Source organism: Python bivittatus, unplaced genomic scaffold, assembly GCF_059951505.1.
Source record: "Python bivittatus isolate LINGU-HERP-01145 unplaced genomic scaffold, Pbiv_v1 ctg000440_np1212, whole genome shotgun sequence".
Taxonomy (NCBI): domain Eukaryota; kingdom Metazoa; phylum Chordata; class Lepidosauria; order Squamata; family Pythonidae; genus Python; species Python bivittatus.
In genome coordinates this window covers 7,568,256-7,640,344 of record NW_028277063.1, presented here as the reverse complement: position 1 = coordinate 7,640,344, position 72,089 = coordinate 7,568,256, and the positions used below count along the sequence as shown (strand labels likewise).

General features: G+C 38.5%; 3 protein-coding genes across 3 annotated transcripts in view; 2 read left to right on the top strand and 1 right to left on the bottom strand.

The window, feature by feature from the left end:
* The window catches only part of LOC148215733 (vomeronasal type-2 receptor 26-like), a 6,027-nt gene extending 3,033 nt beyond the window's left edge, over positions 1 to 2,994 (top strand). Inside the window, exon 3 of the mRNA XM_088142431.1 lies at positions 2,090 to 2,994. Coding sequence (XP_087998557.1) covers positions 2,090 to 2,994 — 905 coding nt within the window. The remainder of the gene's footprint in view (positions 1 to 2,089) is intronic.
* A 7,192-nt stretch (positions 2,995 to 10,186) lies between these two features.
* Positions 10,187 to 15,961, top strand: LOC148215732 (vomeronasal type-2 receptor 26-like). Its single transcript, XM_088142430.1, has 4 exons — positions 10,187 to 10,444; positions 13,277 to 14,137; positions 14,369 to 14,596; positions 15,953 to 15,961. Exons 1-4 carry the CDS (start codon positions 10,187 to 10,189, stop codon positions 15,959 to 15,961), a joined length of 1,356 nt encoding a protein of 451 aa, XP_087998556.1.
* Positions 15,962 to 30,407: 14,446 nt separating this feature from the next.
* Positions 30,408 to 41,273, bottom strand: LOC107326598 (vomeronasal type-2 receptor 26-like). Its single transcript, XM_088142429.1, has 6 exons — positions 41,056 to 41,273; positions 37,924 to 38,215; positions 33,072 to 33,134; positions 32,613 to 32,840; positions 31,903 to 32,029; positions 30,408 to 31,312 (listed from the first exon to the last, which is right to left on the bottom strand). The coding sequence occupies exons 1-6, from the start codon at positions 41,271 to 41,273 to the stop codon at positions 30,408 to 30,410; spliced, it is 1,833 nt and encodes a 610-aa protein (XP_087998555.1).
* Between the last annotated feature and the right edge of the window lie 30,816 nt (positions 41,274 to 72,089).

Sequence of the window (72,089 nt, the reverse complement as noted above, 5' to 3'; positions counted from 1 at the left end):
TGTGTATTCTTGCCACCTCTTCTTAATCTCTTCTGCTTCTGTTAGGTCCCTGCCTTTTTTGTCCTTTATCATGCCCATCTTTGCACTAAACGTTCCTTTGATATCTCCAATGTAGAGATCTCTAGTCTTCCCCATTCTATTGTTTTCCTCAATTTCTTTGCATTGTTCATTTAAGAAGGCCTTCTTATCTCTCCTTGCTATTCTCTGGAAATCTGCATTCAGTTGCTTATATCTTTCCCTTTCGCCCTTGCTTTTCGCATTCCTTCTTTCCACAGCTATTTGTAAAGCCTCATCAGACAGCCATTTTGCTTTCTTGCATTTCTTTTTCTTTGGGATGGTTTTAGTTGCTGCCTCCTGTACAATGTTATGGACCTCCGTCCATAGTTCTTCAGGCACTCTGTCTACCAAATCTAATCCTCTAAATCTATTCATCACCTTCACTGTGTACTCACAAGGAATATGATCCAAGTCATACCTGAGTGGTCTAGTGGTTTTCCCTACATTCTTCAATTTAAGCCTAAATTTTGCAGTAAGAAGCTCATGATCTGAGCCACAGTCAGCTCCTGGTCTTGTTTTTGCTGTCTGTATAGAGCTTCTCCATCTTTGGCTGCAAAGTATATAATCAATCTGGTTTCGGTATTGACCATCTGGTGATGTCCATGTGTAGAGTCGTCTCTTGTGTTGTTGGAAAAGAGTGTTTGCTATGACTAGCTTGTTCTCTTGACAGAACTCTATTAGCCTTTGCCCTGCTTCATTTTGTACTCCAAGGCCAAACTTGCCTGTTATTCCGATTACTCCTTGACTTCCTACTTTAGCATTCCAATCCCCTATGATGAAAAGGACATCTTTTTGGTGCTAGTTCTAGAAGGTGTTGTAGGTCTTCATAGAAGCGGTCAACTTCAGCTTCTTCAGCATCAGTGGTTGGGGCATAGACCTGGATGACTGTGATATTGAATGGTTTGCCTTGGATACGCACTGAGATCATTCTGTCGTTTTTGAGGTTGTACCCCATTACTGCCTTTCCCACTCTCTTATTGACTATGAGTGCAACTCCATTTCTTCTAAGGGTTTCTTGCCCACAGTAGTAGATATAATGGTCACCCGAATTAAATTCACCCATTCCCGTCCATTTCAGTTCGCTGATTCCCAAGATGTCGATGTTCAATCTTGTCATCTCATGTTTGACCACATCCAGCTTGCCTTGGTTCATAGATCTTACATTCCAGGTACCTATACAATATTGTTCTTTACAGCATCGGACCTTCTTTTTGCTTCCAGATACATCCACAGCTGAACGTCCTTTCGGCTTTGGCCCAGCCGCTTCACTCTTTCTGGAGCTACTTGGAATTGCCCTCCACTCTCCCCCAGTAGCATATTGGACACCTTCCGACCTGAGGGGCTCATCTTCCGGTATCATATCTTTTAGGCTTTTAACATTGTCCATGGGGTTTTCTTGGCAAGGATACTGGAGTGGGTTGCCATTTCCTTCTCCAGTGGACCACATTTTGTCAGAACTCTCTGTCATGACCTGTCCGTCTTGGGTGGCCCTGCACGGTATAGCTCATGGCTTCACTGAGTTATGCAAGCCCCTTCGCCACTACAAGGCAGTGATCCATGAAGGGGAAATGGGGGTACTCTACAGCAATGTGGCAGGGCTCTTTGTAAGCAGGGTATTTTCCTTTTATAAAGCTAAAAGTGCTGAAGGGAATCAAAATATAAATACTAAAGCTTGGATATGGGCCATTCCTATTATATCCCAAATATAAAAACTTTCCACCTTGGGTCTGCCTTTACTTATCACTGAGATCAGGAAACATTGTTCAGTCCAGAAAAGTGAGAACGGCAAACCATTCTTAGATACTTGACACCTTTCTCTTTAGATATGGAAGGCATCACTATTTTTAGTAGATTTTCTTTAGAATTTTTGGTAGTGATTAGGTGTTTTAAGAGATACAGAAATTGGAAGATATGGATTTGAGACTCTGGCCACAAATATCCTGGGAAAATGTTTTTGCTGACATTTCATTATGTATATCAAATTGAATCCTAGATGATGAAGACCACATTGTTTGTCTGTTTGTTTTTTCAGATAGTAATGAATGCTATAATTGCAAAGATGGAAGCTATCCAAGCACCAACCAGGATTCCTGCAATCCTAAGACTGTCGTCTTTTTGACCTATGAAGAACCTCTGGGGATCAGTTTAGCCTTCTTTGCTCTTTTCTTTTCCTTGCTCGCAGCCTTTGTGCTTGGAATCTTTGTGAGGAAACACAGCACTCCCATTGTGGTAGCCAATAACCGAGACCTCACCTACGTTCTCCTCACCTCCCTCCTGCTCTGCTTCCTTTCGGCACTCCTCTTCATTGGCTGTCCCAACACGGTGATCTGTCTCCTCCAACAAACTGCTTTTGGCATCTCCTTCTCCGTGGCTGTTTCTTCAGTGTTGGCAAAAACAGTCACTGTGGTTCTGGCTTTCCTGGCCACCAAACCAGGATCCAGGATGAGAATGTTTGTGGGAAAGAGATTCTCCAACTCCCTGGTCATTTCCTGCTCTCTTCTTCAAACAGCCATTTGTATGTTATGGCTGGCAACCTCTCCGCCATTCCCAGAGTTTGACATGCACTCAGTGGTTGAAGAAATTGTCCTGCAGTGTAATCAGGGATCTGAGACCATGTTCTATAGTGTCCTCACCTATATGGGCTTCTTGGCTGTTGTTAGTTTCATAGTTGCGTTCTTGGCCAGGAAGTTACCTGACACTTTCAATGAAGCCAAGTTCATCACGTTCAGCATGTTGGTCTTCTGCAGCGTGTGGCTCTCCTTCGTTCCAACCTATCTGAGCACTAAAGGGAAATACACGGTAGCAGTAGAGGTATTTTCCATTTTAGCCTCTAGTGCTGGTCTGTTGGGCTGCATTTTTTCCCCCAAATGTTATATTATTTTGTTCAAGCCCAATCTTAACCATAGGGAACACCTAATGAATAGAAAACAGGAATGAGTTTAAGAGGGAGTGCCCTTTGTTGTAATTTATGAAGTATTAATTGTGTGTTGTTAATGTAATAATAAAAAAGTGTCATTTCTGTTTTTGCTTTCCGCTGTTGATGGTCAGGAAACAGACTTGACAAAATTTAGTAGAAGGCTTGTTGGTTTATATACACTGCAATAACAAAATCTTAAAGCCTTCCCTCCCTCCCTTTTATACCAAAAAGCCAATTAATGTTTCTTTCTAATGTTTTCTTCCAGTAGTGGGCTTTAACCACGTTTACATAATGGCCATCAAATACCCTCAACATCGTAATTTTTCTAGTTCTCTACATGTGACCTCAGCTCAACCTATCTCACAGGGTTGTTGTTCTAGAAGAAAATGACATAGACAAGACAGTCAGAGCCCTGATACTAGATTGGCAAAGGTTCATAGAGGAGATGGAAGAGGTGCCTCAAGAGGCATGATAAACAACATTCCATTACTAGGCGGCTGAAGCCCCCAACTCTATATTGACAATAAGGTAATCAGTCAGACCTAGCCTGGAGACTGGGGCTCAGTCTTGGTCTTAACTCTATTATACATCATTTTAAAAACCAAAATATAGACATTCCTTGCCAAGTGGCACCTTGAATCCCAGTAATATGCTTATTTCTATTGAATTCTGATTCTTATTGCCAACACATTGAAAGACAAAAATCAAATCCTTAACTAAGAAAATCTGCTTTTAATGGGTTTTAACTTTAAAACAACACATTCATTTTATAGGCCTTTATTTATTTATTAATTTATTTGTGACCACTGGGTTATGGATGTAATAGATACAGATTGAGTTCCCTTTTTAAGTTCCTATTCCTCAAAGAAGTGAGGAACACAAGTGAAAACAGGGAAGACCACCCTACTCTAGCATGATCAAAGGTTCGCTGTTTGGGGTGTCTTTGAGGACTACTGACTTGTAATACTGGTGGACAGATGCAAGAGGAGACTTGAGTGTAGGGATCTAAGATGTAAGGCAATCAACCAGACCTAGCCTGCAGAGTGGGGCTCAGTCTTGATCTCAACTCTATTTGACATTTTTTGAAAAAACAAAATACAGACAGTCCTTTTAGTATTATAATAAGATAGGCCTTTTTCATGCTTCACTTCCTCAAAATGCCAGTCTGCCACTGGTTCTCTGCCTTCTACTTTTTTCTTCACCATCAGCTTGGGCTGAAAAGCAATGCCAAGTGGCATCCAGGATCCCAGTACCATTCCTATTTCTACAGAATTGTGCTTCTTATTTCCAACGCATTTAAACACAAAAGTCAAATCCTTAACTAAGAAAATCTGCTTTTAAAGGATTTTAACTTTACATTCATTAACATCACATTCATTTTATAGATTGTTATTGATTTCTGAATGCAGGCCTGATGGATGTAACAGATAGAGATTGAGCTCCCTTTTTAAGTTTTTGTTCTCAGAGAAGTGAGACGCAAAACAGGGAAGGCCACCCCATTCCAGAATGATAAAAGATTAGCTATTTTCTGTATCTCTGAAGACTAGTGACTTGTGCTTATGGTGGTCCCATGTAAGAAGAGAGTTGAGCCTACAGTCCTAAGATGTACGAACTGATTATCCTTTATTCTGGGAAATTTATGGCAGTGTTCTGGGCAAGCCTGAAGCTGGGATCTCTACTATTTTTGAAATCCTGTCCAAACAGAATCCCTGCTCTGTGAAAAGAAAAGGGGAAAAAAAAAACAAATCAAGAGGAAAACACAGTCCCCAAACAGTCTTTAATGGAAACCAAAATGGAGCATTGGATTTGACCATATCCAGAACACTAATGCTACAATAACTTTCCCCAATTGTTTGCATAGACTGGGACTTCTGCAAGCTGTAGTGCCTTCATATTTCGAGGAAACCATGTTGGGCAATGGTGGTCTAAGTATTTCCAGCATCTTCTTTTTGCTGTTGGATATTTCAAGTGTACAGGTGTTCTTTCTAAGTAAGTTGGAGAGAAAAGTTCATTTAAAGGTGAAGAAAACATGTTTTTCTCAAATACTCTGGGGATTGAAGAGGTAAATATCTTCCTCGCTGATTATGCCAGAACTGGTAATTAATGCTTCTATTGGTTCAATCTCCTTTGGGCTTTCAGTTTCCAAATACAAAAGAAAGTGAACAATTTTTAAAGACACAAATATGGATATTTCAGATCTTTTTTTCTAAGTCCCACTCCTATGAGCAGGTTCTATTATTATTTTTTATAATACGTTATAATAAGACGTTATAATTTTGTTTTTTATCCCAAGAAGCTAATTACATTTCTGTCAATTAAATGCATGTCAGTTAAATAAGAATCCCAATGCAGAAGTAAGATTTCACTTACAGTGAAGATGGTGCTTCTACTACATTTGTTGATAGCCCTGTTCTCTCTTAAAGTATGCAAGGCTTATAATGCAAAATGTGAAATTCATACTCCTCATCAGCCACAGCATACATACCATGAATCGGGAGACGTTATAATTGGTGGCATAGCAACCATAGTATCTTTTTTGGAGAACGTTATAAGTTTCAGAGAAGAGCCCCCACCATCCTTGAAGGAAGACCTTGTGTAAGAAATTTTACTTTCATATCTTTTCTTAGAAGGTTTAGCAGTTGCAAAGCTGCAACCTAAAGAAAGATTAATTTGATTAATGTAGAAAGTACTCATAGAATCATAGACCCCGAAGAAATGGAGCTCCTTCTTGCAGACACTGTGGAGAGTGAATGTGCCACATCTTAGACTGGGTGTACTCTGAGTGCATTATTGAAGTCAGTAAGGCTTAATTCTAGTTAAAGGGATATGATCTCCCTATTTGTCGAATTACATTTCCACAGTTTTCCATGTGTTCTTTGAGTACTTCGATATTATACCAATTCTTCTCACCCTCATCTGATATCACACTTTTTGACTTAATTCCTGCACGTTTTCTTTCTTTACTCTATAGGTTTCATTATGTATGTGAAGGACTTGTTTGATCTTATATGTGCCAGTTGTTTCCTTCCATACGTTATTATGTTGTTGTAAATCTTAACACATTTATTTATTTATTTATTTATTTATTTATTTATTTATTTATTTATTTATTTATTTATTTGATAGACTTGTCCCCGCCCGTCTCCCCACAACGGGAGACATTATATTGTTTCAATGCAGTAATACTTGTATGGTATTGATGAAGATTATTAACACTCTTATGTTTAGATAGCTTGACTGTTGAGGATAAAAATAAAAAATAGATAAAGGAAGTTTGACAACAATTGAAATACCAAAAAACCAAGGGAAAATATAAAGGAAAAAGAAAAAATCAACTGGGTTTCCATATTCTCCGTTTTTGTACCTTTGCAACTTTACAAGGTTTATAACTATTTGAGCCTCCTTAGAAGCCAGATTATACTGTAAATGATTATATTTGCCATACTGCGTGATGTATTGTCCATATGAGAATAATTCTTGCTTGAATAAGTTTCAGTTGTGAATATATGCATTGAATTTTGCCATTGTGCATCTTCTCTATCTTTAGGTTTCCAATCACTTATTGTTGGGATTATATATTTCTTTCACTACTGGGCAAAATTTATTCTCACTGCTGTAAGCATATACATTTCACAATACATTGTGGTGTTCCTTGTTGATTTTTTTCCCCCTAAAATTATATCTAGTAAGAAAAATTATCTCATAAGAAAAGTTGTGATTCTCTGCATTGGACTATGCATATCTTTACAGTTTTTTTTCTTTTCTTTACATGTCCAGCACAGGTGATAAAAGCTTCCATCTGTTTTGTGCCATTTCTAACGTGTATTTATGTATGATTTTTCTTTCTCAGATATTATTCATGTTGCTGCATACCATGCATAAAACATCTTAAGGTCCCCCTGTTCTAAAACCCAGAGTTGAATCCAGATTGAATCATATTAAAAATGATTGCATGGAGGAAAATTGGGCTACAAGTGTATCAGAAAAACTTTAAACCCACTTGATTTAATTATACACAGTACTGGACTCAGTAAGGATCTTTTTACATTCCTGCAGTAGTAACTATGATCTTTCTATTTTCTCCATTTTCCAAAAGCTACTTGTATGTAAGACTCTCTAAATTTATAGTTTATTTTCATAGAAGAAATCTCTGTTTCATCTCTTCCTACTGGGATTAATTCTGAAGGAAGTTTCTTTTCTCCAGTTAGATTATCACTTTTTAATGTGAGGATAGAATTTGCATCCATTCATAAACAGTATATGGCCCCACAACCTATAATCACTTGTGCATTTGATTTATCTTAATAAATATTTAGAAACAACTTTCAAATAGGGTTTGAAAGTTTTATTTAGAAACCATCTTAGCCATAGAATTGTAGAGGTCTTTGCAGAAATTAAAGAATGAGGATAACACAGTGTGCTAAACCATCTATCACATCAAAACGCTCAAGAAATAAGAAATGGATCAGATATTACAAAGGTATGGCCTGGAGTCTGCAACCTTTCTAACTGATACTTTTGGTCGAGAGAATAGGGAATTAACTTTTTATATTCCTCATTTCTGCTGTATGCGTATTGGCTCACACAGCTAATCTAATCCCTTTCAGAAAGTTATAGAAATATTCTAATAATACAATTATAAGTCATTGAAAGAAGCTAATATTGCTTTAATATGTGAAGAGGGACAAGGTTTAAATTTTACAAAAACATACAAAGGAAAATAATTACTGAATAGTGACTACAAGTTATTTACAATAATTGTAGAAAATAGACTGAAAAAAGCTCTACAAGATTTATTCATGAAGACAAATGTGGATTTTTACCTAAAAGATAACTAAAAGACAATGTTAGAACAGTATTGGACATTATAGAATATTTTGAACAGCATACTGAAAAACAAGCTGCATTGATTTTGTTGAGGCACAGAGAAAGCTTTGATAACCCTAAATGACCATTTTTCTTTAAGGTTTTAGAAAATATGGATTTTGGTAAGAACTTAATAAAATGGATTAAATTGATTTACACTACAGAAAGCACAAATTATTGTTAAAGGGATTTGACAAGACCATGTGAGACCCAAAACGGAACAAGACAAGGATGCCCACTATCCCCACTTCTGTTTCTCTTGGTTTGGAAGTTTTGAATAGAGACATAAGGCAAGACGAGGGGACAATGGGTGTGGCGATTAAAGAAGAGAGATACAAATTGAGAGCTTTTGGTGTTGAGATGATTTGGTGTTGCTGTTGGAAGAGCTGTTGAGGGGGATAGAATTATTAATGGGAAAATTCAGAGTTTGCTGCATTAGCTGTCTTTAAGATGAATAAACAAAAGAAAGATGTTAACAAATATATGAAGACACAAGATCAAATAGAACTGATGAACAAAACAGGTTTTAAGATTGAGAAAAAAGTAAAACATGTGGGTATTAATTTGACAAGTAATGTACATTGTTTCAGAATAATTAGGTAAGACATGGAATGAAGTTAAAAAAGACATGTTAAGATGGGAGAAACTTCAACTGTCACTCTGGGGTAGAATTTCTGTGAGAAAAATGAACGTCCTGCCTAGGATGTTGTTTTTGTTTCAGACAATGCCGATTGTGACTACTGACTTACTCTTTAAATAATGGCAGAAAGATATATCCAAATTTTTGTGGCAAGGTAAAAAACCATGAGTTAAATATAAGCTGTTAAAAGGTGCCGGAGAAAGAGGAGGTTTAGCTTTACCAGATTTGAAACTGTATTTTGTGGTTGCTGCTTCGTTTGGATGAAAGAATGGGTGACACTGAGAAATAGAGGATCATTGGACTGAGAAGGACATGATTTGAGATTTGGTGACATTTTAGACTTTCTTCAGGGGGAATTCAAAATAAAATCAAGAGAAGGTTTGATATCAGAAGAATATATGTGCCAATCGCTTTCATATGTACAAATCGTAGAAACATTAAAGTTAATAAAAAGGCCTTTGGTTTGCAATGTGACAAAACTGTATTTGAAAGAGAGTTATGTACTGATGATGAATATCTTATTGCTAAAATATATAAACTTCTGTTGAGATTTGAGTCAGAGGATGAACAAGTTAAGGATTGCATGATAAAATGGACTAAACATTTTGGATAGAATATACAGTTGGGACAATGGGAAAATATGTGGATGAAAGGGTTGAAATCTACATTATGCTATAATCTTAAAGAGAATGTTTATACAATGATCTATCGATGGTATCTGTCACCAAAACCATTGCCAAAATGTAGAAAGAGACTTCAAATATATGTTGGAAATGTAATCAAGAAGAAGGGAGTTTTTATCATCTTTGGTAGATATGAGATTAGGCTAAAAGTTTTTGGACTCAGATACACATATTAATTCCTACGATTTTGAAGATTAATATACAACTGGAAAAATCTCATGCAATTTTGGTTGTTACGTATGGTAAGTGCAGTGAGGCTTTTATATGCACAAAGATGGAAAGACTTGATATTAACTACAATGCAAGAATGGATGGTAAATTTGATGGAGCTAGCTAAGGTGGTGATTGACAGGTCTGATTAGAGAAAAGACATTGACTAATTGTAATGCTACTTGGAAGCCCCTTTTGGACTTATACTGGAAAACAGTAGAAATGATATTATGATGCATGGATTTGATGATTAGTAAAATAATTGATTATAGAAAAATGGATGTTAAGTTGTAATCTTAGAGTAAGTGTTTAATGTATACTTTTTTTATATTTGCTGTACAAGAAGTGGAATGTTATTCCTTTTTTTGTATTTCTCTTTTTTTATTGTTTTTTTACCCTGTAGTTATGATTTCCTTCTTTCTTTTAACACTTTCTTTTCTTCTACTCTGTTTCTCAATTATTAACTCTTGTTAGTTTTACCTTTGTGTTATTAAAATTTAATAAAGCTCTTATACATAAAGAAATGAAAAATGGATGACATTTGTCTAATATTAAAGAGGTATACACTAGAGTCTACAAACTTTTCTACCTGATATTTTATCAAGTAATTAGGGAATTAACTTGGTAGATGCCTCATTTCTTCTCACTTTGCCACAGTTATGTAAATATTATAAAAATACAGTTTTAAGGAAGAGGCAAAACTAGGTGGGTTTTGCTTCTTTTGTTTCCTTTCATCAAAGCTATAAATATTTTCACACAGAGTTTATTTTCTATTGTAGTTTACTGCCTAAGAATTACCAACACATCCTGGCCATGGTATTTGCAGTGAAGGAGATCAATGAAAACCCTCACCTCTTACCCAATCTCACCCTGGGCTTCCACATCTATGACAGTCACTATAGCGCACAGAAGACCTGCCAGGCCACCATGTTCCTGCTTTACAACCTGAAGAGCTTTGTTCCTAACTACATCTGTGGCACCCAGAATAATCTGACAGCAGTGATTGGGGGACTCGACTCCAAAACCTCCATTGAAATTGCAGATAACTTGGATATCTTCAAGGTTCCACAGGTAGAGTGTATCAGCCTCAGAGTATGTCTAACTCTTGGAGCAGCATATCAGTTCTTCTTTCTCTGGATCTTTATTTTTCTTTTTTTTTAAGAACAGTAAATCAGAGAAAGCCAATGAAAAATGTATTAACAGTGTTTCCAGAAAGAGAATGAGGCAAAACTGATGAATGAATGAAAAAGGAGAAACTAGGTGCAGCAAAGTGAATGGCTATTTCTTTGAAATGATTTATATTTGCATATTTGTAAATTAAGCTGAGTATAAAGCATAGATTCCTAAATTGGAAGCTCATCTAGCTTTAAAGTAAATGGATGTTCCCATCCATCGATATTAATCAACGGCATTTCTTTAAACCTCATTGAACAATCTGCTTCCATTACCAACACTCTGGAACATATGGCAAGACCTTTTCATGACGTTTTTTGTCCAACTACACCATCACCATTTTCCTGAGACACTGCTTAAAAGAATAAAATTGAACATTGGTGCATGAGGAATTATTTCTCAGCTGTAAAGGTTAGATTAATGCACAAGATCAGATTAATTCACAATTTGGTGGTGATAGCCTGCCTGAGGGAAATGTTAGTGTACAGTGTATTCTCTGGAAAAAGTGGTGGTTCAGAACAATAACTTCAAAAGAGGGGGACATCTCTGCAGGATCAAGGGCCACCTTCTGGTGAACAGCATCCCTATTGTACAATTACTTCCATCCCTAGGACTAAACACTCAGACAGGATTAAAAGAGATCCTTCTTCAGTTCACGCAGTGATTCTTAGCTACATCATTAAGAATTTCCTGAAGCACGTGCAACATAATAGTAGCATAGCTCATATAGAAATGAGATGAGGAATTATTTGCAGCTAAAGCATTGCATAAATAACCATTATTAAATTTCTTCAGCTGCTAATGTATAAAGTAAGAATCTCTAAATAGGCATTTGCAAGCAGAAACATAATTTTCCATATAAGAATACCTTTCATTCAATCATCCCACCCATATCACATAACTATAATAATAAAAATAAAATCTCCTTGAAATTCAGATTCATCTAGCTTTGTTGGCAACAAGACTGATGCGTTTCTCCTTTCCTGTCTTCTGTTTTCCATTATTCCTTCCAGCCTACATCCCTGGGATTTTCTTAATGGTCTTAAATGAATCATTAAAACAACCTATTTAAAATACAAAAATGCTGATATTTTAAAAACATACTGGAGAAAAGCAACAAGATAATGGATGCAATTAAAATGAGAATGTAGTAGATTGATGGATTCCATTATTTTAGTGTGAATTCATGACTTTCAGTTCCAACTTCATCCCAATCTAGGTTGCTCTTAAATCATTTTAAATCTATTACTTCCTTTGGGGAGATATTTCTGCCATGAATTTTCCCAAAATGTTATTTTTAGCCTTAGAACTGTCAATATTCATTCATGCTATGTTGAAGTAGGGTTGGGCAAAGATTCTGATTAAAAGGTTCTACATATTACCCATGGAAACTTATCCAATACCTGTCAGCGACTCCTTAGAAAAGCCTTCTCTCTTCCCAGAATGGCTGAGCTGCTCTTCACAGCTACAGAATTCAAGAGTTAAGCTTGTGAGATTCCAGCCAAAATGCATCCATATTAGCCTATGCTGCCTGTAACTTTGGCAGGGATTGATTGATGGGTTAATTATAAGTTTTTGATTGATTGACTGATTGATTGATTAGGTGCAGTCAAGTCATTTTCAAATCCTAGCAAACACATAGGTAGATTTTCTCCATGACAATCTATCCCTAACCTGTTCTTTCAAGTCTCCCAACAGTGTCCTCCTCGCTACTGTAACTGAGTCTATCCACTCTGCCTATAGGCTCATCTGGTGACTACTGTGGGAGATATAAGATTGTAACTTGAAATATAACAGAATACGAGAAATAACAATTAAGAATAAAATGAATATAAAACAAAGGTTTGTTTTGCACCAATGAAATTAAGAGAAAGGGGAAGGATGTCACTGATTTGCATAAAGGCGGTCTGACCTTGTAGAGTGGAGCTAATGAATAGATGTAGAGAAGAAAAGGTGTAGCTTGTTCAATAAAAGGGATGCAACTATAAATTAGTATTATCAAGGCTATAGGTGCATATGAAAATCAGAATCCATAGGTTGGAGATCCAGTAGTTGCACTACATTAATGGTGATCAGAGGGAAACAAGAGATGAGCTTGAGGGATAATTCTGCAACCCTCTGAATAAAAGTGATCCGATTTGGGGGAATTCTATTAAGTGACATGAACCTTATATCTGAATTGTTTTAACAGACATTAGTTATTGGCAAACAGAAAAGCAGATTTTATGTTTAAAAACTGCAAAAAATTAAAAACATATATTTTTCCTTAGTTACATGTCATTGTTCAAAGTGATTTTGAACAATTAATAAAAATTAGGCAAGTTCCTCACTGAGACCTAAACTAATTACAAGGTCATAGTCCAGAAACTATTATCTTGCAGCAGCCTTATTTGATTAACAGCAGATAATACAATGGAATGATGTCAGTGGTGTTCTTTGATTTAACAAATGAAGCTCAGGGAAAGCTGGAAACAATTAATTAGATGTAAAGTTTTCCCCTCCCTCTTTATCTCTCTCTCTCTCTCTCTCTCTCTCTCCATTCTTTCTTTCTTTCTTTCTTTCTTTCTTTCTTTCTTTCTTTCTTTCCTTCCTTCCTTCCTTCCTTCCTTCCTTCCTTCCTTCCTTCCTTCCTTCCTTCCTTCCTTCCTTCCTTCTTTCTTTCTTTCTTTCTTTCTTTCTTTCTTTCTTTCTTTCTTTCTTTCTTTCTTTCTTCCATGAAACCTACTTCAGCTCATCTATGGCTGTGCTCCAGTCATGAACTACAAAACCCCAGGCCTTTCGTTCTTCCAAATGAGCCCCATGGAAAGAATTCAGTATGAAGGGATTCTATCTTTACTTCTTCATTTCAACTGGACATGGATCGGGGTATTTGTGATGGATAATGATAATGGAGAAAGATTTCTAGATATAATCGTTCCATTATTTTCTAAGCATGGCATTTGCTTTACACTGACAGAGAGAATTGCCGATCTCGAATCAATTAACAAATTGTCTTCTGCCCTTGAACAAGGTGCAAAAATACATGATCAAATCATGGAAAGCAAAAGCAATGTGATGATTTTCTACGGACAGTCCAATGCCTTGGTTTTTCTGAGATGGTTACCATATCTGTCAAAAAAAGAACATGATACAGACACAGCAAAAGGGAAAGTATGGATATTGACATCTCAAACAGAACTTGCATCAAATATCTATCAAAGGGATTGGGATTCACAAATAATCCATGGGGCTCTGTCCCTCAGAATCCATACCAACAACCCACCAGGATTTGAACCTTTTCTTGAAAGCAGAACTCCTCTTAACCCAAAAGCAGATGGCTTTATCCTAGACTTCTGGCAACATGCCTTCAACTGTGTATTTCAAACTTCATTGGTTGACAACGTGGTTGGAGATCTCTGCACTGGGAGAGAGAATATGGAAAACCTTCCTAAAATTGTTTTTGAAATGGGCATGATTGGTCACAGTTACAGCATGTATAATTCTGTCTATGCTGTGGCCTATGCTTTACATACCATGCTGTCATCTAGAGTTGGACATAGACGAAGAGTAGATGAATGGAGCTTTAAATTTCACAATCAAGTTGCCTGGCAGGTAAATGAGGAGAACATTCTCAGGTAATCAGCAACTGCAGAACATGTCATCAAGGAAATTGTAAACCATCCGTGGTTCCATTTCCATCACTGTTTCAGACCAATAGTAATGAGGCAAAACTTTGTTTCAGTCAAGCTATGAATCTGATATTGCTCTACTGGTCACTAGACTTTTTCTCTGAAAGATACAACTATGTCTTTCTAAACCTCTGCCTTTCCCTTTTCATTCTAGGTACATCACTTCTTGAAAGGTCTTTCCTTTAATAATAGTGCTGGGGATGAGGTTTCTCTTGATGTCAACGGAGAATTACTAGCTGGTCTGGATGTCATGAACTGGATTGTGTTTTCAAACCAATCCTTTCTGAGAGTGAAAGTTGGGAAGGTAGATCCTGGAGTTCCCACACACCAAACTTTCACCATTAATAAAGATGCCATCACTTGGCACAGCTGGTTTAACCAGGTAAGATTCAAAATCAAGACCTTTTTTAAAGTTTCTGTTTTTCACCAGCCATGAAGTTCTTTATCACATGATGATGATGATGATGATGATGATGATGATGATGATGATGATGATATTACCCCAGACTTATCAGTTGTTGAGAAGAAAGGTAAAAGATCTGGATAGTGGGCAGTTCAATAACTGAGTAAATCTCCCTCTGGCTTGCAACCCTGCTGCTTACTTTGAGCTCTGGTAGCAGCCACCATTCCTGACTGGGAACATGAAAATACTGTAGTGATCACTTCTTTTCTCTACCTGTTGTGCTGTGGCAATCTAGAAAGTTAATCAGCCAAGAGGTTCTTCCCCTTGGTATATATTTCAAAGTAAAATTGAACCGACTGAAGAACTGAGCCCATCTGACTTGCTTTGGGGACAACTTCCTTGGAGACTTTAAAGCCTCTAAGTTTTTTTGATCAGTCCAGACTTCAAAAGGATGAGATGACCCTTCTAATAGATGCCTCCAACTCATTAGCACCCACAGTATGGCAAAGGCTTCCTTTTCCCACACTAACCAGCATCTTTCAGTCTCTGTAAACTTTCGAGAAATGTAAGCACAAGGATACAACACCTAAATTGTCAGTTTTTGTAGTAAAACAGCCCCTATAACCACATCTGATGCATCCGCTTGGATTATAAAAGGTTTCTCAGGATCAGGATGTTTTAAAATTGGTTCTGCAGTGAACAGCCTCTTTAATTGCTCAAATGCTGACTGGCATTCTTCTGTCCAATTTAAGGGGACCCCCAGTATTTGGGCTGTTGCCTTATCTTTCCCTTTTGTTTTTACCAAGTCAGTGAGAGGGAGGGCGACTTGAGCAACGTTTGGAATGAATTGGAGGTAAAAATGTGCAAACCCCAGGAAACTTTGTAGCTGCCTCTGAGTTTTCTGCGCCTCCCATCCAATTACATCACGCACTTTACTTGGATCCATCTCAGTCCCTCTACTGGATATCCCAAATCCAAGATAATCAATTTGACTTTTGTGAAATTCACACTTGGAGAGTCTGGCATATAAGTGAGCATTCAACAATTTCTTAAGTACTTTCCTCACGAATTCCACATGCTCTTCCATCGTTTCTGTATAAATTAGAATATCATCCAAATATACTAACTCTCCCCTGTACAAGAATTCATGTAGCATTTCATTTATTAACTGCATGAACATCCCAGGTGCCCCCGACAACCCAGGTGGCATCACTAGATATTGAAAATAACTGAGGGGGCACCTGGATGCTGTCTTCCATTCATCTCCTTCTGTAATCCGCACTCGGAATATGCCTCCCTTAAGTCCAACTTGGTAAAAACTTTCCCTTTCAACAGGTGGGCTAGCAAATCCTTCATCAAAGGGAGGGTTTATTTTCTGTAAAGATACATGTAGCCCCCGATTGCCTGTGCACAACTGTCTTTCTTCTCTCTAAATAGCACAGGTGCTGCCAATGGTGATTTCATGGGCTGCATAAATCTTTCTAGATTTTTATCAATGAATTCCCTCAGCGCTCCCAATTCCTTAGGGGTCATAGAATACATTGTCAGTTTAGGAAATTTTGCCCTGGGTTCAATTTCAATCGCACCGTCCATCACTCAGTGGGGGGAAGCTGATCCGACTCTGACTCACTGAACACTTCTTGTAAGTCTCTATACTGTTTTGGGATCGAGCAGGAATCTTCGGTGTCACCCTGACTGGGAGACTCTACAGTCAGTGCTGCTAGTACTATCCTTGGTGTGCCGGTAGTAATTCCCTTTGGAGCTCTATAGTCACTATCCCAAAATGTCAAGCTCCCCCTTGTCCAATCCACCTTGGGATTCCTCAGTCTTAACCAGGACAGACCCAGTATTAGAGCATGCCCAGCAATCGGAGCTGCTAAAAACTGTAAAGTCTTTTTATGAGTCCTAATTCTCATTTTGACTGCTTCGGTATGGAACCTCCCACTTGCAACCCATCCAATTGTGTAAAAATAATAGGGGTTTCTAACTTCTGCACTCTTGGTCCAAGTCCATTCACAATAACTGGGTTGATTAAGCAACGTCTGCATCCAGAGTCTATTAAGACCGTCAAAACCGCTCTAAAGTTGGTCTTTAATGCCCTCAGTCTCAACACAACCTTCATGGGACTTACCATTAAGTCTTCACACCTCAATCCGTCCGCCTGCCCCTGGGCGTGTTTTAAAGCAGGCAGCTGGAGTTTTCTGCCGGTTGATGTTCGTCTTTAGCGAACTCACTCTCCACTATCAATGGGAATTGAAGCTGTTCCTCCATTCCTGAAGCAGATGTTCCTCCCTTTTCCGATTTGAGACCCTTCAGGGATTTCCATATCTGCTTGCCTCTCAGTGCAGCTCACAGGAGCTGGTTTTGAGAGCAATTCACAGCATAATTCTCCTCTTCTCCACTTCTGAAACAAGGGCGATTCCCCTCTCATTGGTCCTGGCTGTTTTCCTTCTGTCTCCAGCCCGATCTCCTCGTTATTGGTCCCAATGGAACTGTGGAAAATCAGGTACCCACGCTTCTTCTCTTTATAGCCATCCAATCTGATTCCACTGTTGCTGCAAGACTATCCACTCCCTCAGGGTTTTAGGGTTGCCTCTGGCCAGTGCGAGTTCCCAAAGGCCACACTGTAACCCCTTCTGGAGATGCTGGACCTTAAATCTTTCATCTTAAATCTTAATTTGCTTGATGCTTCTCTTTGCCTTTACAACAGTGCAAGGATCCTCAAAATGTTCATGCAGAGCACCCATGAAATTATTAAAATTGGTTAGTTCGGCTGCCTCAGCCTCATGTATCTCCACTACCCATTCTGCTGCCTGGTCTTTAAGGGCACATGACATATAAGCCACTTTCTCCATATCATTTCAGAATAGGTGGCTACATCTCTCCATGCAAATTCTCACTTGTATCAGAAAGCTTGCCAGCTGACCTGGGTTCCCCCTGAATTTTGTCTTCAGCCCCCACTGCTGTGGCAGGTTTCCTTTCTCTTTTGCACTTCTGCTAGGGGAAATTATCTCCTCCTCTTCACTGGTTGCCGATTTCTCACTCACCTCCTTGCTGTCCCCAGAGATTGTTTGTGGATCTCTGGATTGACAGTTTTCTTCCAGGCTGCCAGTACTTTCTCTAGCATCCTCATCAATGACTTCAGTTTAACCATCACTGAAGTAAGCTCAGTTTCCACTCCATCCATATGGCCTTCCAATACAGCAACCCAGGGCTCTGGCTTTCTCTACTCCTTCAGACTTCGGGCCACCCCTGTTCCGTCACCAACACCAATCAACCAATCAAAACAAAGAATAACTGGGCATCCAGAACAGCACAAAAACAACAGAATAAGGTTGCCTTCATTGAAGTTTGTTACAAAGTAACAGCTAGCACAAGTAGTAAACGATGCCAATACTGTAAAATGAAATATAAGCACCAGATCACTGCAAGAAGCAAACCAACCGATGTACAGTACAGCTGCAGCTATAGCTGAATACCTTGGATGCAAAATCAACAAACAAGAAAAAAAGCAAAACAGTGTACCACCAAAATGGAAGATCAGGTTGGAAAATAAGATCAGCATGCTAAGATCAGATGCAAGCAAGCTAGAACAGATAAAAGAAAAGAAGATGAAGGAAAAAAAGTCCAAATAATACCTCATCAAGAAATATCACCTGGAAACAAGGAAGATCAAGGAACAACTGGAAATAATAAATCACAGCCATAGGCGTCGCTGCTCAACCTGGTCCAAAAAGAAAGCCTCGATATTGCAGTAGAGTTTGGACTGGACAAATGTGCCACCCTGACCATCAACAAGGAAAAAGTAGTGAGAACTGAAGGAATCAAGATGCCCAGTGGAAATCCCATCAAGAGTCTGGATGAAGGAGTTCACTACAAATACTGGGCATCCTTCAGGCAAACAAAATCAAGTGCATTGAAGTCAAGAAGTAGGTTAGTAGTAAATACATTAGAAGAGTGAAGACGATCTTAAAGTCCAAACTCAATGGCGGAAATACCATCAAAGTGATTAACACCTGGGCAATTCCAGTCATTAGATATACAGCTGGAATAGTGGACTGTACTCAAACTGAACTAAAAGCCCTGGATAGGAAGACCAGAAAAATAATGACAATGAAACATTCCCTTCATCCACACAGTGATGCTGACAAACTCTACTTATCAAGGAGGATTGGTGGGCATGGAATGTTGCAAGTACACCAGAGAGCTAAAGGAGAAAAAAGGGCAATGGAAGAATATTTGAAGGATCCTGGGGAAGATGCACTGAAGCTAGTATGCCATGAAGGTTTACTGAATACCAAATAAACCAAACCGGCCTATAAGAAAGACCAAGTGAACAATAGGAAAGCGACATGGCAAGGAAAAGTATTGGATTGCCAGTACACAAAAAAGCCAGCAGACAAAGCAGATAACAACAAGACCTGGCAATGGCTAAGAGCAAGAAAGTTGAAGAAAGAGACAGAGGGGCTAATTCTGGCTCCATAAGACCAAGTCTTAACAACAAACGCACACAAAGCCAGAATTGAGAAGACAGCAACAGACAGCAAAGAAGATCACACAGACTGACTTCAAACAACAGCATGACAAAGTAGCAACAATGGGGCATTGGAATATCTGCAAGCAATACCATTTGCCTGCAAGAACTAGGACCACAAAACAAAGTAATAGAAAATGTAGTAGCTAAAACGCTCTGGAACATTAGAATTCAAACAGACAAGCACCTGCCACACAACACCCGGGGTTAACAGTTGTTAATAAGAAAGACCAGAAAGTCTGGATAGTGGACATTGCAATGCCTGGAGACAGCAGAGTAGAAGAGAAAGAACTGGAGAAAATCACAAAATATAAACACCTGCAAATAGAAGTAGAATGAGTGTGGCAAATAAAAAGGAAAGGTAGTATCGATATTTATAGGCACCGTAGGCAGAATCCCAAAACATCTGGAGCACCACTTGAAGACCATCGGCATTAACAAAATCACCATCAGTCAATTGCCAAAGGCATCTTTACTTCAAACAGCTTACATACTACAACAATACCTTTAACAACAACAAACAATAACATCTCCCTATCCCACTCAATAGGTGAATAAAAATGCCACATCCAGTCTAAACAACCCACTGACTGTGTGATCAACAACAGCAGCAATAATAATCACAATCATAATTCTTTTTAGATAAGGCTCTGCATGTTACTTCAACATTTCCTGTCCTGAATGTATAAACTTAAAACTGTACTGTAAAATGTTATTTTTATTTTATTTATGATCTTTCAGGGTAAAAATGTTATTTTGAGAGCACTAACCATGATGACGTATTGCTTCTATCTAAGAAGAACAGATCATTTGTCATGAAATGACACAACTATACAGATGGCAAAGTCTGCCAATGGGGGCTCTCCTTTGAGCCAGTGGGATTGTAACATCTGTCATCCAGTGTTGACCAATGAATTGACCAATGCACTTCCTAAATAGTTTTCTAAAATCCTGTGTATAATATCAATTCTTTCAATGAAGAAAAATTGTAGCACCTGTTAAGTGCATGCAATACAGCCCATTCTTACATGAATAAAAAGGGTATCTCAAACTATGCCAAGTGATACACTCAAGATTGCCTTTGTTTTTTCTCCTTGCTGGATTAGTCTCAGCCTCTTTCAGTATGCAGTGAGAGTTGCCATCCTGGTTCCAGCAAGAAAGTGAAGGAAGGGGAACCCTTTTGCTGCTATGACTGCATCCCATGCCCAGCTGGGAAGATTTCAGAGAAGGAGGGTAAGAAATGTGCTGCTTAGAGTTAGCAAGGAAAATGGTGGCTGTCTAGAGCAATGTGGACAGGCCGTTTGTAAGCAGGGTACTTTCCTTTTATAATTCTAGAAGTGCTGAATGGAGTCGAAATATGAATATAGAGCCTGGAGAGTGGCCATCCCTGTTACATCCCGAATATAAAAACTGTCCACCTTGGGTCTGCCTTTACTTATCACTGAGATCAGCAAACATTGTTGGGTCCAGAAAAGTGAGAACGGCAAACCATTCTTAGACACTTAATATCTTTCTCTTTAGATATAGAAGGCATCACTATTTTTAGTAGATTTTCTTTAGAATTTCTGGTAGTGATTAGGTGTTTTAAGAGATACAGAAATTGGAAGACATGAATTTGAGACTCTGGCCACAAATATCCTGGGAAAATGTTTTTTGCTGACATTTCATTATGTATATCAAAATTGAATCCTATAACACTAGTATCATCAACAGTATCATCACTGAACACATGCTACATTATTATTGTTCTTGCTATAACTGTTATGAATATAAGCTAGGTAACTATTTTATATGTACACAAAGACACATGTGTGTACAATTGCTGTTTAATATTTTATTATATGTGTAAATGCATAAGGAACATACACTACATATTATGGATATCCCACCCCACCCCATCCCACCCCACATATCTAGCAGGGAATTACTGAAATCTACAGTGCATTATGTAAAGTTCCTAGGATCAAGACCGCATTGTTTGTCTACTCATTTTTTCAGATAGTAATGAATGCTATAATTGCAAAGATGGAAGCTATCCAAACACTAATCAGGATTCCTGCAATCATAAGACTGTCGTCTTTTTGACCTATGAAGAACCTCTGGGGATCAGTTTAGCCTTCTCTGCACTTTTCTGTTCATTGCTCTCAGCCTTTGTGCTTGGAATCTTTGTGAGGAAACACAGCACTCCCATTGTGGTAGCCAATAACCGAGACCTCACCTACGTTCTCCTCACCTCCCTCCTGCTCTGTTTCCTTTCGGCACTCCTCTTCATTGGCCATCCCAACACGGTGGTCTGTCTCCTCCGACAAGCTGCTTTTGGCATCTCCTTCTCCGTGGCTGTTTCTTCAGTGTTGGCAAAAACAGTCATCGTGGTTCTGGCTTTCCTGGCCACCAAACCAGGATCCAGGATGAGAATGTTTGTGGGAAAGAGACTCTCCAACTCCCTGGTCATTTCCTGCTCTCTTCTTCAAACAGCCATTTGTATGTCATGGCTGGCAACCTCTCCACCCTTCCCAGAGTTTGACATGCACTCAGTGGTTGAAGAAATTGTCCTGCAGTGTAATCAGGGATCTGAGGCCATGTTCTATAGTGTCTTAACCTATTTGGGCTTCTTGGCTGCTGTTAGTTTCATAGTTGCGTTCTTGGCCAGGAAGTTACCTGACACTTTCAACGAAGCCAAGTTCATCACGTTCAGCATGTTGGTCTTCTGCAGCGTGTGGCTCTCCTTTGTTCCAACATATCTGAGCACTAAAGGGAAATACACAGTGGCTGTGGAGATATTTTCTATCTTAACCTCTAGTGCTGGTTTGTTGGGCTGCATCTTTTTTCCCAAATGTTATATAATTTTGTTCAAGCCCAACCTTAACCACAGGGAACACCTAATGAATCGAAAAAAGGAATGAGTTTAAGAGAAAGTGCCCTTTGCTGTAATTTATAATGTAGCAATTGAGTGTTGTTAATGTTATAATAAAAAAAAGGTCATATCTGGTTTTGCTTTGCACTGCAGATGGTGATCTCAATAACCTTCCTGTTAGCAATGTTGTTCTTGTTTTTTTCTCCAAAATATGTAAGGTTGATAAAATGTAATCTGAAGTCATCCATCCTTGAGGCTTTATAGCGGATGGAAGAGTTCTGCTTGACCTCTTTGATCTCCTTCATTCTTACTAATAACTTTCTGCTGTTGATATTTGAGATCAAGGGGATAAAACAGTCCCAGTGTTTCAAATATGAAATCGTAATGGATCAGTTTAGATAATGGGCAATGTTCGGCAAAACCTGGGAAATTCAGACTCCAAAACAGCCATTGAGGTGAGGAAGTTTTCTTTCTCTCTCTCTCCTGTAAGCTTTTAAATGAGAAAAGGGAAGAACCCCATTTTGCCTTTGTTTTATTTTTTATTTGCTTTATTTATATGCTGCCCATTTCTCATGCTTTGCATATTCAAGAGAATATGGGCTTTTTCTCTTCAGTTCAAACAGAAGGAAGCATATCCAGCTGGTTTACCATTACTCCACTTTGCCTACTTTAATCCTCCCCTGTGCAAGGAAAGAAAGACATCAAATAATGTGTCTCAGCTTTATTTTATTTTAGAATCAGAGGGTTTGGGGGGCAGAATTTCAGTTTTAGAATTATTTGAGAGCCTGGCCTGGGGGGGGGGGCAGGCCATGGATATATTGGGGAAGGCCAGGGGAAGGAGGTGCTGCATGTGGAACTTTGAGGACCAGTCATAAGTTCCACTTGCTCAGCACCATTACAACTTCAAATGGTCACTGAATGAGTGGTCAGTAAGCGAGAATTACCTGTACTTTTGGCCAATCACATTCTCTTAGCCCAACATAGCTTGACATACACAGATGGGCAGAGCAGAGATTTTCATTTTTCTTGGGTTTTTTTTTAACAATAGGAAGAAAGTTTTAGTGATATTCTTTGTTTCAATATCTCAGAATAGCGATCACATTGATTTGAAAGCTATTGGTTGCAGAATTCCAGCTCTGTAGCATGTGTGTATGCATATTTCTGTGTGTGTGTGAGAGAGAGAGAGACAGAGAGAGACTGAAAGAGAAAGAAAGAACAAATAGTTTATGAAGTAAGTGGGCATTTCATGCTTCAGGCATAACATAAAAAAGGTGGAGTATGAAGGAAAGAGAACATTTGACTGCACTTCAGAAACAACTGACAATATCACTATCATTTTGTGACTGCCTCTCCTTGCTGGATCACAGCAATGCTTCTCACCTTATTCTACCAGTAAATCAGATCACTTTAACCCAAATCAAATGTAACTAATTCCCCCTCCTTGCTACACAAGGAGTGTGGAGGGAGAAGAGGGGCTGTGGTTTGCATGTGGGACGGGGAGGTGTGGAGGAAAGTACTGGAGGAACTTGGGCATCAACCGGGGGCAGGGAAGAGAGCAGACCCAGGCAGGGGCAATGCATTTAGATGGGAGGGGATTGGCAAGGGAGAAAAGGAGTATTCAGTTGTGCATATTGCAGGGGGTATCACTAGCCCAATATGGGCGCTGGAAGGTGGGGAGGGGGAAGTGATAAAGGATGTGGCTTCGCCAAGGGCCCTGTTACATGCAGTCCCCAACTGGAGCAGAGTGGCAAGGTAGCTTCCCTTGTCATTACTGTCCAGGGGTATTTACTTCTGCTTTGCCACAGGAGAGACTGGAAGCCTGCCTTGGAAAGACACCAGTCAGCTTCTGCACATCTTCTCCCAGCTGGCCCCAAAGCTGAAGAGACCCAAAGGAGGACCTTCCTGGCCTCGTTTGACGTTTGACGTTCTGAGTTGTACACGTGGCTGGAGTCTCTGCCCTGGTATACTTGGAAGAGAAGGCACCTGCAGGTGGGTTGCCTGGCCAGCTGACTTAGCTCATGCCAGCTTGGGACCCTGGCTGGCTTTTTCCTTTTTGGTGGGGAGAGAGCTGTGGGGGAAAGTTAAGTGGTCTTGGCAAAAAGATGGAGCCCTTGTGGTAGTGGAAAAGTGAAAAAATTTCATACGTTTCATATATTTGCAAGGAACAGTTTGACTGAAAGGAGGGGACTGCAAAGGACCACGCTTGGTGTGCGGCCACTGAGCCACCTCTTACTTTGCCCAGCACTACCTGGCTTTGACGGATAGCATCATCCGCTCCCCCCAGTTGTGCCATGGGGAAGCCCAGGATAGAAAAGGGTAAGCAGGCACACAATGGGAAATGCACTAGCTGTTTGCTGAGCACACTCATGGCTGCCAGTGCCAGCACATTGCTTTTGATGTGTATTCCTCATTGTTTGCCTGCTTACTCTGTTCTGATCTTCTCCAGTCTCTCCACTCTGCAAGGGGGGGAAGAAAGAAAAACAAAAGATCAGACAGAGGACAACATGTATGGACTGTAATGATGATCATGACACTGAGAGATGCTGCAAATGTTGTAATTGAAGATGCTCCCATATGTTAACATCTTATTGATTATCAACATCTTGGAAGATGTTATTATTTGCATATGTGTTTGGCTTTATTCTACTTTTACTGTATTTTTATATAGTTTTTATTGTATTTTAATTAATTTTTATTGTTTTATTGTGAACCGCCTAGAGTCACTTCTCATAAGACGGGCAGTATCTAAATTTGAAATATAGATAAATAAATAAAAAATTGGTTGTAAATTGGTCAAAATGTTATTTTTTCAGCACTGCCATAACTTCAAACAGTCACTGCATGAGTGGTCAGTAAGAGAGGCCTACATGTACTCTGTCCCAGCTGCAATGCCTTGTGACACACTGATTCTGTTGTCTTTCTGCCTACATATAAATAACGACATCATTTTGGGAAGGACATAACTCCAAGCATACCCATTCTTAGATGCAATCTTTGCTATAGCTGAGAAGCATGGGGGAATTTCCCAGAAGCAGAAATATTACTCAGAAAACCTCAGGGAGAGTGACATGAGGAGGCAATAGCAACTAGTTTCATATGTTCCTTTTGCCTCTGTGATCAAAACACCACATTCCTACATATTACTGCTAGAGGTTGCATACCTTGTCACTTTTGTACATCCCTAATCTGTGTTTCATATTTTGCTAGCATCATTAAGGTATCTGTGTTTTGTTACTCTGAGAGAAAATAGCAAGTGTTGGGGGGGGGGGGTTGCCAGAATACTCTTAGGGATGAAAAATGGAAGCATGAGAACAAATATCACTTACATATGTTGTAAAACAAGTTACTTATAAAGTACAAGTACTGGAAAATAGAGTGGATGCTAAAGATACAGAAATGGAAAGAGGGCTGGACAATTTTGCTCTACTTGAACTTAGGGAAAACAAATTCCATCTAAGAGTAAGAGCAATTTCTGAAAATGCTCAAGAGAATATTAGACACTTGGTTGTGACTGCTCTGTCTAACTTATTAAGCTGGGAGGAAGAGAGGATGGATCAAGAAGTGGACAAGGTGTATTGCATAAATTCACGCTTTGCAACTGTCAGAAAACTTCCTAGACATGTTATGGTATATTTTTTGAGAAGGTCAACAAGAGAACAAGTACTACAGAATCATTTTCATTCTAGACTAAAAATTGGCAATACAGATATAATTGTATTAAAAAAAATACCTACCAAAATTTTCAGAAAGAGAAAGTATGTGTGTGTGTGTGTGTGTGTGTGTGTGTGTGTGTGTGTATTACATATGTTTCATATATCCTCTCTCATTAGGGGGGATATACGACACTAGACAGGACCCAAGGTACAGATTGTGTAAAGAGGCCTCAGAGACAGTGCAACACATAGTGGCAGGGTGTAAGATGCAGGCAGGAACAGCATACACTGAACGGCACAACCAAGTAACTGGCATTGTGTACAGGAACATCTGCACAATGTATGGGCTAGACCCCCCCAAGTCCAGTTGGGAGATTCCACACAAAATTGTGGAGAATAACAGGGCTAAGATCCTGTGGGACTTCCAGATCCAGACAGACAGGCAGGTACTGGCCAATCAACCAGACATCGTGGTAGTAGACAAAGACCAGAAGACAGCGGTAGTGATAGATGTAGCAGTGCCAAGTGACAGCAACATCAGGAAGAAGGAGCATGAGAAGCTGGAGAAGTACCGGGGCCTGAAGGAGGAACTAGAGAGGATATGGAAAGCAAAGGCCAAAGTGGTCCCAGTGGTGGCAGGAGCACTCGGGGTCGTGACTCCTAAGCTGGGAGAGTGGCTCCAACAGATCCCAGGAACAACACCAGAGCTCTCTGTCCAGAAGAGTGCCATGCTAGGAACAGCTAAGATACTGCGCAGAACCCTCAAACTCCCAGGCCTCTGGTAGAGGACCCAAGATTGAGAAAGACACGTACCACCCACAGGGGTGAGAGAAAAAATTTTTTTTTCAAATATTTCACCGAGATCTGATGTCAAATGGGCCAGCTAAGTGCATTTTTCAATGGTTGTTGAACAGAAGGAAGACATGGATTTTATTTGTATTTGCAGGATATATATAAGGAGAATACAGGGTTCTGTGAAATCTTTTAATACAGTACAAATAAAACCAGACTTGCAACTTATGAATTGTCAGCCATGAGGTCAGTAAAGGCCTTGCTTTGTGTTCCGAGGTGCATTAGGCACTGGTGTAGTACAAATCTTTCTTGGAAGTGACTCTAAGTTGTAGAACTCTTCTGCTTCTGGAAACGCATATGTCTTCTTGCACATGTGCACAAAATACACATCCCCTATAAAGATTTTTTTCCCCAACCTTTGGTTAAGAATGACTTTTAGGCTGTCAGGTTTCTTGCTATACAAGTAGTCCCTAGTTTAAAAACGAGTTCCATTCCCAAGGTCTGACCTTAAGTTGAATTTGTATGTAAGCTGGAACAGTATTATTGTATAATACTGTATAAGTAGTATTTGGTAATGAATTTGAACCATTGTGTATTTAACTTGAATTTTGCTACAATGGTCTCCATTCTTAACTATGGGTCATCCTTAAACTGGGCATTCTTAACCTAGGGACTGCCTGTACATTAGTATGTAACCATGTGAATTGTATTTTTGTTTTATGATGTTTTATATTTTGCAAGCACAAAGATAAGATATACTGTAAAATAGTAATAGTGACAGTGATGACGACATTTAATGAATTAATTGTCTGCTTTATAGGCCACTTCATCCATACAGACTTTGGGTGGCATACAATAATAAAATAATAATATGAAGAAGAACAAGAAGATGTCAACAGTATGGTGGATTGCAAAAGGCCCAATCCAATTTTACCTATAACAATAGAAATAGAGTTTCCAAATAGAAATAGAGTTTTCTAATAATGAAAAATAATATTTCTGTTCTATCCTCTGCTGATCACCTTTAGTCTTATGTCCAGCTCTGGGGACCACACAGTAAGAATTAGAAACGTTGAAATTGTAAACCAAGACCCAGAATGATTTCAAAGGAAGAAAAATAATTTATCAACCCAGTTCTTTCAGCATTCTCCTTTATCAGAGTTCTGGTAGTACAGAGAGTTATAGTAAAATGTGCAAATAAAACTGAAGACTGAATGGGCAAATTACACACACTAGCAAAAAGTGTGAGATGGGATCCCCTACACACTTTTTGCTCTCTGATTTTAAGGAATACATTTAAAAGTCTAGTGTTGGTAGATTTTTTTCAAAATAGGTTTCAATCTCATTTGCTTAGGAATTCAGAAGATTGAGGTTATCACTGATCTATCCCCATGGATAATGTAGTGAACTGCAGGCTGATGGTCAGTGTAAGGGGGAAGGACAGAGATCAATAGGCAACAGTTTTCCAGTCATACAACTTCTATACTTCTCCAGGTTTGGCATTCCAAATTTTGAGGCCTGCACTAAAGCTTCAAACAGGAAATCTGAAGTCTCTTGTGAGGATATGCCTTCAATCTGTCTGTGTCTCTCTAGTGAATTTGAAAGAGAATAAGTGCTATCTGTGGCATGATGAGAACATCAATCTCACAGTTCAGGAGAAACAATAGAGCTATTGGGGGAAAACAGAGTCTTCTTGATCCAACTTGTTCTTTGATATAGGAGGTATTCTTCAACTCTTTTCTGGGTAGCAAGAAGGGGAAAATAGTTACACTTTAGTTGGGTTTAAAGTGATCTAATTTACAGGTAGGAGAAGATGGGAAGCACTGCTGTGATTCAGCAAGGAGAGGCAGTTGCAAAATGATTGTAATATCGCAGTTGCTTTTGAAGTGCGGACAAATGTTCCTTTTCCTTCATATCCCACCTTTGGTTCATTTACATTATGCTTGAAGCATGAAAACTATTTGTGCTCTCTCTTTCCCTCTCTCTCTCTCTCTCTCATTCTCTCTGTCTCTCCCTCACACACACAAATATGCATACACATATCCTACAGAGCTGGAATTCTGCAACCAATAGTTTTCAAATCAATATGATCTCTATTCTGAGATGTTTAAACAAAGAATATCACCAAAACTTTTTCCTACCATTAAAAAAAAGAAAAAGAAAAAAAGAAAATGAAAATGAAAATCTCTGCTCTGCCCATCTGTGTATGTCAAGCTATCTTGGGCTAAGAAAGTGATTGGCCAAAAGTACAGGTAGTTCTCGCTTACTGACCATTCAGTGACCATTTGAAGTTGTGATGGCGCTGAACAAGTGGAACTTATGACCAGTCCTCAAAGTTCCACATGCAGCACCTGCTTCCCCCAGCTTTCCCCAACCAGCTTGCATTTATGACAGCTGCAGCACCCCATTCTCACATGATCACCATTTGCCCCCTTCCCTGCCAGCTTCCCACAGGAAAAATCAATAGGGAAGCTGGTAGGGCTGGTCACAATTCACTCTGGCAAGTCCTTTCAGCCTCCCTGCTCTCATGCAGTGCCATACCATTCATTCCCTGACTTCCCTGCACTTGCATGTACTGCACCATTCATTCCCCTGGCCTCCATGCACTCACATGGTGCCACAACACACCCTCCCCTGTCCTCCCGCAACTCACCCATGGCCTGTGCTAGGATGCCCAGGGTCTTCTCTGGCCTCCCCCACCACCCCACGGCACCCCATGCTCTTTACCTGGGACTCCCTGCTTAACGGCCCATGTGTCTTGGGGTTACGATGGCAACAGGACTGCAAGGATTGTCATCACTAAGTGATGTGGTCACATGACATTGTGCTTTACAACCACTTTGCTTAGCAAAGCAATCCTGATCCCACTTGCCATCAAACCTCAAGGACTACCAGTAGCCCAGTTTCTATAGCTGAGGGTGGAGTTGAACCAGCATCTCCCCTGTGGTTGTCCAACATGCTGGCCACCATACATACTGATATTTGAGAAGGCTCAATTTAGTTTCCCTTCCAACACCTCAACCCTGTACTAAAAATAAATTAATTTCCAATATTGCCTTCATTCAGTACCTCTCCTATTAAGAAGACTGTTGTACATGGACAATGTTTTGATTGTCAGTTTCAAAGAATGTGCTTATGCCAATAACAGAAATAAAGGAAACACAAGGTTAATGTGCCATGATCTGTAGGGTTTGCTTGCTTGTTCTTTTTGGTGGCATTCACTGTTTGGGTCACCAGAACATTCCTTTCGAGATGTGTACTTAATGTACTATTCTACTACATTGAGGGCTATCAAATAATTCTACAACTAAATCCTGCCTCCGAAATCCTCTGATTTCAATATAAAATAAAGTGGAGACAAACTATTTGATGCCTTTGTTTCCTTGCACAGGGAAGGGTTAAAGAAGGCACAGTAGGGTAACAGTAGACCAGCTAGATCTGTCTCCTTCTTCATGAACCGAAGAGAAAAAGCCCATATTCTCTTGAGTAGTTATGCAAAATACCAGAAATGGCCAGCATACAAATAAAGCAAAAAAAGGGGGGGGAGAAATGGGGCTCTCCCCTTTTCTCTTTTAAAAGCTCACAGGAGAGAGAGAGAAGGAAAACTTTCTGACCTCAATGGCTGTTTTGGAGTCGGAATTTCTCAGGTGATGCTGAACTCTGCCAATTGTCTAAATTGATCCATTAATGATTTCATATTTGAAACACTGGAACTGTTTTCGCCCCTTCATCTCAAATATCAAGAGCAGAAAGGTATTAGTAAGAATGAAGGAGATCAAAGAGGTTAAGCAGAACTCTACCATCAGTTATATTGTCTCAAGGATGGATGACTTCAGATTACATTTTATCACCCTTACGTATTTTGGAGGAAACAACATTGCTACCAGGAAGATTATTGAGATCACCATCCATAACTGCTACTTTATATAGTACAGCAAAGGGCGCTCTCTGCTAAACTCATTCCTGTTTTCTATTCATTAGGTGTTCCCTGCAGTTAAGGCTGGGCTTGAACAAAATGATATAACATTTGGGAAAAAAGATGCAGCCCAACAAACCAGCACTAGAGGTTAAGATAGAAAATATCTCCACAGCCACCATGTATTTCCCTTTAGTGCTCAGGTAGGTTGGAACGAAGGAGAGCCACACGCTGCAGAAGACCAACGTGCTGAACGTGATGAACTTGGCTTCATTGAAAGTGTCAGGTAACTTCCTGGCCAAGAATGCAACTATGAAACTAACAGCAGCCAAGAAGCCCAGATAGGTTAAGACACTATAGAACATGGTCTCAGATCCCTGATTACACTGCAGGACAATTTCTTCAACCACTGAGTGCATGTCAAACTCTGGGAAGGGTGGAGAGGTTGCCAGCCATGACATACAAATGGCTGTTTGAAGAAGAGAGCAGGAAATGACCAGGAAGTTGGAGAGTCTCTTTCCCACAAACATTCTCATCCTGGATCCTGGCTTGGTGGCCAGGAAAGCCAGAACCACGGTGACTGTTTTTGCCAACACTGAAGAAACAGCCACGGAGAAGGAGATGCCAAAAGCAACTTGTCGGAGGAGACAGATCACTGTGTTGGGACGGCCAATGAAGAGGAGTGCCGAAAGGAAGCAGAGCAGGAGGGAGGTGAGGAGAACGTAGGTGAGGTCTCGGTTATTGGCTACCACAATGGGAGTGTTGTGTTTCCTCACAAAGATTCCAAGCACAAAGGCTGAGAGCAAAGAAAAGAAAAGAGCAAAGAAGGCTAAACTGATCCCCAGAGGTTCTTCATAGGTCAAAAATACGACATCCTTAGGATTGCAGGAATCCTGATTGGTGTTTGGATAGCTTCCATCATTGCAAGTGTAGCATTCTTTACTATCTGAAAAAAATAAACAGAGAAATAATATGGTCTTTAACTTAGGAACCTTTCCATAATACAGTGTACATGTCAGCAATTCATTGCTAGTACCAATGTTTTTTATGATACTGTATGATATACTTTGACAGGGTTCAATTGTGATATCCGTAATGGAATGTCAGTAAAATATGTTCCCAAGATAATTGCAGCCAGTTTCTCAAATTCATGCATTCAAATTTCTGTATCTCTTAAAACACCGAATCACTACCACAAATTCTAAACAAAATGTAATATAAAAGGTATTCCTTTCCTCATCAAAGCATTAGTGATGCCTTTGGTATCTAGAGAGAAAGGTGTCAGGTTTCTGAGAATGGTTTGCAATTTTAACTTTTCTGGACAGAACAATGTTTGCTTGTCTCAGTGGTAAGTGAAGTCAGACCCTAGTTCAAAAGTTTTTATATTTGGGTTATAATAGCAATGGCCAACCTCCAGGCTTTAGTATTCATATTTTAGAATTATAAAAGGAAAATACCCTGCTTACAAACGGTCCTTCCACATTGCTCTAGACAGCCACCATTTTCCTTGCTAATTCCAAGCAGCAATTTCCTTACCCTCCTTCTCTGAAATCTTCCCATCTGGGCACGGGACGCAGTCGTAGCAGCAAAAGGGTTCCCCTTCCTTCACTTTCTTGCTGGAACCAGGACGGCAATTCTCACTACACACTGAAAGAGGCTGAGACTAATCCAGCAAGGAGAAAAAACAATGGCAATCTTCACTGTATCACTTGGCATAGTTTGAGATACTCTTTTTATTGATATATGAATGAACTAAATTACATACACTTAAATACTGTAGATGCTACAATTTTACATTATTGAAAGAATCAACATTGTGCATAGGATTTTAGAAAGCTCTTTTCCATTTAGGAAATGAATTGATTATTCATTGGTCAACACTGGATGACAATAGATGTTAAAATCCCATCATCTTAAAGGGGAACAATTGCCAGATTTTCTATTTGTATAGTTGTGGCATGTCATGACTAATGATCTATTCTTGTTAGGTAGAAGCAATATGTCACCATGGTTAGTGCTCTGGAAATAACATTTTTGCTCTGGAAGAGTGTAAATAAAGTAAAAATAAAGTTTTATCTTATGGTTTTAAAATGATACATTCATAAGAACAGGAAATGATGAAGAAACATGTGGAGTCTTATCTTACTTATCTTATAGTATTACTATTATTATTTACATGTGATAAAGGACTTCATGGCTGGTGAAAAAGCAGAAGCTTTCAAAAATGCCCTGATTTTGAATTTTACCTGGTTAAACCAGCTGTGCCAAGTGATGGCATCTTTATTAATGGTGAAGGTCTGGTCTGTGGGAAATCCAGAAATTACCTTCCCAACTTTCACTCTAACAAAGGATTGGTTTGAAAAAACAATCCAGTTCATTACATCCAGACCAGCTAATAATTCACCATTGGCATCAAGAAAAACCTCATCCCCAGCACTATTATTAAATGAAAGGCCTTTCAAGAAGTGATGGACCTAGAATTGAAAGGGAAAGGCAGAGATTTAAAAAGACACAGTTGTATATTTCAGAAAAAAGGTCTAGTAGCCAGAAGAGCAATATGGAACTCATAGCTTGATTGAAACAACATTTTGCATCATTACCATTGGTGTGAAACAGTGATGGAAATGAAACCAAAGGTGGTTTACAATTTCCTTTATAATATGTTCTGCAGTTCCTGATTACCTGAGGATGTTCTCCCCATTTACCTGCCAAACAACTTGATTATGAAGGTTCAAGCTCGCTACATCTACTCTTGTTCTGTGTCGAAACTGAGATGACAACATGGTATGTAAAGCATAAGCCACAGCATAGACAGAATTATAGATGCTGTAACTGTGACCAATCATGTTCATTTCAAAAATAATTTTAGGCAGGTTTTCCATATTCTCTCTCCCAGTGCAGAAATCTCCAACCACCTTGTCAACCAATGAAGTTTGAAATACACAATTGAAGGCATGTTGCCAGAAGTCTAGGATAAAACCATCTGCTTTTGGGTTAAGAGGAGTTCTGCTTTCAAGAAAAGGTTTAAATCCTGGTGGGTTGCTGGTGTGAATTGTGAAGGATAGAGCTCCATGGATTATTTGTGTATCCCAATCCTTTTGATAGACATTTGATACAAGTTCTGCTTGAGATGGCAATATCCATACTTTCCCTTTTGCTGTCTCTGTATCATGTTCTTTTAGTGACAGATATGGTAACCATCTCAGGAAAACCAAGGCATTGGACTCTCCATAGAAAATCATCACATTGCTTTTGCTTTCCATGATTTGATCATGTATTTTTGCAATTTGTTCAAATAAAGAAGACACTTCATTAACTGACTCTGTATAATTAATTCTCTTTGTCAATGCAAAGCAAATGCCTTGCTTAGAATATAATGGTTTGATGATACCTAGAAATCTTTCTCCATTATCATTACCCATTATGACCACCCCAATCCACGTCCACTTGAAATGAAGAAGCAAAGATAGAATCCCTTCATACTGAAGTCTTTCCATGGGACTCATTTGGAAGAATGAAAGGCCTGGGGTTTTATAATTCATGACTGGAGCAGAGCCATAGACGAACTGGAGTAGGTTTAAGGGTAGAAAGAAAAAAAAAAAGAGAGAGAGAGAGATAATAGAAAGAAAACCTTCACATTTAATTATTTCCAGCTTTCCCCGTCATTTATTTTTTTAAATCAAATAACACCATTGACATCATTCCATTGCATTATCTGCTGGTAATCAAATAGGACTGATCCAAGATAAGACTTTCAGGACTATGTCCCATAATCTGTTTACGTCTGAGTAAGGAACTTGCCCAATTTTTATTAATTGTTTAAAATCAGTTTTTACAAAACAATTCAGCTATAAAATTCATGTCCCCTAATAGAATCCCCCCCCCCAGATCGCTTATCTTCAGAGGGTTGCATAATTATCCCTCAAGCTAATCCCTCATTTTCTTATAATTGCCATTAATGTAGCATAACGTACAATAGAAACCTATGGATTCTAATTTTCATACTCACCAATCACCTAGATAATACTGATTTGTACTTGCATCCCTTTTATTGAACAAGCTACACCTTTTCTTCTCTATATGTGCTCTTTAGCTCCATTCTACAAGGGCAGTCTGTCTTTAAGCAATCCATTACATCCCTCCCATTTCTGTTAGTTTCATTGGTGCAGAACAAACCTTTGTTTTTCTTTCATTTTATTTTTAATTCATATTATTTCTTATTTCGTCCTGTTTCATTTCAAGTTTTTTTTTTTTTTTTTTGTCTGCGCTCAGTCATTGCTGACCCTGCAGTGACTGCTTGGACGAGTCCTTGCAGTTTTCAAGGCAACTGTTTTTCGGAAGTGGTTTGCCAGAGCCTCCTTCCTAGGGCAGAGCCCAGCTGGCAAGCGCAGGAGGCGGGGTTTCCGTTGCTTTGCGCCCTTTTCGGGCGCGCGCGGTTTTTCGCGCTTACCGGCAACTGCTCCCAACTCCTTTTTTGCAAGGCGCCGCCAGCATTTTCCCTCCCACCGGAGTGAGAGTCCCCATTTATCTACTCACGTAAGTTTTTGAACTGTTGGGTTGACAGGAACTGGGGAGGAAACAGGAGCTCACCCTGTTTAACGCGAAGCCTGGACTCGAACCACTGAAGCGTCGACCATTTCTGGCCGGCAACTTTCAGCGTCATTAAGCCGCTGCACCACCGCGTCCCCCATTCATTTCAAGTTACAATCTTATATTTGCAATGGTTGTAACCAGGTGAGGCTATAGATATCGACCTCCACTATTTACCATAGCTTTGGTCAATTGTGCCTTGCTCATAACATCTTTATGCATAAGTATTTTAGTTCCTGGTTTCCTGTATGTGTTTTTTGTCTCTCTATTAGCATATATTTTATATTTTATTTTCTGCCATTTCATAGAAACTTTATATTTTTATTTGAGTTTTACAATTTTAATGGTCAAACTATACAATACATAATATGGTCAGTGACTGTAATAAAGGCTATTCATTATTAATAAAAGAGAAAAACAGCAAAATAAGTTATCAGTTATCTCTAAGAGAAAATTTGCAGAATACCCTTTCATTTTGGAGTTCAGTAAGACTACAAAGATGCTATTTGAACAGATTTGAAGACGCTTAGGCACTTGTCCCTCAATGCTCATTATATTTTTTTCAATGATATTTATGAAATGCTTTCATGTGGCTTTCTTGGAAGCTATGGAATCAGTTGGTGTATGTGTTTTTTTTTAATAAATAGAACAAATCAACCCACAGTTCTCACACAAAGCACAAAGGATCAGACTCAAATTATCGTACTTTGGACACAATATGCGAAGACCTAGCTCTCTGGAGAAGGCTCTAATGCAAGGAAAGGGAGAAGGAAAGAGAAGAAGAGGATGACCAGCAGCAAGGTGGATGGATTCAGTTACAGTGGTGATGAGAACACCATTGGAAGTCTTGAAAGAACAGGTTAGGGATAGATTGTCATGGAGAATATCTATATATGTTGTCACTAGGATTCGAAAATAACACTTAATTGATTACACTTAATCAATCAAAAGTTTATAAACAATCTATCAACCAATCCCTGCCAAAGTCAGAGGTAGTACAGGCTAGTATGGACATATTTTGGCTGGAATCTCACAAGCTTAATCCTAGAATTCTGCAGCTATGAAGAGCAGTTCTGCCATTCTGGGAAGAGAGAAGGCTTTTCTAAGGAGTTACTGTCAGGTATTACATAAATTTCCACAGGTAATATGAAGAAACATTTAACCAGAGGCTCTGCCCAACCCTAGTCAAACACAGCATGAATGAATATTGACAGTTTTAATGCTAAAAATACCACTGTGTGAAAAATCATGGCAGAAATATCTCTCCAGAGGAAGTAATAAACCTAAAATTACTTAAGTGAAATCTAGACTGGGATGAAGTTAGAACTGAAAGTCATGAATTCACACTTACATGCAGTGCTAAACTAATGGAATCCATTGATCTACTAAATTCTCATTTTAATTGCATCGATTATCTTGTTGCATTTCTCCAGTATGATTTTAAAATTTAAAAAGTACAGTTTTCAATATTAACATTTCTGTATTTAAAATTTTTTTTTTAATGATTCATTTAAGACCATGAAGAAAATCCCAGGGATGTAGGCTGGAAAGAGAAATGGAAACTAGAAGACAGGAAGGGAGAAATGGATCAATCTTGTTGCCAAGAAAGCTAGATGGATCTCAACTTCAAGGAGATTTTATCATACTAATATGGGTTAAAAGATTTAATGAAAGGTATTCTTATAAAGGGAGTTATAACCGTATTGCAAAATGCCTATTTAGAATTCTTAGTTTATACAATAGCTACTGAAGAACTTTCACAATGGTTATATATGCAATGTTTTATATGCAAATAATTCTTCCTCTCATTTCTATATGAGTTACGCTACAATTATGTAACACGTACTGCAAAAAAATTATTACTGATGTAACTAAGAATCACTGCATGAACTCAAAAGAGATCCCCTTTAATCCTGTCTGAGTGCCACTTTTGGGGACGTAAGTATTGTACAACATGGATAGGGATATTGTTCATCAGAAGATGGCCCGTGATCCTGCAGAGATGTCCCCCTCTTTTAAAGGTATTGCTCTGAACCACCATTTTTTCCAGATAATACTCTGTACGCTATCTTTTCCCTCAAGCAGGCTATAGGTCCAAAATTGTGAATTAATCTGACCTTGTGAATTAATCTAATCTTTACAGCTGAAAAATTATTCCTCATGCACCAACGTACAATTTTATTATTTTAAGCAGTGGCTCAGGAAAATGGTGATTGGTGTAGTTGGACAAAAAACAGGATGAAAAGTTGTTGTCATACTTCCACCATGTTGGAAATGGAAGCAGATTGATCAGTGAGGTTTAAAGAAATCCCCCTGATTAATATGAGTGAATGGGAAAATATATTTTCATTAAAGCTAGATGAGCTTCCAATTTAGGAATCTATGCATTATACTCAGCTTAATTTGCCAGTATGCAAATATAAGTAATCCCGAAGAAATAGCCATTCACTTTGCTGCACCATTCATTCATGAGTTTTGGTTTTTTCTCTTTCTCTAGAGGAAAAGGCAAATGCAAACTGGTCTCCCAGCTGCATTTTCAGAGCAGTGAGCATAGCAGCAATTCTGCTTCTCTCTCCCTTTGGCTTTCCTATCCTCTAACAGTTTGTGTCTAGAGAACCAACGTCAATCAATTATCTTATCTTAGCTGTAAAGATGCTGCACAAGATGCTACACAAGGTTTAAACTGCTGCTCCTGTGGAAATCATGACATTTCAGTAAATCATAAACAATGTTTTTCATTGATACTATGATTTGAACTTGCTTTCTTTTGGCTATAAATACTCTAAAGTGGCTTTTAAAAGGTAATGAGGAACCATATATAATGTGCAAATACTGCTAATAAAAATTCCATTGGCTCTCTGTAAATTCTCTGATTTACAGATTTTAAAATACCATGAAGATCCAGAGAAGTAAGATATGAATTTGTGCTCCAATAGTTAGACATACTCAGAGGTTGATACACTCTACCTGTGGAACCTTGTAGATGTCCAAGATATTTGCAATTTCAGTGGAGGTTTTGGAGTCAAGTCCGCCAATCACTGCTGTCAGATTATTCTGGATGCCACAGATGTAGTTAGGAACAAAGGTCTTCAGGTTGTAAAGCAGTAACATTGTGGCCTGGCAGGTCTTCCGTGCACTATAGTGACTGTCATAGATGTGGAAGCCCAGGGTGAGATTGGGTAAGAGATGAGGATTTTCATTGATCTCCTTCACTGCAAATACCAAGGCCAGGATGTGTTGGTAATTCTTAGGCAGCAAACTACAATAGAAAATAAGCTGTATGTGAAAACATTTATAGCTTTCATAAAAGGAAAGCAAAAAAACTAAAACCAATCTAGTTTTGCCTGTTTCTTAAAATTGTATTTTGATAATATTTATATAACTTTCTGAAAGTGATTACATCACCTGAGTGAGGCAATACTCATAGAGCAGAAATGTGGGATATAACAAGTTAATTCCCTATTTTCTTGATAAAGGAATCAATTAGAAAAGTTGCAGTTTCCAGAGCATACCTCTCTAATATTATATAAATCTGGTCCATTTCTTATTTCTTGAGGGTTTTGATGTGATAGTTACTTTAGCACACTGCCTTATGCCCCATTGCTTTATTTCTGCAAAGACTTCTACAATTCTATGGCTAAGATGGTTTCTAAATGAAATAAATCAGTAACAGATATCAATGCAATAAAGGAATATTCTTATACATTATTTTCCATTAGATAATTTATTATATTACAACCCAATATCTTAGGAGGTAATATGGTATCTCTGAAGAAATGGATGTGAGTGTAGAAGAGAACAGCCCCTAAAGAAAAGAAGCAACTTATGTCCCATCTCAATATCTAGAATCAGGAATGATGATCAAATAGTTTTTCTGAGTAGGCAAAAATCCTTCCAAAGAGAACTCAACCATCTATTAAAGTGGCCAAGTTCATGGACAGACGATGCAGATAGAATAGAAAGAATCAAAACATATGTTTTAGATATGTCACTCATTAAAGAAATAGCATATCAAAGATGAATTTAATGATACATTTAGAAAGTCAAAAATTTCAGAGATAATAGATTTTGAAAATTAAGCCACACATTTTTGGTTATTTCCATTAAGCTTACCTATAAAGGTTGAACAAAGCCTTAGATGGTGTGCTCCTATTTTAAACTTGCTTCTAAATATTGATTAAGATAAATGAAATCCAAAAGTGAATATAAGTTGGAGGGCCATAACTCATATACTGTTTATGAATGGACCCAAATTCTAACCTCACATTGAAAACTGATTAACTAATTGAAAAAAGGAAATTGCTTCAGAATTAATCCCAGAAGGAAGAGATGAATCAGAGATCTAGTTTATGAAAAGAAACTCTATAAATGTAGAGGGTTCTGCATATAAGGTAGCTTTTGGAAAACTGAGAAAAAGTAAGATTGAAATTAACACTGAAGTAATTTAAAAAGGTCCCTAATAATTCCAGTGTTGAACATAATTAAATCATGAGGATTTAAAGTTTTTCTGATAAACTTATAGCCCAATTTTCTTCCTTGGATTCATTTTTAATATTATTGAATCTGGAACGAGTTCTGAGTTTTAGTAAATTGGGACCTTAAAATGTTTTATGGATGGTATAGAGCACCAAATCATACAGTAATAAATGTTGGAAATGTCACAGAATAGATGGGATGTTTTACCACATGTGGTGGACATGGAAAAAAACCCTCAAAGTAGTACAATGCAGAAAATTTTGGAATTTAAATTTGAAATGATATCATAATTTTTCTTAATAGGTATAATTTCAGAAAAAAAAACTCAACAAGAAACATCACAATTTATTGTAAAGATATATCCTCACAGCAGTGAGGATAAATTTTGTCCAATACTGAAAGAAAAATATAATTCCAACAATATCTGACTGGAAACTTAAACTTGGAGAATATGCAGCAATGGCTATATTAAATGCATATATTCATAACTGAAATTTAACCAAATTCAAGCAAGAATGGTTCTCATGCAGACAATACACCAAACAGCATGGCAAATATAATCATTTATAGTCTGGCTTCTAAAGGGCTCATATGTTTATAGATATTGTAAGTTAGCAGAGATACAAGAAGGGAGAAGTTAGAAACCAAATAGATTTTTTCTTTTTTCTTTTTCTTTTTCCCTTATTTTTTGGTATTTAATTGTTGCCAAACTTGCTTTGTTTATCTATTTTTTTCTTTTATCAGTATGTAAAAAAAATTAAGTGGCAACAGAATCGATACATAAATACTAAATAATCAGATTAGGAATGAAACCTTTATTGTACAACAAATACTTTGATTCAATCTATAGTGGGTTTTTTTTTAATGTTATATTCAATTCTGGATGAAAAAGTAAAATAATCTTATGCTGATTAACATTGAGGGCCTAAAGTGTAATTAATATTGATATAATACCTCTTTTTCCTTTTTATCCTCAGTAGTCCAAGCTATCTACATATTAGAGTGTTAACAATCCACAAACAATACTATACAAATACTACTGCATCAAAACAATATAATGCATTAAGATTTACAACAACAGAATATTTAACAATATATTAAAAGATAATAAAAACGGAAGTGGGACTTTAACATGTTTCCTTATTTCTTGTACCTCAAATATGGTCAAATATGGTCCTTTTTTTTTTTAAAGGAAGCTACTGGCACATGTAGAATCAAACAAGTCTTTCACATACATAAGTAAATCTACTGAGTAAAGAAATAAAAGGTGCAGGAATTAAGTCAGGAAGTGAGATATCAGTTGAGGGTAAGAAAAATTGGCCTAAGATAGAACTAGTGAAAGAAGACGTGGAAAATGAGAAGACTCCAAAAATGTAATTAGTCAAATAGGGAAATTATATCCCTTTACTTGGAATTAAGCCTTACTGAGTTCCATAATGCACTCAGAGTTCACCCAGTCTAAGATGTGGCACATTCACTCTCCACAGTGTCTGCAAGGAGGAGCTCCATTTCTTCAGTATCTATGATTCTATGAGTGTTTTCTATATTAAGCTAATTAATCTTTCTTTAGGCTGCAGCTTTACGACTGCTAAATCTTCTAAGAAAATATATCAAAGTTCTTACATAAGGTCTTCGTGCAATGATGGTTGGGGCTCTTCACTGAAATATAAAGCATAGTCCAAGAAAGATGCCAGAGTTGCTATGCCGCCAATTAAAAAATCTCCTGATTCATGATACATATGCTGTGGCTTATGGGGAGTATGAATGTTACATTCCGCATTATAAGCCTTGCATACTTTAGGAGAGAACAGAGCTACCAGCAATGGTACTACAGGCACCATCTTCACTGCAAGTCAACTCTTTCTTCTGCATTTGGATGACTGTTTAATTGACAGAAATCTAATTGACAGAAATTTAATTAGACCTCTTGTGATTAAAAAAAAATGCTCACTGGAGAGGGCCTTAGAAAAGAATAACATATTACACATCTATCTGAAATATCCACATCTGTTTTCATTCTTTCTTCACTTCAAATATATATTTGTTTTTCTTCTGTACTTGGAAACTGAAAATCCAAAGAAGTTTGAACCAAGAGCAGCATTAATTACCACTCTTGGGATAATGAAATAATAAGATATTTACCACTTCAGTCCCCACAGTACTTGAGGGAAATATGTTTTCTTCACCTTTGAATGAACTTTTCTCTCTACCTTAGTTTGAAAGAAGCCCTGTACACCTGAAATATTCAACAGCAAAAAGACGATGCTGGAAATACTTAGAGCATCCTTGCCCAACATGGTTCCCCCCAGATATGTAGACACTACAGCTTGCAGAATTCCCAGTCATACATAAACAATTGGAGAAAGTTATTCTAACATTACTGTTCTGGATGTGGTCAAATCCAATGCTCCATTTTTGGTTTCTGTTAAATACTTTTGGGGGGTTGTGTTTTCCTCTTGTTTTGTTTTTTGATTTTGACAGAGCAGGGGTTCTATTTGGACAGGATTTCAAAAATAGTAGAGATCCTACTTTCAGATTCACCCAGAACTGTGCCATAAATTTCCCAGATGAAAGGATAATCAGTTCTTCTACCTTATAAGCCTAGGCTCAACTTTCCACTTGCATCTGTCCACCATAAGGACAAGTCAGTAGTCTTCAAAGATGTACAAAATAGCTAACCTTTGATCATCCTGGAATGGGGTGGCCTTCCCTGTTTTCCGTCTTGCACCTTACTTTTCTGAGCATTAGGAACTTAAAAAGGGAACTCAAATTATATACATTGCATCCATAATCCAGCAGTCAGAAATAAATAAATAAGTAAATAAATAAATAAATAATAAATAAATAAATAAATAAATAAAATGTGTTTTTTAAAAGTTTAAATTCTTTAACAGCATTTTCTTAGTTAAGGTTTTGATTGTTGTGTTTAAATGTGTTGGCAGTAAGAATCAGATTTCTATAGAAATAAGAATGTTACTGGGATTCAGGATTCTACCTGCATTGTATTTCAGTCCAGCTGACTCTGAAGAACAGGAAGGATATACAGGTAGTCCTCATTTAGCAACTGCAATGTGGACTAGCAACTAATGACAATGAGGCCTGTGACAGCGCTCTTAGGTGTTGCAGGCCTGAATCTGCTGGATTGCATTCCTATGACTTTGCCAATTAGGAACTGTTTCATCTAAAAAGTAGGAGTTTAGTTTTGTGCCTTCAATGCGCTTCTCATTCCCACCAAGGAGACAGGCAAAATCACAACATTGTCTTCATATAGAACAACTGGAATTACTCAGCCTGCTAACACAAGGGAGTGGTCAGTGGAGACCGAGGTAGGTAGTCTCAGTTCAGAAAGGGCCATTACTAAAATTTTGTAATGTGATCATTTTTGAGCAATGCTTTGCTTTTGACTGGCATGGTGTCCAATTCTGATATTTAAAAAATGTATGTTTTGTTGTGTAACCAATTCTTTAGCCACATTTTCATGAGGAATGTGGCTTTCATTATCCACTGAGGCTGAATACATGAGTTGGCCTGAATGCAGTAGCATGTCCATATTTGATCTGCCTATTGTTCATGGATACACACCTGGTTTCCTGGTGTACTGTCAAGGGGACAACCCTCCTATTTTATCCTGACTTAAGACCAACTGCAGTTTTCTGCAGGTGGAGTTGAGCAGTAGCTTCAGACAAAGAACAAGATCTCCTTCACTGCAAATGCTGAAGCCAGAATATATTGGCAATTCTTAGCTATAAACTAAAGGGGAACATAATGGATATTCAAAGTTTTATAAATCAGTATCATTTACATCTTCCTGATTATATGCTTTGATATAATTTCTATTGTACCTACGAAGGATAAATTGCTTGAAGTAGTTTATCTTCATATTACAGAACTAAGGGATATCAATATCTAATCCTCTCTGTATGTTGGCAATTTATTTTTATTCAAAGAAGACTGCAAATTAAAAGCATACTTTTTACACTAAAAAGTTCTATAGAGCTGCTGCGTTTTTTAATTGCCTGATTCCTTCGGCAGGACTTTTCCTATAAAATGTCCTAGAAGCCAATGCAGGATGGAGAAGAATAGGAGGAAACATTCTGAAAGAAGAAATCCACACTCAAGCACATTTGACTAATTTCTGTTTTTCTGACAAGAATGTAGAGGCATGCACTATGCTGGTCTATAACGGTAATAAAGATTTGATTTGATTTGATTAGAGATGAGCATATGATCTTCTGATCCTTTCGGTGGACTGAATCTGATTAACTAGTGATGTTAATCAGTCTTCTAACTCTAAGCTGGCATGATACCTTTTATTACAGGTAAACCTGGCATTGATGGATCTGAGACCATGGCTTTCAGATAGGAGATACGTATGTCAGGCATGTAGACTCAGGCATAATATCAGAGGGGTGTGATTTCTGCACCTGTCAGGGTCTTCATTCAACACAGGAACAGGGACCATCAATTGTGGTAGATTCTGTCCCACCTTTTCTTGTTTGATCATCTAGCCTAAGTGATTCCTCTTTTTCACCCTTTTAACTGACAGTAAAAGATCACACAGCATTCTTGCCACTGCTTCCTTACAAGTTCCCATTCGCTACAAAGACAGAATCCAAATGTGCCCTGGGAGCCTTCTGTCCCCAGAATGTCAACAGCACCAGTTTCCAGGCTTTCCACACTCACCCTTCAGACATGCATGGGGAGTCTGCTGACTCCTTGACATGCCAGAAAATACTGACTTGGCAGATGTGTTGGAAGCAGAAGCAAATGAGCTTCCTCCCAATCAGGCATGTGAGTGTGTTATCTATCTGAAAGCTTGGAACTGGTATTTTTGTTAGTAATTCCAATTAGTTATTTATATATCTTCTTATATATTTAAGGACTTCTATGCTATTTCAATCAGAGCAAACTGAATAGCTTCTGTAATCTTATATCTGTCAAACCTTTATTATGGTCAAAGACCAGCATAAGGAGGGTGGGAATTGATTTAAAAAGCATATAAAATTCATAAAAAGCTAAGAGATAGAAACTAGAAAGTATATATCTAAGGGAAAAATTATGACAATCTAGAAGATATTAAAATATATGTATTAAAATAGAAAGTATGTATAAAAACAAGAGTCTAAAAGAATCTAAAATGGGGTAGGGGCCATAGATGGGTGTAGGGGGGCATGAAGGTTAGTATGTGGCTGACTATATAAAATTAGAGAGCACTCTAGTATGATGAACTGGATGCTCATTTTAATTAGTTCATGGCACAGTTCATCATCTGACAAATTTTAATCACTGCTGCTCAGAATCTGGCAATATTATATGTTGTAGCAGGGTTGGTATCTGAAAGCAGCAGGGAGGTGTAGAATTGTCCTGTGTGCCCTGGGTATTTATACAGTAATGGGGAGATGAGACTAGTATGAATGTCTCTGTAATACAGGCACCCGAAAAGCACATGCTCTGTTGTTTCTGCGTGTCCAGAGTCACAGGGGCATTGTCTCTCCGGGTAAGGGATCTTCCTGTATCGTCCTTCAAGGACAGCTAAGGGGAGGGCAAGGCATTGCGTCAGAATAAAGGCCCTCCGGTGTTTAGGTAATTCAAGTTTAGTTACGTATGCCATAGAGGAGGCAGAGTGCCTGTTGGATTCACTGACAGTAAAGGTTGGGGACCTGGCTAGATCCAGTTGGTGCTCTGTGTCTGCTACATGCTGTTCGATAAATGCTTTGACCTGGTCATATCCTGTCCTGAGTAGAAGACGTGGAGAGAAGCCCAAGGATGAGATTTTAGTTGCTATGGCCTGCTTCCATGTGGACTGAAAATCATCCCTCATAGTTAATGGGGCAAGGCCAAGAGGAAAAAAGGAGAGTCTAAGCCAATCGTTGAGTATGGTCACCCACACTCTAGCCTCCACTTTCATGAGGCCTGTCTCTAGTTTCAGGGTGGCACTAGTGACGCATTTTGGGACTTGAAGGGCCGATCTTAGAAATTTGGATTGTACAGGTTCTAATGGTGCAAAATTGGAGAAGGGGCCCAGCTGGGCACCATAGAGAAGTTGTACTATTGGCTTAGCTTCAAATAATTTGAATACTGCTGGAATATAGTGGCCACCTCTTGTCTTGAGGAATATAAGGATGGCAGATGAGCTCCTCTGTGCATTTTCAGCAACATAGTCCCCATGGGCTTTCCTGCTGCCAGCAGAATGAAGGACTACCCCTAAGTATTTGAAACAGGAGACCTACTCAAATCTTGTGGCCGTCTATGCTCCGGGAGTGGCTCTTGGGCCTTTGCCAAATGCCATGATTTTAGTTTTCTGATAATTGAGTTCTAACTGATCTTCCTTGCAGTACTGTGTTAGTGTTCTTAGTATTGGATAGAAAACCTGGTAAATGGTAGCAAGAGCTTTTTCAGCATTAACACAGTCCCCGTCAAACCATGGCTCTCAGTGCTCTTTTAAGACTAATAGATATTCTTGAAAGAACTGCTGCATCATCTGCTTAGAGTTGAACAGAGATGTTTCTTCCAGCAAGTTTTGGGAACTGAAAGTTCATGTTGAACCCACCATGGAGTTGATATATAAATTTAATAAGAGTAGGGCCAAAATCCAGCCTTGCTTGATGCCTATCTCAGTTCCAATGGTGTTGGTGAGATGGCCCTGGTGGTTACATCTTACTTTGAGTGAGGTCCCTTCCTGAAGCACACATATTAAATGAAGTAAACATCAGTCAATCAAGGAGGACTCCAGTTTTTCCCATAGTTTAGTTTTGGATATGGAATCAAAAGCTGCTTTTAAATCTACAAAAGTGACATAAAGGGAGGTTGTGTTGCAGGAGGAGCATTTTTCAATGAGATGTTGGAGACCTAGACATTGTTCAATGGTGGATTGGCCTTCTCTAAAGCCGGCTTGCTCCTCTGCAAGTATGTGTCCTTCTTCTAGCCAGTCCTGGAATTTTCACTGTAGATGTCTTGCATAGAGTTTGCTGATTGTGTTGAGGAGGCAGATTGGTCTATAATAAGCAGAATCATCCTTTTTCCCTTTTTTATATATAGGGACAATGATCGCAAGCTCCCTTTCCTTGGGGAGTGGGCCATAGATGTCGATGCAGGTGAAGAGTGAGGCCAGAGTGGGGACCCAAAAGCCCAAGCTGTTTTTAATGGCCTCTGGAGGGATTAGGTCTTCTCCTGGGGCCTTCCTTGGCCTTCCTTGAGCAACAAGATTCTTGATCTCTGTCACAGTCAGTGGTGCTCACATTGGCAGATTTTCTATAGTTTGGCTAGGGGGTCCACTTCCAACAGAGGTGTCCATGTAGAGTTCCCGAAAGTATGCCTCTCAGGTCCCTGGGGGGATGTGACAGTCCACCATGGATGGACATTGCTTTGGGAGCTTGATGTGATATGCCAGAAAGAGGCTGAGCCATTGGATTTGAGTGCTTCAATGAGTCATGTCTACTTGTTTTTCTTGGCTTCCTTTTTCTTGCATCCCAGCAGTTGTTTGTAGTATCTCTTCTGCTCTAGGAGATCTTGTGCAGCTGTCAATGTAGTATTGGATACAAAAGCCTGGTAAGTGGTAGCAAGAGCTTTTTTAGCACTAACACAGTCCTTGTCAAGCCATGGCTTGGAGTGGTGCTGGTGCTGCTTTAAAGGTGTGCTGTTGCTACAAGTTAGATGTTGGTGGAGCTCTTGGGTAAGGGGGTTACAATTTTCCAAGAGTGGAACAGGAGACTCAGCTGAAGTCAGGACAGACTAAAGCTCTGTATGTGATCTGCGTATGTGTAGCTCAGTTATCATTTGATTTAGATGAGGAGGTCCACTTGGCTCGGCAGTAAGTTCTTTCTCCCGACATTAGAAAGGGTTGGTAACAGTCCTCAGTATGTGTTTCTTGAATGAAGACATTTAACTGGAGCAGGACTGGGAAATGATCACTGTCAAACTTAGGCATAACTTCTAGGGCCTTGGCATAAGGGAGAAGATCCCCAGAGACAACTATATAGTCAATAGCACTCATTCTAAAGCCAGATAGATAGGTGAATTCAGCTGGATGGTCACTTTCAAGGGCATAATTTAGAATGTGGAGGTTTAACCCAAAGATTGTTTGAGCCAAGCAGAGACCTGGAAGTTTGATTTCTGATTTTTGAGCAGCGGGTAAGGAGGAATCCATCATCTTCAGAATCGGGAGGGAGATATTTGTGCTGTGTGTAGAGGGTGTGGTCCTTATGGCCCAATCTAGCATTGAGGTCCCCTCCTAGGACTAGAAATGTGTTTGAATTCAGCAGTATAAGGTCAGCACGTAAGTTTCCAATTTAGCCCACAAGACTCTGATCTGGGGATTCGGCCTCATTGGGAGCATGTGGGCATTTATTATCAACAGGCACATAGCATACAGGAGACTAGGACCCCCAGGCCCCCTTCGCTCTTCAGTGCTTCACCCCTGGTTCTGCCGCAAATGAGAATGAATGAAATCCATTTAATAGAAGTTCATCAGCAGTCCATGTTTCCTGAATAAATATGAGGTCATGGTGGGAGAGGATCTCTGGTAGATGCAAACCATCCAGCCACATTCCAGGTTAGAAGGGTGACCTTTTGCTGATCACTTGGATGTCAAGCGGATGCCCTGCAAACGAGAGGCTGGGAGGGTAATTTTGGCAGGGGCAGTAGCCTCATATTAGTTGTAGGTTGAGATGGTTGTAATTGTGTCTCCTGTTGTGGGGAGGAAAGTGGGGTAGCATCACGTTCCTGCTCTCCCTTCTCTGCCATCTGTTTGTCCATCAAGCCTTTGTTCTCACGAGAGGGCAGGGGAGCTGATACTTCTGGCAGGGAGATTTGAAGAGTCAGTGTAGCATGGGCAGTAAAATGTGGATCCCTGGCAAACAGGGACTGCGACTCTCTAGCAGGTGGAGCATCCTTTGACTTGTCCAGTGAAAGGAGAGGGGGGGGGAGCTGTTTCTCCTGTGAGTCACGTTCCTGCAGGGCCAGGGGTGTAACCTTCTATAATAATTATATTTTATTAAATAATAACAACAACAATGACCATAAAAGCCACCACATGGCATCTTCCTCTTGCTTAGCAGGTGAAAGGTCACCACTTTTACTTTTCCATTCAGAAAGGCACAATTTTACCAAGTTTTGACATCTTATGAAGCCCTTTTATTTTTATTTTCATTTTATTGTACTCATTTAACAGACTTGTATCCCTGCTTCTGTCAGGGACAAAAGACAGCATACACTATGCCCTTCACTGTCATTTTTTTTCACAACAAAAATCCTGTGAAATAAGTTGAGCTGAAATGATGTGTAGAGAATCATAAAAAGGACCTTGTTGAGGATATGTGATGGCCATTATGAAAACATGGTTTAAGGCCAGCACAGGAAGAAAACATTAGAAAGAAACATTGACTGTCTTTACCTGCACTCTTTTGGGTCCAAAAGGGAGGGAGGGAGGGAGGGAGGGAGGGAGGGAGGGAGGGAGGGAGGGAAAATGTGGTTAGGCTTCCAAGATTCTATTACTGTAGCTTATATGAATGAAAGAGAGTTCTACTAAATTTTGTCAAGTCTCTTTACTGACCTGGCTATCATCATCAAGAAAGATTCCTCCACATAAATCCAGGAGAACCTGCAAATTGCAAGGTTGGCTTAGTACAATGCCATCCATAACCAATGACAGAACTCTCACACAGTTACAAGGATTCTGAATCTACAATCACTTTTTTTATTTAATATAAGCCTGTTTTCCTGTATTATGAAGCCAAAAACCTTCCAGCTCTGGCTCAGTGAGGAGCATGGAATAGAAAAATACCATACCTGTGATTCTTGCAGGACAGCAAGGATTAACTCCTTGCCTAGCTTTAACCTGTAGTTAATCTTTCCCTATTAACCTATAGTTGAACTTAGGAACCCTTCTCAGGGCAAGGATGTATTCACCCATAGCTGACCCTTCACAGTTAGCCTATATCTAACCTTAGTAATCTATTAAATGTAAACACCTGTAGCTGACATCTCCTGAGAAATTAAAAGATATGGGGATGGGTCCACAGCACAGAAGAGATTAAAGGGAAATCCCAGCTAAGGTGATGGAGAACTTCCTGAACATTCATTAATCTCTAAATGTTATACCTCCTTAAAGCAAAATGTATACAAACTCTGATTTCTTTATGTTCGGGGAGCCTCTTTTCATAGAGGTGTCCCCTTTACTGCTGCGCACCAATAAAGGAACTTTGCTCTAAAAGGTTTCTCGTGTCCGGTGAAGTTACTGGCAGTTGTCTCTGGGCAAAACCCCCATTTTGGGTCCAACATCAGGACCTATAAAATAAGGGATATCAAATACAAAATGAAACAAAGGCATTTGTTTAAAAGCTTTTCTCTTTTAAAAGCTTACTGGAGAGAAAGAGGGGGAAATCTTTCTGACCTGAATGGATCTTGGGAATTTGAATTTTCCAGGGTTTGCTGGACTCTGCCCAATACCTAAATTGATCCATTAATGATTTCATATTTGAAACACTGGGACTGTTTTCGCCCCTTCATCTCAAATATGAACAGTAGAAAGTTATTACTAAAAGTGAAGGAGATCAAAGACTTCAAGCAGAACACCACCATCAGCTATTAAGACTCAAGGATGGATGGCTTCAGATTACATTTTGAAATCACCATCCACAGTGGAAAGCAAAAATGAAAAATATTTTTTATTATTACAGTGACATTTTCTCTTCATAACTTATACCAAACGGCACTCTCAGTTAAACTCATTCCTTTTTCCGATTCATTAGGTGTTCCCTGTGGTTAAGGTTGGGCTTGAACAAAATTATATAACATTTGGGAAAAAAGATGCAGCCCAACAAACCAGCACTAGAGGTTAAGATAGAAAATATCTCCACAGCCACTGTGTATTTCCCTTTAGTGCTCAGATATGTTGGAACAAAGGAGAGCCACACGCTGCAGAAGACCAACATGCTGAACGTGATGAACTTGGCTTCGTTGAAAGTGTCAGGTAACTTCCTGGCCAAGAATGCAACTATGAAACTAACAGTAGCCAAGAAGCCCATGTAGGTGAGGACACAATAGAACATGGCCTCAGATCCCTGATTGCACTGCAGGACAATTTCTTCCACCACTGAGTGCATGTCAAACTCTGGGAATGGGGGAGAGGTTGCCAGCCATGACATACAAATGGCTGTTTGAAGAAGAGAGCAGGAAATGAACAGGGAGTTGGAGAGTCTTTTTCCCACAAACATTCTCATCCTGGATCCTGGCTTGGTGGCCAGGAAAGCCAGAACCACAGTGACCGTTTTTGCCAACACTGAAGAAACAGCCACGGAGAAGGAGATGCCAAAAGCAGCTTGGCGGAGGAGACAGATCACCGTGTTGGGACGGCCAATGAAGAGGAGTGCCGAAAGGAAGCAGAGCTGAAGGGAGGTGAGGAGAACGTAGGTGAGGTCTCGGTTATTGGCTACCACAATGGGAGTGTTGTGTTTCCTCACAAAGATTCCAAGCACAAAGGCTGATAGCAAAGAAAAGAAAAGAGCAAAGAAGGCTAAACTGATCCCCAGAGGTTCTTCATAGGACAAAAAGATGACAGTCTTAAGATTGCAGGAATCCTGATTAGTGTTTGGATAGCTTCCATCTTTGCAAGTGTAGCATTCTTTACTATCTGAAAAAATTAACAGACAATGTGGTCTTCATCTTAGGAACCTTTCCATAATGCACTGCACATTTCAAAAGTACAGTAACTGAGCATCTAGAACAGCAAAAAAACAAGAGAATACAGGTTCCTGCACAAGTATTAAATGATGCCAATACTTTAATACCAAATTTAAGCATCAGCTCAGTTGAAGAAACACACCACCTGATATAAGCACAGCTGTAGTTATAACGGAATACCTTGGATGGAAATCAACAAACAAAAAAGAAAAAACCAACCAGTGCACCACCAAAGTGTAAGATTAGGAAATACGACCAGCGTGCTAAGATCAGATGCAAGCAAGCTAAAAGATTGACTACAAGAAGGCATTCGACCCCTTGCCACATCCCTCGATAACCAAGTCCCTAGAAATAAAAGGAGTCAGTAGAAACATCAGAGGCTTTGTGCAAAGATCAATGGCACAATGGAAGACACAGTTGCTGGTCAATGTTGATAGAATGGGAGAGGTTAACACCAAGAGAGGAATCTTTCAAGGAGACTCACTATCACCATTCCTGTTTGTCATTGCACTGATTCCTCTGTTAACAGTACTGAACAAGTCAGGACATGCTATCAAACACCAAAAACATCAGTGACGTTATCCCGCTTCCATTACATGGATGATCTGAAACTGTATGGAAAAACTCTATCTGAAAAGGAATCACTGCTCAACATGGTCCAAATATACATCGAAGATATTGCAATGGGGTTTGGACTGGACAAATGTGCCCCCCTGACCATCAACAGGGGAAAAATAGTGAGAACTGAAGGAATCAAGATCCCCAGTGAAAATAACATTAAAAGTCTGGATGAAGAAGATCATTACAAATACCAGGGCATCCTGCAGGCTGACAACATCAAGCACACTTGTCAAGAAGAAGGTTAGGAGTGAATACATCAAAAGAGTGAAGAAGATCTTAAAGTCCAAATTCAGTGGCAGAAATGCCATCAAGACAATTAAGACCTGGTCAATTCCAGTCATTAGATATACAGCTGGAATAGTGCACTGGACTAAAGCTGAATTAGAAGCCCTGGATAGGAAGACCAGAATGAAACATTCCCTTCATCCACACAGTGACGCTGACAAACTCTACTTACCAAGAAGCGTAGGTGGGCATGGAATGTTGCAAGTACACCAGACAGCTGAAGAAGAAAAAAGGGCAATGGAAGAATATCTGAAGGACACTGAGGAAGATGCACTGAAGCTAGTATGCCATGAAGACTTACTGAATACCTGAGAAACCAAACTAGCCTATAAGACCAAATGAAGAAAAGAAAAGAGACATATCAAGGCAAAGTATTACATGGCCAGTACACCAGGAAAAAAAAAAAAAGCCTAGCAGGCAAAGCAAAAAACAAAAAGACCTGGCAATGGCTAAGAGCAAGGAAGTTGAAGAAAGAGAGAGGGGAGCTCATTCTGGCTGCATAACACCAAGCCTTACCAACAAATGCACACAAAGCCAGAATTGAGAAGACAGTAACAGACAGCAAATGCTGCCTCTGCAAAGAAGCTGAAGAAACAGTGGACCACCAAGTCAACTGCTGCAAGAAGATCACACAGACTGACTACAAACAACAGCATGACAAAGTAGCAACAATGGGGCATTGGAATATCTGCAAGAAATACCATTTGCCTGCAAGCTGGAACTGGTGAGAGCACAAAACAGGCAAAGGAATGGACAATGAAGGAGCTAAAGTGCTCTGGGACTTTAAAATATGAACAGACAAGCAACTCCCATACAACACTCAAGACTTAACAGCTGTTGGTAAGAAAGACCAAAAAGTATGGATAGCGGACATTGCAATACCTGGAGGCAACAGAATAGAAGAGAAAGAACTGGAGAAAATGATACGATATTAAGACCTGCAGAGAGAAGTAGAATGCCTATGGCAAAAGAAAGGAAAAGTAGTACCAGTAGTAATAGGTGCCTTAGGTGCAATCTAAAACATCTGGAGCACCGATGCTTGAAGACCATCGGCATTGACAAAATCACCATCACTCAATTGCAAAAGACAGCTTTACTTCAAACAGCTTACATCCTGCAATGATATTAACACCTTCAAACAACATCTGCCTTTCCCAGGTAGTTGGGAAGGACTTGATAGGTGGACAAAAATGACAAATCCAGTCGAAACGTAGCTTCTGTTCAGTGCTGATATTGTTGATGATGCTGGTGTGATGTACTGTGATAGGGTTCAATTCTGATATACATAATGGAATGTCAGTAAAATCATGTTCCCCAGATAACTGTGGACAGTGTCTCGAATTCATGTCTTTCAATATCTGTATTTCTTAAAACACCAAATCACTACCACAGATTCTAAACAAAATGTAATATAAAAAGTATTTCTGTCCTAATCAAAGCATAAGTGATGCCTTTCATATCTAAAGAGAAAAGAGTGACGTTTCTAAGAATGATTTGGAATTCTCACTTTTCTAGACACAACAATGTTTGCTAATCTGAGTGATAAATAAGGGCAGACCCAAATTGGAAAGTTTTTATATTTGGGATATACAGTAATAGGAATGGCCAACCTCCAGGCTCTATATTCACATTTTGACCTCCATCAGCACTTTTAGAATTATAAAAGGAAAGTACCCTGGTTACAAATGGCTCTTCCACGTTACTCTAGAGTGCCCCATTTTCTGTGCTAACTCCAAGCAGCAAATTTCTTACCCTCCTTCTCTGAAATCTTCCCATCTGCACACAGGACACACTCATAGCAGCAAAAGGGTTCCCCTTCCTTCACTTTCTTGCTGGAACCAGGACGGCAACTCTCACTACACGCTGAAAGAGGCTGAGACTAATCCAGAAAGGAGAAGAAACAATGGCACTCTTGAGTGAATGACTTGGGCATTGTTTGAGATACCCCTTTTCTTAGTCTATGAATGGGCTCAATTTGCAGCACCTAGAGAGTTATCTTTCCAGAATTATTATATTACTTGCAGATTAAAATCCTGAAATCACAGCAGCAACAGTCAGATTTTTAACTATGGCTATATATATAAAAAAAGGTTTTAATAACAAATTAATGAATTGGGCCTTTAAATGTATCCTGTAATATTTATTATATATTTTATTTGTTAAATTGTTTTATTTAGTGTCAAGTCCATATTATATTTGTATTTGTTTTGGGGCCTTTTGGCTGTAAAATAAATAAATAAATAAATAATTATTATTTCTTGCATGTGATAAAGGACTTCATGGCTGGTGAAAAAAGAGAAGCTTTTAAAAGTGCCTTGACTTTGAATGTTACCTGGTTAAACCAGCTGTGCCAAGTAATGATATCTCTATTAATGGTGAAAGTTTGGTGTGTGGGAACTCCAGAAACTACCTTCCCAACTTTCACTCTAACAAAGGATTGGTTTGAAAACACAATCCAGTTCATGACATCCAGACCCGCTAGTAATTCTCCATTGTCATCAAGAGAAACCTCATCCCCAGCACTATTGTTAAATGAAAGCCCTTTCAAGAAGTGATGCACCTAAAATGCAAAGAGAAAGGCAGAGGTTTAGAAAGAGATAGTTGTACCTTTGGGGGGGAAATTCTAGTATGCAGAGCAGATATATGGAAATCAGATCTTGATTGAAACAACATTTTGTATCATTACCATTGGCATGAAACAGTAATGGAAATGGAACCAAGGATGGCTTACAGTTTCCTTGATAACATGTTCTGCAGTTGCTGATTACCTGAGGATGGTCTCCCTGTTTACCTGCCAGGCAACTTGATTGTGAATGTTCAAGCTCCTTTCATCTACTCTTCGTCTGTGTCGAAATCTAGATGACAGCATGGTATGTAAAGCATAGGCCACAGCATAGACAGAATTATAGATGCTGTAACTGTGACCAATCATGCCCATTTCAAAAATAATTTTAGGAAGGTTTTCCATATTCTCTCTCCCAGTGCAGAGATCTCCAACCACCTTGTCAAACCCTGAGGTTTGAAATATACAATTGAAGGCATGTTGCCAGAAGTCTATGATAAAACCATCTCCTTTTGGGTTAAGAGGATTTCTGCTTTCAAGAAAAGATTTAAATCCTGGTGGGTTGTTGGTGTGAATTGTGAATGACAGAGCCCCATGGATTATTTGTGTATCCCAATCCTTTTGATAGATAGTTGATGCAAGTTCTGCTTGAGATGTCAATATCCATACTTTCCCTTTTACTGTTTCTGTATGATATTTTTTTTTGGACAGATATGGTAACCATCTCAGGAAAATCAAGGCATTGGACTCTCCATAGTAAAGTATAACATTGCTTTTGCTTTCCATGATTTTATCATGTATTCTTGTACCTTGTTCAAATATAGAAGACAATTCATTAACTGACCGTATATAGGAAATTCTCTCTATTGATGTAATACAAATGCCATGCTTAGAAAATAATGGAACAATCATATCTAGAAGTCTTTCTCCATTATCATTATCCATTACGCCAACTCCAATCCATGTCCACTTGAAATGTAGAAACAAAGACAGAATCCCTTCATACTGAATTCTTTCCATGGGACTCATTTGGAAGAAGGAAAGGCCTGGGGTTTTATAATTCATGACTGGAGCAGAGCCATAGACAAGCTGAAGTAGGTTTAAGGGTGAAAAAAGAAAAAAGAGGGAGAGAGACAGAGAAAGGAGGGGACGACCTTCACATTTAATTGTTTCTAGCTTTCCTTGCACTTCATTTCTTAAATCAAAGAACACAATTGACATTATTCCATTGTATTATCTGCTGCTAATCAAAGAGGACTGATAATACTTTCTGGACTATAACCCTGTAATTAGTTTAGGTCTGAGTGTGGAACTTAACTATTTTTTTCTAATTGTTTAAAATCACTCTTTACAATTACCTCACGAAACTGAGGAAAAATAGATATTTATTTGTGGAGTCCTTGGGGTTCTCTGAGCTTGGTTGTTTTCTTGCAAACAAATGGGTCCACTGCTTTTCATCTTCCACAGTTCTTCTTTTGTGATATGGCCCTTCTTGGTCAGGTCATTAAGCGTTCTCTTGATCAGATTGTCTAATTTCTATATTGGGTTGGTGTTGGTACTCCATTACTGTGAAGGAATGGTTGGGTGAAGGCCACGCTCGGGGAGATAAGCATTCCCTTAACCCCCAACAGGAGCATGGGAAGTTTAAGAAGATGAGACTGGCACCACCCTAAGGAATTCACGGTGTTTTGGCTTGCTGGCTTGGGAAGTTAAATTCAGTCTGGAGAGATTTCTGTCTTGAGGTGGAAGCTAATAAACACAACAGAACTGTATCTGCACTGTCTCGTGGAGTTCTTTGGGCTGAACCTGACAATTACCAAAGTAACAACTCAACCTCCCACAAGAGGAGCTGCGTAAGAACATTATTCAAATTAGCAGAAATGCACTGCAGCAACCCAGAACAGCAGAAAAAGTAAACAGACCTATACAATACCTTCCAACAAAACGGATATCCATGCAACTTTATCAAAAATTGCCTGACCGCTCAATCTACTACAACACAACTAACACAAGCTACGAAAAGGATAACACTGCCATACTTTAGAAACGTCTCAGAAACATCTGCCATACATCAGAAACATCTCAGAAACAACCAATAGACTATTACAATCACATGGCATCCCTGAAGCACACAAGCCAACAAAATCACTCCAAAATATCTTAAGTAAACCAATAGACCCAGAAGCACAAGAAGAAAAAAACAGGAGTCATCTACAACATACAGTGTAAGGACTGCAACAACCACTATGTAGGACAGACAGGCAGAAGGCTAGCAGAGTGCATCCATGAACGCCAACTAGCAGTCAGAAAACATGATGAAAACTCCTTAATTTCACAACACACGGACAGGCTGTCAGCATCTTAGACCAAGCTAAATCCAAAAATGCAAGGGAATTCCTGGAAGCTTGGTAATCAGACAAGGCAGCCGTCAACAGACACATAGAGATAAACAACATCTACACACTATTCAAAAGAGGCAACAAAAAGGAAACAAGAGAATAGTATATCTCCTCACCAGCAATTATCACCCAGATAAACAGAGATTAACACTAAGATTATCACCAGACATATAATACACTAATCAAGGAACTAACATGAACACTGTAGGGCAAGCCACTGTATATTAACAGAGAGCAAACCCCACTCCATTCTGCACTCAAGATGTTACCTAGCCAGGTAACGAAATGTTTGCAAGAAAAGAACCAAGCTCAGACAACTCCAAGGACTGCACAGTTCAACCCTGAGCTACATACAGTATATTCTCTTCTATTAGCTATTTGTTTGTCTGTGCATTTATTTATTTATTTTTCGACGTAAAATCTGCTTTTTTGTTTACCAACCCTGAATGTCTCTTAAAACAATTCAGATATAAAATTCGTGTCACTTAATAGGATTATTCCCCCCTGGATCGCTTTTATTCAGAAGGTTTCATAATTATCTCTCAAGCTTATCTCTTGTTTTCCTATGATCACCATTAATGTAGAGAACATATAACTACTCTTTCTCCAAACGAATTCTAATTTTCATATGTATGAATCACCTAGATAATGCTAATTTATACAGATATATATGTAATAACAATACATATTATTTCTTATTTCCTCCCGTTTCATTTCAAGTTGCAATCTCATATTTGCCATGGTTATCACCAGATAAGCCTATAGACGTTGACCTCTGTTACTTAACATAGCTTGGTCAATTGTGGCTTGCACATAATACCTACAGTACATGCATAAGTATTTTATTTCCTGGATTCCTGTACGTTGTTTTTTTTTATTGTCTCCCTATTATCATATACTCTGTATTTTATTTTCTTCTATTTTATAGAAATTTTTTATTATTTAAGTTTTATCATTTTAATGGTCCAACTGTACAGTATATAATGTGGTCAGCGACTGTAATAAAGGCTATTCATTATTAATAAAAGAGAGAAAGAGAAAACTAAGTTATCAGTTATTTCTAAGAGAAAAACTTCCCAAATGCCCTTTCAGTCTCGAAGATCAGTAAGACTACAGAGATGTTGCTATTTCAATAGATTTCAGGACTCTGAGGTACTTGCCCCTCAGGGCTGTTTTAACAATGTTCATGATTCTTTTTCAATGTTACTTATGAAATGCTTTCATGTGGCTTTCTCAGAAGCTATGGAATCAGGTGGAGTATGACTTTCTTTTATACTTTGAACAAATCAACTCAGAATTCTCACTGGAGGCATAAATGACTAGGCTCAAATTATCCTACTTCAGACACAATACACGAAGACCTAGCTCTGTGGAGAAGGCTCTAAAGCTAGGAAAGGGGGAAGGAAGCTATAAGCCCCAAATTGTGAATTAATCTGATCTTGTGCATTAGTCTAATCTTTACAGCTGAGAAATAATTCCTCATGCACCATTGTACAATTTTACTCATTTAAGCAGTGTCTCAGGAAAATGGTGATGGTGTCGTTGGCAAAAAAAATGATGAAAAGGTGTTATTATACCTTGCACCCTGTTAGTAATGGAAGCAGATTGTTCAATGAGATTTAAGGAAATGCCCTTGATTAATATGAATGGATGGGAAAATATATTTATTCTAATGATAAATGAGCTTCCAATTTAGGAATCTATGCATTATACTCAGGTTAATTTGCAAATTTGCATAAATGAATAATTTTTTAAAAATAGCCATTCACTTTGCTGCACCTCTGTGTTCCTTTTTCATTCATTCATCAGTTTTGTCTCTTTCTCTTTCTCTTTCTCTTTCTCTAGAGGAAAAGGCAGAATGCAAACTGGTCTCCCAACTGCATTTTCAGAGCAGCGAGTGTGGCAACTCCTCTGCTTCCCTCTCCCTTTGGCTTTCCTATCCTCTAACAGTTTGTGTCTAGAGAACCAACATTAATCAATTATCTTATCTTAGCCGTTAAGATGCTACAAAAGATGCTGCACAAGATTTAAACTGCTGCTCCTGTGGAAATCATTACATTTCAGTAAATCAAACAATGCTTTTCATTGGTACTATGATTTGCGCTTCCTTTCTTTGGGCTTAAATAGTAGAAATTGCCTTAATCTTTTTTTTAAAAAGTACTGAGGAAACATATAATGTGGAAATACTGTTAATAAATTTTTCATTGGCTTTCTCTGATTTACAGATTTTAAAAAATCTTGAAGATGCAGAGAAGAAAGAAATAATATTGTGCTCCAAGAGTTAGACATAGTCCTAGGCTGATACACTCTACCTGTGGAACCTTGTAGATGTCCAAGATATTTGCAATTTCAATGGAGATTTTGGAGTCGAGTCCCCCAATCACTGCTGTCAGATTATTCTGGATGCCACAGATGTAGTTAGGAACAAAGTTCTCCATGTTGTAAAGGAGGAACATTGTCGCGTGGCAGGTCTTCTGTGCACTGCGGTAACTGTCGTAGATGTGGAAACCCAGGGTGAGATTGGGTAAGAGATGAGGATTTTCATTGATCTCCTTCACTGCAAATACCAAGGCCAGGATGTGTTGGTAATTCTTAGGCAGTAAACTACAATAGAAAATAAGTTCTATGTGAAAATATTTATAGCATTCCTGAAAGGAAAGCAAAAGAACCAAAACCAATCTAGTTTTGCCTCTTTCTTATAACTGTATCTTCATAATATTTACATAGCTTTCCAAAAGTCATTAGATTACCTGAGTGAGGAAATACTGACAGAGCAGAAATGAGGAATATAACAATTTAATTCCCTATTTTCTTGATAAAACGTATCAATTAGAAACGTTTGCAGGCTCCAGAGCACACCTTTATAATGTTAGATAAATCTGATCCATTTCTTAGTTCTTGAGGGTTTTGATGATAGATGGTTTAGCCCACTGTCTTATGCCCCAAAGTTTTATTTCTGCAAAGACCTCTACAGTTCTATGGCTAAGATGATTTCTAAATAAAATAAATCAATAACAGGCATCAATACAATACAATAAAGGAGTATTCTTATACATTCTTTTCCATTAAATAATTTATTATATTACAACCTAGTATCTTAGGATTTAATATGGTATCTCTGAAGAAATGGATGTGAGTGTCTTATAGTCAATAGTTCAAGTTTTCTAAATATTAGAGTGTTAATAATCCTCAAGCAATACTATACCAATATTACTGCATTGAAACAATATAACATCTTAAGATTTACAACAATATAATACGAAAGATAATAAAAAGAAAACAAGGACCTTATCATGTTTCCTTATTTGTTGTACCTCAAATATGGTCAAACATAATCCATTAAAAAAAAGAAAAAAGAAGTTACTGTCACATATAGAATCAAACAGGTCCTTCACATACATAATGCAAATCAATTGAGTAAAGAAATAAAAGGTGAAGGAACTAAGTCAGAAAGTGAGATATCAGATGAGGCTGAGTAAAAATGGTCTAATATAGAACTATTGAAAGAAAACATGGAAAATTAGAAGACTATGAAAATGTAATTAGACAAGTAAGGAGATCATGTCACTTTACCTAGAATTAAGCTTTACTGAGTTCCATAATGCACTGAGAGTTTGCACAGTCTAAGATGTGGCACATTCCATTCACTCCCCACAATGTCTGGAAGAAGAAACTCCATTTCTTCAGTTCTATTATTCTATGAAGACTTTCTACATTAAGCTAATTAATCTTTCTTTAGGCTGCAGCTTTACGACTGCTAAATCTTTTAAGAAAATATATGAAAATAAAAGTTCTTACATAAGGTCTTCCTGCAATGATGGTGGGGGCTCTTCACTGAAACTTATAGCATTCTCCAAGAAAGTTGCTAGAGATACTGTGCCACCAATTATAATGTCTCCCGATTCATGATACGTATGCTGTGGCTTATGGGGAGTATGAATGTTACATTTCGCATTATAAGCCTTGCATACTTTTGGAGAGAACAGTGCTACCAACAAAAGTACTACAAGCACCATCTTTGGCACAAATCAAATCTTGCTTCTGCATTCGGATTCTTATTTAATTGACAGAAATCTACTTGACAGAAATTTAATTAGACCTTATGATAAAAAAAAAAAAACTATTCATAGGAGTGGGCCTTAGAAAAGAAGAACCTATCATAAATCTATCTGAAAGATCAACATCTATTTTCCTTCCTTTTTGCACTTCAGATAGGTATCTGTGTTTTTAAAATTGTTCACTTTCCTTTGTATTTGGAAACCAAACATCCAAAGGGGATGGAACCAAGAGAAGTATTAATTACCAGTTTAGAGATAATTAACCAGTAAGATATTTACTCCTTCAATCCCCACAATACTTGAGGAAAACATGTTTTCTTCACCTTTGAATGAACTTTCCTCTCCAACTTAGTTAGAAAGAAGACCTGTAGACCTGAAATATTCAACAGCAAAAAGAAGATGTTGGAAATACTTAGATCATCCTTGCCCAACATGGTTACCTCCAAATATGTAGACACTACAGCTTGCACAATTCCCAGTCATGCACAAAAAATATTCTGGATATGGTCAAATCCAATGTCCATTTTTGGTTTCTGTTAAAGACATTTTGGGGGTTGTGCTTTCCTCCCTTTTTTTTTTTTTTTTTTTTGCTTTTAACAAAGCAGGGATTCTATTTGGACAGGGTTTCAAAAATAGTAGAGATCCCAGTTTCAGATGGGCCCAGAACTGTGCCATAAAGTTCCCAGGTGAAAGGATAATCAGTTTTTACATCTTAAACCTTAGGCTCAACTCTCTTCTTGCAACTGTCCACCATAAGCACAAGTTACTAACCCTGAAAGACACACAAAATAGCTAACCTTGGATCATCCTTGAGTGGGGTGGACTTCCCTGTTTTCAGTCTTGCACCTCACTTCTCTGAGCAATAGGAGCTTAAAAAGGGGCTCTATCTATATTTGTTGCATCCATAAGGCCAGCAGTCAGAAATAAATAAATAAATAAATAAATAAATAAATAAATTAAGTCAGTCAGTCATGAATGAATGCATGTGATGTATAAATGTTAAAATTTTTAAAAGCAGGTTTTCTTAGTTAAGGTTTTGATTTTTATCTTTCAATGTGTTGTTTATAAGAATCAGAATTCTATAGAAATAAGAATGTTACTGGATTAACGATGCCACTTAGCATTGCATTTCAGTCAAGCTGACTCTGAAGAACGAAGTAGAAGGCAGAGAACAAGTGGCAGACTGGCATTTTGAGGAAGTGAAGCATGAAAAAGTTCCACCTCATCTTAATATTGAAAGGAATGTCTATATTTTGGTTTTGAAAAAATGTCAAATAGAGTTGAAATCAGGATGGAGCCCCAGTCTCCAGGCTAGGTCTGATTGATTATCATATTACCAATATAGAGTTGGGGGCTTTAGCTGTCTTGAAATGAAATGTAATTATTCATGACTGTTGAGGCACCTCTTTTATCTCCTCTATGAATCTTTGTCAATCTATTATCAGGGCTCTGGCTGTGCTGGCTATGAGCCCAGAGATTACTGCTGTCATTTGTTTAAAAAGAAGGTGGGTTTTTTTTCACACCTCTATTGTTTCAGTTCATACTTTAGTGGATAGTTAGTTTTCCAGAACACAAAAAAGAAAGAATATTGATATGCATTTTAAAAAAGTAAGGAAAGGCAGATGCTATAGATAAAAACAGAATTGGGTATCCAGGAAGGATATACAAGTAGTCCTCATTAGCAACTGCAATGGAGACTGGCAACTTAGGACAATGAGGCCTGCGACAGCACTCTTAGGTGTTACAGGCATGCATCTGCTTGACTGCATTTCTATGAGTTTGCCAATCAGGAATTGTATGTTAGTTTCATCGAGAAATAGTTTAGTTTTGAGCCTTCAATGCCCTTCTCATTCCCTCCTAGAAGACAGACAAAATCACAACATTGCCACCATATAGAACAACTGGAATCACTCAGCCTGCTAACACAAGGGAGTGATCAGTGGAGACAGAGTCAGTTAATCTCAGTTCAGACAGGGCCATTGTTGAAATTTTGTAATGTGATCATGTTTGAGCAATGCTTTGCTTTGGACTGACATGGTGTCCAATTTTGATACAAAAGTATCTGTTTTGTTCTGAAATCAATTCTTTGGCCACATTTTCACTGGTACTGTGGTTCTGTTAATGCCCTGAGGCTCGATACATGAGTTGGCCTGAATGCAGTAGCATGTCCATATTGGATCTGCCTCTTCTTCATGGATACACACCTGGTTTCCTGGTGTGCTGGCAAGAGGACAACCCCCCTGTTTTATCCAGACTTAGGACCAGCTGCCATTTTCTGTAGGTGGACTTGAACAGTAGCTTTAGACAAAGAACAAGATCTCCTTTACTTCAAACGCCAAAGCCAGAATATGTTGGTAATTCTTAGCTACTAAACTAACAGGAAACATAAAATGCATGTGAGAAGGATATTCAAAGCTTTAAAATTCAGTATCATTTACATCTTCCAGATTATATTCTTTGACATTATTTTTATCATACCTACAATGGCTAAATTGCTTGAGGTAGCTTATCTTCATATTACAGAACTAAGGGATATCAATACCTAATCCTCTCAGTATGTTGGCCATTTATTTTATTCAAAGAAGACTGCAAATTTAAAAGCATACTTTTACACTAAAAGAACAGATGTTGCACGTGATCTTAGCCAAAAAGCTGAAAAGCTTATTGTTCTATAAAGCTGCTGCATCTTTTAATTGCCTGATTCCTTTGGCAGGACCTTTCCTATAAACCGTCCCAAAAGCCAATGCGGGATGGAGAAGATTAGGAGAAAGCATTCTGAAAGAAGAAATCTACACTCAAGCACATTTAAATAATTTCTGTTTTTCTGACAAGAATATAGAGACATGCACTATGCTGGTCTATGACCATAATAAATACACTATGCCCTTCACTGTCCTTTTCTTTCACAACAAAAATTCTGTGAGATATGTTGAGCTCTGATAACATGTAGAGAACCACAAAAATGGCCTTGATGAGGGTATGTGATGGCTGTTACAAAAACTTGATTTAAGCTCAGTACAGGAAGAACACATTAGAAAAAAACACATTCTCTGCCTTTACCTTGACATTTTTTGGTATGTTAGGCTTTCAAGATTCTGTTATTGTTGTTAATATAAATTAAAGAGAATTCTACTACATTTTGTCAAGTCTGTTTCCTGACCTGGCTATTTTCATCGAGAAAGATTCTTCCATATAAATCCAAGAAAACCTGCAAATTACAGGGTCCAGAACTGTCACAGAATCACAAGGATTGTAAATCTACAATCACTTTTTTTTTAATTAATATAAGCCTGTTTTCCTGTACTATGAAACCAAAAACCTCCCAGCTGTAGGTCAGGACCTATAGAATAAGGGATATGAAATAAAAAAAGGGGTTCTCCCCTTTTCTCTTTTAAACGTGCAGAGGAGAGAGAGAGAAAGAGTGGGAAGGAAAACTTTATGATCTGAATGGCTGTTTTGGAGTTTGAATTTTTCAGGTTTTGCTGGACTCTGCCCACTATCTGAATTGATCCATTAATGACTGCATATTTGAAACACTGGGACCGTTTCCTCCTCTTGATCTCAAATATGAAAAGTAGAAAGTTACTAGTAAGAGTGAAGGAGATCAAGAGGTCAAGCAGAACTCCACCATCAGCTATAAAGTCTCAGGGATGGATGATTTCAGATTACATTATATCACCGTTTCATATTTTGGAGAAAAACACATTGCTGCGAGGAAGATGATTGAAATCAGCATCCACACCGGAAAGCAAAAACACATATGAACATTTTATTATTACATTAACAACACACAATTAATACTTCATAAATTACAACAAAGGGCACTCCCTCTTAAACTCATTCCTGTTTTCTATTCATTAGGTGTTCCCTATGGTTAAGATTGGGCTTGAACAAAATAATATAACATTTGGGGAAAAAAATGCAGGCCAACAGACCAGCACTAGAGGCTAAAATGGAAAATATCTCTACTGCCACCGTGTATTTCCCTTTAGTGCTCAGATAGGTTGGAACGAAGGAGAGCCACACGCTGCAGAAGACCAACATGCTGAACGTGATGAACTTGGCTTCATTGAAAGTGTCAGGTAACTTCCTGGCCAAGAAAGCAACTATGAAACTAATAACAGCCAAGAAGCCCATATAACTGAGGACACAATAGAACATGGTCTCAGATCCCTGATTACACTGCAGAACAATTTCTTCAACCACTGAGTGCATGTCAAACTCTGGGAATGGGGGAGAGGTTGCCAGCCATGACATACAAATGGCTGTTTGAAGAAGAGAGCAGGAAATGACCAGGGAGTTGGAGAGTCTCTTTCCCACAAACATTCTCATCCTGGATCCTGGCTTGGTGGCCAGGAAAGCCAGAACCACAGTGACCGTTTTTGCCAACACTGAAGAAACAGCCACGGAGAAGGAGATGCCAAAAGCAGCTTGTCGGAGGAGACAGATCACCGTCTTGGGACGGCCAATGAAGAGGAGTGCCGAAAGGAAGCAGAGCAGGAGAGAGGTGAGGAGAACATAGGTGAGGTCTCGGTTATTTGCTACCACAATGGGAGTTTTGTGTTTCTTCACAAAGATTCCAAGCACAAAGGCTGATAGCAAAGAAAAGAAAAGAGCAAAGGAGGCTAAACTGATCCCCAGAAGTTCTTCATAAGACAAAAAGACGACAGTCTTAAGATTGCAGGAATCCTGATTGGTGTTTGGATAGCCTCCATCTTTGCAAGTGTAGCATTCTTTACTATCTGTAAACATGAACAGACAACATCGTCTTCATCTTAGGAACCTTTCCATAAAGCACTGTACATTTCACCAATACGTTGCTAGATATTTGTGCGGTGAACACAGACCCAAGTTGGAAAGTTTTTATATTTGGGATATAATAGGATTGGCCAAACTGCAGGCTTTAGTATTCATATTTTGACTTCCTTCAGCACTTTTAGCTTTTTAAAAGGAAAATACCCTGCTTACAAATGGCCCTTCCACATTGCTCTAGAGTGCCACCATTTTCCTTGCTAACTCCAAGCAGCACATTTCTTACCCTCCTTCTCTGAAATCTTCCCAGCTGGGCACGGGACGCAGTCGTAGCAGCAAAAGGGTTCCCCTTCCTTCACTTTCTTGCTGGAACCAGGAGGGCAACTCTCACTACATACTGAAAGAGGCTGAGACTAATCAAGGAAAGAGAAAAACCAATGGCAATTCACATATGAATGGGCTCAACTACATGCTCCTAAATAGAGGCTACTATTTTTCTTTATTGAAAGAATCAATATTTTGCATAGGATTTTAGAAAGCTTCTTCCATTTAGGAAATGCATTGTTTATTTGTTGGTCAACACTGGATGACAGTAGATGTTAAAATCCCACCTGCTTAAAGGAGAACTATTGGCAGACTTTGCCATCTATATAGTTGTGCCATGTCCTGACTAATGATGTGTTCTTCTTAGACAGAAACAGTATGACATCATGGTTAGTGCTGTAGAAATCACATTTTTAGTCTAAAAGACCGTAAATAAAATAAATATACAGTTTTAAGGTACGGTTTTAAAATTATACATTCCTAAAGACAGGAAAACTTGATGTAACACGCAGAGCCTTATCTGACTGGAATTATTCTTATTATTACTTGCATGTGATAAAGGACTTTATGGCTGGTGAAAAAACAGCAGCTTTCAAAACTGCCTTGATTTTGAATCTTACCTGGTTAAACCAGCTGGGCCAAGTGATGGCATCTTTATTAATGGTGAAAGTTTGGTCTGTGGGAACTCCAGGATCTACCTTCCCAACTTTCAGTCTAACAAAGGATTGATTTGAAAAAACAATCCAGTTCATGACATCCAGACCCGCTAGTAATTCTCCATTGGCATCAAGAGAAACCTCATCCCCAGCACTATTATTAAATGAAAGGCCTTTCAAGAAGTGATGCACCTAGAGTGAAAAGGGAAAGGCAGAGGTTTAGAAAGACACAGCTGTATCTTTGGGGGGGGAAATCTAGTGGCCAGAGGAGCAATATGGAGCTCATAGCTTGATTGAACCAACATCTTTTATCAGTATGGTTTATAATTTCCTTTATATTATGTTCTACACTTGCTGATTACCTGAGGATCTTCTCCCCATTTACCTGCCAGGCAACTTGATTGTGAATGTTCAAGCTCCTTTCATCTACTCTTCGTCTGTGTCGAAATCTAGATGACAGCATGGTATGTAACGCATAGGCCACAGCATAGACAGAATTATAGATGCTGTAACTGTGACCAATCATGCCCATTTCAAAAACAATTTTAGGAAGGGTTTCCATATTCTCTTTTCCAGTGCAGAGATCTCCAACCACCTTGTCAATCAATGAAGTTTGAAATACACAATTGAAGGCATGTTGCCAGAAGTCTAGGATAAAGCCATCTGTTTTGGGGTTAAGAGGATTTCTGCTTTCAAGAAAAGGCTGAAATCCTGGTGGGTTGTTGGTGTGAATTGTGAAGGATAGAGCTCCATGGATTATTTGTGTATCCCAATCGTTTTGATAGACATTTGATGCAAGTTGTGCTTGAGATGTCAATATCCATACTTTCCCTTTTGCTGTGCCTGTATCATGTTCTTTTTTTGACAGATATGGTAACCATCTCAGGAAAACCAAGGCATTGGACTCTCCATAGAAAATCATCACATTGCTTTTGCCTTCCATGATTTTATCATGTATTTTTGCACCTTGTTCAAATATAGAAGACAATTCATTAACTGACCCTATATATGAAATTCTCTCTGTGAAGGTAAAGCAAATGTCATGCTTAGAAAAAAATGGAATGATCATATCTAGAAATCTTTCTCCATTATCATTATCCATTACACCAACCCCGATCCACGTCCAGTTGAAATTAAGAAGCAGAGACAGGATCCCTTCATACTGAATTCTTTCCATTGGACTCATTTGGAAGAAGGAAAGGCCTGGGGTTTTGTAGTTCATGACTGGAGCAGAACCATAGATGAGCTGAAGTAGGTTTAAAGTTGAAAAGAAAAAAGAGGGAAAGTGAGAGAGAGAGGAGGGGAAACTTTCACCATTAATTAATTGTTTCCAGCTTTCCCTGAGCTTCATATTTTAGGTCAGAGAACACCACTGACCACATTCCGTTGCATTATCTGCTGTTAATCAAATAAGACTGATCCAAGATAATAGTTTCTGGACTATGACCTTAATATTAGTTTAGGCCTGAGTGAGGAACTTGCCCAATGCTTATTAATTTTTCAAATTCACTTTTTATAATGACCACATGAAATTGAGGAAAATACGTTTGTGAATGCTTTTATGTATTATTTAACTTAAAATATTCTTTTCTTTTTGCCAACCCCGAATGTGTCTTCAGACAATTCAGATATAAAATTCTTGTCACCTGATAGAATTTTTGCCCCTGGATTGCTTTTATTCAGAGGATTGCATAATTATCCTCAAGCTCATCTCTTCTTTCCCTATGATCACCATTAATGTAGCATAATGTGCAACTACTGTATCTCCAATCTATAGATTCTAATCTTCATACGCATGAATCACCTAGATAATACAAATACGAATTTATCCTCGCATTCCTTTTATTGAAGAAGCTACACCTTTTCTTCTCTACATATATTCATTAGCTCCACTCATTCTCTACATATATTCTCTACATATATTCATTAGCTCCACTCTACAAGGTCAGACTGCCTTTATGCAAATCAGTTCCATCCTTCCTCTTTCTCTTAGATTCATTGGCGCAAAACAAACCTTTGTTATTCTTTCATTTTATTTTAAGTTCATATCATTTCTTATTTCCTCCTGTTTCATTTCAAGTTGCAATTCCATATTTGCCATGGTTGTCCCCAGATAAGCCTATAGACATTAACCTCCACTAATTACTATAGCTTATGGCTTGCACATAATACCTACATGAATAGGTGTTTTATTTCCTGGATTCCTGTATGATTTTTTTTTATTGTCTTCCTATTAGCATATACTCTTTATATTTATTTATTTATTTATTTATTTATTTGTTTGTTTGTTTATTTAACAAATATAGATGTCCACCCAACTCACACACAGTTATTCTGGATGGCTTAAATGACCAGGCTCAAACTCCCTATTTCAGACACAATATGCGAAGACCTAGCTCTCTGGAGAAAGCTCTCATGCTTGGAAATGGAGAAGGAAATAGAAGAAGAGGAAGACCAGCAGTAAGGTGGATAGACTCAGTTACATTGGTGATGAGGACACCATTGAGAGACTTGAAAGAACAGGTTAGGGATAGACTGTCATGGAGAATATCTATGTAGCCACTAGGATTGAAAATGTCCTGATGGAACATAATCAATCAAAAAGGTTATAATCGATCTATCAATCAATTCCCTGCCAACGTTAGAGATAGCACCGGCTAGCTTGGGCACATTTGGGCTGGAATCTCATAAGCTTAACCCTAGAATGCTGTACTGTGAAACCATTATCTTGTTGCATTTCTCCACTATGATTCTAAAATTTAAAAAGTACAATTTTCAAAATATTAACATTTTCATATTTTAAATATTTTTTTCTGATTCATTTAAGACCACTAGGAAAATCCCAGGGATGTAGGCTGGAAGGGGAAATGGAAACCAGAAGACAGGAAAGGAGAAACACAATCTTGTTTCCAAAAAAGCTAGATGGATCTCAACTTCAAGGAGATTTAATATACTTACAATACAGTGATATGGGTGGGATGATTTAATGAAAGGTATTCTTCTGTGGGGAGTTATGTCTGTATTGGAAAATGCCTCTTTAGAATTCTTAGAATAGCTGCTGAGGAACTTTCACAATGGTTATATATGCAATGCTTTATCTGCAAATAATTCCTCCTCTCATGTCTATATGAGCTATGCTACAGTTGTATAACACCTACTGTTGAAAAAGTCTTACTGATGTAACTAGGAATCACTGCATGAACTCAAGAGAGATCCCTTTTAATCCTGTCTGAGTGCAGAGTTTTGGGGATGGAAGTAATTGTACAATAGGGATGCTGTTCACCAGAAGGTGGTCCTTGATCCTGCAGAGATGTTCCCCTCTTTTAAAGGCATTGCGCTGAACCACCACTTTTTCCAGATAATACTCTGTACACTGTCTTATCCTTGAAGCAGGCTATTAGCCCCAAACTTTGAATTAATCTAATCTAATATTTACAGCTGAGATTTTATTCTTCATGTACCAATGTACAATTTTATTACTTTAAGCAGTGTCTCAGGAAAATGATGATGGTGTCATTGGACAAAAAATGATGAAAACGTGTTGTCATACCTTCCACCGTGTTGGTAATGAAGGCAGATTGTTCAATGAGGTTTCAAGAAATGCCCTTGATTAATATGAATGGATGAGAAGATATATTTACTTTAGAGCTAGATGAGCTTCCAATTTAGGGATACATGCATTATACACAGTTTAATTTACAAATAGGCAAATATAAACAATTTGAAAGAAATAGCCATTCACTTTGCTGCACCTCTGTGTTCACTTTTCATTTGCTCATTAGTTTTGGCTCATTCTCTTCCTCTAGAGGAAAAGGCAGAATGCAAACTGGTCTCCCAATTGCTTTTTCACAGTAGTGAGCGTGGCAACTCCTCTGCTTCCCTCTCCCTTTGGCTTTTATATCCTCTAATAGTTTGTGTCTAGAGAACCAACCTTAATCAATTACCGTATCTTAACCATTAAGATGTTACAGAAGATGCTGCACAAGATTTAAACTACTGCTCCTGTGGAAATTATTACATTTCCATAAATCATAAACAATCTTTTTCACTGGGACTCTTAGTTGTACTTGATTTCTTTTTGGCTAAAAATAATTAAATTACCTTAAGCTGTTTTTTTAAAAAAAGTAATGAGGAAACACATATAATGGGGAAATACTACCAATAAAAGTTTCATTGGCTTTCTCTGACTTAGAGATTTAAAAAATGTTGAAGAAGCAGAGAAGTAAGAAATGATATTGTGCTCCAAGAGTTAGACATAGTCTGAGGCTGATACACTCTACCTGTGGAACCTTGTAGATGTCCAAGATATTTGCAATTTCAATGGAGATTTTGGAGTCCAGTCCCCCAATCACTGCTGTCAGATTATTCTGGATGCCACAGATGTAGTTAGGAACAAAGTTCTCCATGTTGTAAAGGAGGAACATTGTGGCGTGGCAGGTCTTCTGTGCACTGCGGTAACTGTCGTAGATGTGGAAGCCCAAGGTGACATTGGGTAAGAGATGAGGGCTTTCATTGACCTCCTTCACTGCAAATACCAAGGCCAGAATGTGTTGGTAATTCTTAGGCAGTAAACTACAATACAAAATAAATTCTATGTGAAAATATTTATAGCATTCCTGAAAGAAAAGCAAAAGAACCAAAACCAACCTAGTTTTTCTTCTTCCTTATAATTGTATTTTTATAATATTTATATAACTTTCTGAAAGTAATTAGATTACCTGGGTGAGGCAATACTCATAGAGCAGAAATGTGGAATATAACTATTTAATTCCCTATTTTCTTGATAAAAATAATGAATTAGAAAAGGTTGCAGACTCCAGAGCACACCTTTGTCATGTTAGAGAAATTTGATCCATTTCTTAGTTCTTGAGGTTTTTGATGTGATAGACGGCTTAGCCCACTGTCTTATGCCCCAAAGTTTTATTTCTACAAAGACCTCTACGGTTCTATGGCTAAGATGGTTTCTAAATAAAATAAATCAATAACAGGCATCAATACAATACAACAAAGGAGTATTCTTATACATTCTTTTCCATTAAATAATTTATTATATTACAGCCTAGTGTCTTAGGATTTAATATGGTATCTCTGAAGAAAGGGATGTGAGTGTAGAAGGAAACAGACTCTAAAGGAGAGAAGCAAGTTATGTTTCATCTAAAACACTAATATAAGGAATGAGTGATCTAATAGTGTTTCTGAGTAGGCAGAAATCCTTCCAAAGAGAATTCAACCTCGTATTAAAGTGCCAAAGTTCATGGACAGACTATACAGATAGAGTAGAGTTCTCTAAATCTTCAGTACTCTTTTTCTGGATGATCTA

Excerpts from the sequence above, each read along its gene's own strand:
- LOC107326598 (XM_088142429.1), bottom strand. The coding sequence starts at position 41,273 with ATGGTGCCTGTAGTACCATTGCTGGTAGCTCTGTTCTCTCCTAAAGTA. Across the intron at positions 38,216-41,055 it reads TCATTGCACGAAGACCTTAT|TTTGCTGCCTAAGAATTACC; the intron begins GTAAGAACTTTG and ends TTTCTATTGTAG. Across the intron at positions 31,313-31,902 it reads GAAGATTTCAGAGAAGGAGG|ATAGTAAAGAATGCTACACT; the intron begins GTAAGGAAATTG and ends TATTTTTTTCAG.
- LOC148215732 (XM_088142430.1), top strand. The coding sequence starts at position 10,187 with ATGGTATTTGCAGTGAAGGAGATCAATGAAAACCCTCACCTCTTACCC. Across the intron at positions 10,445-13,276 it reads ATATCTTCAAGGTTCCACAG|CTCATCTATGGCTGTGCTCC; the intron begins GTAGAGTGTATC and ends AACCTACTTCAG. Across the intron at positions 14,138-14,368 it reads ACAATCAAGTTGCCTGGCAG|GTACATCACTTCTTGAAAGG; the intron begins GTAAATGAGGAG and ends TTTTCATTCTAG.